Source organism: Glycine max, chromosome 16 (assembly GCF_000004515.6).
Source record: "Glycine max cultivar Williams 82 chromosome 16, Glycine_max_v4.0, whole genome shotgun sequence".
Lineage (NCBI taxonomy): Eukaryota > Viridiplantae > Streptophyta > Magnoliopsida > Fabales > Fabaceae > Glycine > Glycine max.
The window spans coordinates 16,932,551-17,004,639 of NC_038252.2; the positions used below are offsets into that span (position 1 = coordinate 16,932,551).

General features: G+C 36.2%; 3 protein-coding genes across 7 annotated transcripts in view; all 3 read right to left on the reverse strand.

The window, feature by feature from the left end:
* Window positions 1-35,538: 35,538 nt before the first annotated feature.
* On the reverse strand, window positions 35,539-39,555 carry LOC100820093 (protein WEAK CHLOROPLAST MOVEMENT UNDER BLUE LIGHT 1). Of its 5 annotated transcripts, none has more exons than XM_003547763.5 (4): window positions 39,216-39,555; window positions 38,359-38,444; window positions 38,087-38,242; window positions 35,539-37,337 (listed from the first exon to the last, which is right to left on the reverse strand). In XM_003547763.5, the coding sequence occupies exons 2-4, from the start codon at window positions 38,383-38,385 to the stop codon at window positions 35,673-35,675; spliced, it is 1,848 nt and encodes a 615-aa protein (XP_003547811.1). In that variant the 5' UTR covers window positions 38,386-38,444; window positions 39,216-39,555; the 3' UTR covers window positions 35,539-35,672. The 5 variants fall into 5 exon arrangements, with proteins under 5 accessions (XP_003547811.1, XP_040866352.1, XP_014624655.1 ...); XM_041010418.1 differs by having other exon boundaries at window positions 38,359-38,452; window positions 39,158-39,444; XM_014769169.3 differs by having other exon boundaries at window positions 38,359-38,452; window positions 39,216-39,443.
* Window positions 39,556-46,668: 7,113 nt separating this feature from the next.
* On the reverse strand, window positions 46,669-52,373 carry LOC100775540 (plastidal glycolate/glycerate translocator 1, chloroplastic). The gene is made up of 8 exons (XM_003547765.5): window positions 51,951-52,373; window positions 51,430-51,745; window positions 50,145-50,406; window positions 49,828-49,943; window positions 48,706-48,815; window positions 47,663-47,840; window positions 47,330-47,459; window positions 46,669-46,985 (listed from the first exon to the last, which is right to left on the reverse strand). The coding sequence occupies exons 1-8, from the start codon at window positions 52,215-52,217 to the stop codon at window positions 46,835-46,837; spliced, it is 1,530 nt and encodes a 509-aa protein (XP_003547813.2). The 5' UTR covers window positions 52,218-52,373; the 3' UTR covers window positions 46,669-46,834.
* Window positions 52,374-67,098: 14,725 nt separating this feature from the next.
* BZIP93 (bZIP transcription factor 93) overlaps window positions 67,099-72,089 on the reverse strand; it is a 13,373-nt gene continuing 8,382 nt past the window's right edge. The window contains exons 9-13 of the mRNA NM_001358766.1: window positions 69,541-69,583; window positions 68,325-68,614; window positions 68,151-68,228; window positions 67,937-68,062; window positions 67,099-67,709 (exon numbers count right to left, since the gene is read on the reverse strand). Coding sequence (NP_001345695.1) covers window positions 67,578-67,709; window positions 67,937-68,062; window positions 68,151-68,228; window positions 68,325-68,614; window positions 69,541-69,583 — 669 coding nt within the window. The 3' untranslated portion in view covers window positions 67,099-67,577. The remainder of the gene's footprint in view (window positions 67,710-67,936; window positions 68,063-68,150; window positions 68,229-68,324; window positions 68,615-69,540; window positions 69,584-72,089) is intronic.

Consider the following 72,089-nt stretch of genomic DNA (forward strand, 5'->3'; position numbering starts at 1 on the left):
GATACGCGGAGATACCTTACGGTTATCCGCACCCTTTTGTCATCCAGAGGCGGCGGGCCCGATGACAAGCAGAGACCAAGTTTGGTCATTCTGCACCCTTGTATCATCCAGAGGCGGCGGGCCCGATGACAAGCAGAGACCAAGTTTGGTCATTCTGCACCCTTGTATCATCCAGAGGCGGCGGGCCCGATGATACGCGGAGATACCTTACGGTTATTCGCACCCTTTTGTCATCCAGAGGCGGTGGGCCCGATGACAAGCAGAGACCAAGTTTGGTCATTCTGCACCCTTGTATCATCCAGAGGCGGCGGGCCCGATGATACGCGGAGATACCTTACGGTTATTCGCACCCTTTTGTCATCCAGAGGCGGCGGGCCCGATGACAAGCAGAGACCAAGTTTGGTCATTCTGCACCCTTGTATCATCCAGAGGCGGCGGGCCCGATGATACGCGGAGATACCTTACGGTTATCCGCACCGTTTTGTCATCCAGAGGCGGCGGGCCCGATGACAAGCAGAGACCAAGTTTGGTCATTCTGCACCCTTGTATCATCCAGAGGCGGCGGGCCCGATGATACGCGGAGATACCTTATGGTTATCCGTATAAACATTCTTTTGCTATCTGTAAGACAGAACGCTTGATAGCATGCAGAGGCTGACACAGTCTTCTGCACCTTTTGTTCCTCCGGGAACAACAAGTCATTTACATGCGGAAATTTCATGGTCACCCGCGACTCTCGTCAACCGAGAGGAGCGAAATTAGTGTCATACACTGATTTTCGTCCGGGGACCTTTGCTTGATGACATGCGACCATTCTTTGGTCCTTGTGAGGTGCTTGGCATCCATCATTAGGCAATTTGTGAAATTCTAGGAGCGACAAGTCATGGTCACCCGCGACTCTCGTCAACCGAGAGGAGCGAAATTAGTGTCATACACTGATTTTCGTCCGGGGACCTTTGCTTGATGACATGCGACCATTCTTTGGTCCTTGTGAGGTGCTTGGCATCCATCATTAGGCAATTTGTGAAATTCTAGGAGCAACAAGTCATGGTCACCCGCGACTCTCGTCAACCGAAAGGAGCGAAATTAGTGTCATACACTGATTTTCGTCCGGGGACCTTTGCTTGATGACATGCGATCATTCTTTGGTCCTTGTGAGGTGCTTGGCATCCATCATTAGGCAATTTGTGAAATTCTAGGAGCGACAAGTCATGGTCACCCGCGACTCTCGTCAACCGAGAGGAGCGAAATTAGTGTCATACACTGATTTTCGTCCGGGGACCTTTGCTTGATGACATGCGACCTTTCTTTGGTCCTTGTGAGGTGCTCGGCATCCATCATTAGGCAATTTGTGAAATTCTGGGAACAACAAGTCATTTGCATGTGGAGATTTTATGGTCACCCGCGACTCTCGTCAAATCGAGAGGAACGAAATTAGTGTCTTATCTTTACTTTCCTTTTATCTCCAATAAAAGACAAGTAAAGAGGGGCAACTGTCATACCCTAATTTCGTCCGGGGACCTTTGCTTGATGACATGCGACCTTTCTTTGGTCCTTGTGAGGTGCTTGGCATCCATCATTAGGCAATTTGTGAAATTCCAGGACATGCCGAAAAACCAAAAAAATATTTATGCACAATCCGTAAGTTTCCGTGACACACCGGAAATCAAACGGAAGCATCGTTGCATAATTAAGTGAGGTTCCATAACATTCCGTAAGTCAAAAGGGGGATGATTATGTAATCCGCAAGGTTCCGTAACATTACGGAAAGAAAACAAGTATTGTTACGAAATTCGTAAGTTTCCGTAACTTTACGAAAAAAGAATCACCAAAAAACAGCAGAGGGGGGTGTACTTAGTAAAAATGGGGGTGCAAATAGCACCCAGGCCCAGTTGGGCCCTCCAGAATATTCCTCCAGAAGGCTGTTGCTTCTGGAGGAAGCAACCTGGCTCGCCTGGGCGAGCTGGGCGGCAACCACCTCCCCTATTTTGCTATAAATAGGGGAGGAAGTGAAGAAGAAAAGGGTTCAGCCCCTTTGGCACTTCTCTCTCTTTCGAATTTGCTTGGAAAAATCGTTTCCGTGAAGAAAATCTAAGCCGAGGCGCTTCCGAAACGTTTCCGTAACGTTTTCCGTGAAGAATTCCGCAAAGGTTTCAACCGTTCTTCGACGTTCTTCATTCGTTCTTCATCGTTCTTCGATCTTCAACGGGTAAGTACCTCGAACCAAGCTTTTCGATTCATTCTATGTACCCGTAGTGGTCCACATTGTGTTTCGTGCATTTTTATTCTCGTTTTGTTTACTTTTTATACCCCCTGTTGACGTGCTTGAGCCATTTTACTTAAGTCATTTCTCGCTTAACTTAAAAATAAAATAAATTTCCACCGAACGTTTGAATTGTATTATCCGTTAACTTCGGTTAAAATAAATTCCGACCGTTCGGTCGTGCCGTAACCACGTTGGAAATCAAAAAGAGGTAAAAAATAATATAATAATCAAAAAACATCTTTAGGTAAAATAAAGCGGAAAATCAATCGGACGTTTTCTCTTTGGGATTTCTCATTCTTAATCGAATTGATTAATAACTAAAAGTGAAACTAAGGCTAAAATCAACTCGCCTAGTCAAGCTCGTCCATAAAAATAGGCTTTTGAAGTTTGTCATTTCATTTTCTCACTAAGTAAAATGGATCATTTTTAAGGTCCAACGCCTTAAAATGATCACCTCTTAAAGTAAAAAAGAATCACTTGATAAAAAAGAACTACGTAGGTCTGATTTTCTCATCCCAAATTGAGGAATACGTAGGAGCAAAGGGAAACACCCTTGTCGACCGCAAAAAGAGAAAATATATATAAAGGATATAGAGACATAAAAAGGGAACATAAAAAATCAAAGTCATGTTTGCACATTCGATTAAAGGCTGCCGTCCCTTGGGGCGGACGTGTGGGGTGCTAATACCTTCCCCGTGCGTAAATACAACTCCCGAACCTTTCACTTAAAAGTTCGTAGATCGCGTCTTTTCCGGTTTTTCCGACGTTTTTCTCAAATAAACGTTGGTGGCGACTCCGCGCGTATTCCTTTCGTGGAACACGCATCCCGCGAGTCACGCGTCGCCCTCCCGCCGAAGGGTAGGTTGCGACAGCTATGAAAAAGGTAGAAGACATAGACATAGGAGGAATAGGGATGGAATGGATGATGTGAAGGTAAAAATTCCAAAGTTCCTAGGTACTTATGATCTGGAGGCTTACCTTGATTTGGAGATGAAAGTGGACCAAATTTTCAATTGCAACAATTTTAGTGAAGAAAAGAAAATGCAGTTGGCTAGCTAAGAATTTGAAGGATATTCATTGGTGTGGTGGAATCAAATCCAAGTGGATAGAGAAAGATTGAGAAGACATAGGGTGGACACTTGGGTGGTAATGAAGAGAATCATGAGGGAGAGATTTGTCCCACCTCACTATGTAAGAGAAATGCATAATAAATTACAAAGGCTCTATCAAGGAAGTGTAAGTGTTGATGATTATTACAAGGAGATGGAGATTTCTTTGATAAGAGCAAACATTGAAGAGTCTAATGAGACTACAATGGCTAGATTTTTGAATGGCTTGAATAGGGTCATTCAAGATGTTGTAGAGCTACAACAACATGGATGAATTTATACATAGGGCTATGAAAATGGTTTTTGAATGGCTTGAATAGGGTCATTCAAGATGTTGTAGAGCTTCAAAGCTACAACAACATGGATGAACTTATACATAGGGCTGTGAAAATGGAGCAACAATTGAAGAGGAAACAAACCTACAAGAAGACTTCATACACTTATTCATCTTGGAAAGATAAAGACACTTGCAAGAAGGAGGGTTTTTCTTCACAACATCTTGAAAGGAAGTTTTTAAGAGGTAATCCTACTTCTTCTACTCAACCCCCTCCCAATAAAACTAGTTTCATTAAATTCTTTAAGTGTTTGGGAAAGGGTCATATTGCATCCCAATGTCCTAACAAAAGGACCATGATTCTGTTGGAGAATGGGGAGGTGGATAGTGAGTTATCTAAGAGTTCTCATAGTTCCTCTAGTGAAGCAGAGGATGATAGTTTTCTTCCACTAGAAGAGGGAGATCTTTTGATGGTATGGAGACTCATGGAAAATTTGTGCAAAGATAGAGATAATACACAGAGAAAAAAAATTCATTCTAGATGTTTGGTGAATGGAAAGGTTTGTTCTCTAATCATTGATGGTGGAAGTTGTACCAATGTTGCAAGCACTAGATTAATGGAGAAGCTTGGTTTAAAAACCACCCATCACCCCCCTTAAGCCTTATAAGTTGCAATAATTGAGTTACAATGATGAGTTGGTTGTGGATAAGCAAATGTTACTTACATTCTCCATTGGAAAGTATATTGATGAAGTGCTTTGTCCATGGAAGCTGAACATGTGTTACTTGGGAGACCTTGGCAATATGATAGAGATGTTGTCCACAATGGGGTTACCAATTGATATTCTTTCTTGCATAAAGGTAAAAAGGTAGTTCTCCCACCTTTGTCTCCAAGTTAGGTTTGTGAGGATCAAATAAAAGTGAGATTGAAAAAAGAAAGAGAAAAGAAAATCAAAGAAGGAAAAAGTCCTTTGAGAGAGAAAAGCCAAAAAGAAAAAGAAGGCAAAAAGAGTGACAAGAAAGAACAAAAGAAAAGAGAAAAAAAAGTGAAAAATAATTAGTGATAAAAGAGAGTTTGTTCGTCAAACCTAAAGAGGTAAAATGAGTGATGCTAGCTAGACAACCAATGTATTTACTCATTCCAAATTACATCGGTTTGTCTACTAGTGCCCTTGAGTTGCCTCAAGGTTTTGATACATTCTTAAAGGAGTTTGAGGATGTCTTCCCATAAGACATTCCCTATGGCTTGCCTCTTTTAAGAGGAATTGAGCATCAAATAGATCTTATTCCGGGAGCTTCACTTCCTAATAGGGCTGCCTATAGGAGTAATCTGAAAAAGACAAAGGAGATCCAAAAGAAAGTTGAAGGGTTGATACAAAGAAAGCTTGAGCCCATGTGCAATGTCGATCATCCTAGTCCCCAAGAAAGATGGCACGTGAAGGATGTACACGAATTATAAACCCATCAACAACATCACCATGAGGTATTGACATCCTATCCCTAGACTTGATGATATGTTGGATGAACTTCATGGTTCTTGTGTTTTCTCCAAAATAGATTTGAAAAGTGGTTACCATCAAACTAGAATGAGAGAAAGTGATGAATGGAAAATTGCTTTCAAAATTAAGTTTGGACTTTACGAGTGGTTGATCATGCCTTTTGGCTTAACCAATGTACCAAGCACTTTCATGTGACTCATGAACCATGTTTTGAGGCACTTTATTGGCAAATTTGTGGTTGTTTACTTTGATGATATCTTGATTTATAGCTTAACAATGGATGACCACTTATACCATGTTAAGAGTGTCTTGGAAGTGCTTGGACATGAAAAGTTGTTTGCTAATAGAGATAAATGCACATTTTGCACTAACCAAGTAGTGTTTCTAGGATTTGTTGTGAGTGCTAAGGGAGTTCAAGCGGATGATGAGAAAATTAAAGCTATTAGAGATTGGCTCGTACCTAAAAATATGAGTGATGTGAGGAGTTTCCATGGGTTGGCTAGTTTCTATAGGAGATTTGTCAAAGATTTTAGCACCATAGCATCTCCATTGAATGACAATTTTAAGAAAAATGTGGAATTTAAGTGGGAAAGTGAGCAAGAGAAATCCCTCAATACATTGAAGGAAAAGTTGACAAATGCATCCATTCTTGCTTTACCAAAATTTTCAAAATCTTTTGAACTTGAATGTAATGCTTCCAATGTTGGCATAGGTGTTGTATTGTTACAAGAAAGTCACCCAATTTCTTATTTTAGTGAAAAACTTAAGGGTGCCATCTTGAACTATTCCACCTACGATAAAGGACTCTATGCACTTATTAGAGCTTTGCAAACTTGGCAACACTACCTCCTTCCTAAGGAGTTTGTGATTCATAGTGACCGTGAGTCACTCAAACATTTGAAAAGCCGAGGAAATCTTAATAAGAGGCATGCCAAATGGGTAGAGTTCTTGGAACAATTCCCTTCTATGATTAAAAACAAGAAAGGCAAGACTAATGTTGTGGCTGATGCACTTTTAAGGAGATATGCTCTAATCTCCATGCTTGAAACAAAGATGTTTGAATTTGATCACATAAAAGATTTGTATTCTCAAGACCATGACTTCACTAAATTGTTTGAGTTGTGTGAAAAGGGGTCTCATCAAGGTTTTTTTAGGCATGAAGGATACTTGTTTAAAAATAACAGATTGTGTTTGCCTCAAAGTTCCTTGCGTGAACTCATGATTTGTGAAGCTCATAAAGGAGGGTTAATGTGACATTTTGGAGTTGAAAAGACTTTTAACATTTTGCATGAACATTTCTTTTGGCCTAAAATAAAACATGATGTTATCAAGTTTTATTCTAATTGCATTGTGTCATAAGGCAAAGTCCAAAATTATGCATCATGGTTTGTATACTCCATTGCCAATTCCTACCTCCCCTTGGACTGACATTTCCATGGATTTTGTGCTTGTTCTTCCAAGGTCCAAAAGGGGCAAGGATTCGATTTTTGTGGTTGTTGATAGGTTTTCCAAGATGGCACACTTCATTCCATGTCACAAGGTGGACGACGCTTGTCATGTGGCGGATCTTTTCTTCAAAGAGGTAGTGCATCTTCATGGATTGCCTAGGAGCATTGTATCAGATAGGGATTCCAAGTTTTTGAGTCATTTTTGTAAAACATTGTGAGGAAAACTTGGAACCAAGATTCTTTTCTCCATCACTTGCCATCCTCAAACCGATGGGCAAACTGAGGTAGTGAATGGGACACTCTCACAACTCCTAAGGTGTTTCATCAAAGGTATTTGAAAACATGGGAAGAGTGTTCACCTCATGTTAATTATAATAGGGTAAATGTTCAGTCGCGACAAGTGCACCAAATCACGCAAGTAGTATAAAACGGTAAGAACCGAGTATCGAACTCTCGGGGAACTTGTGTTACTTGGTAAAGCTACTTTAGTGAATAGGTGTCTAGTATGAAAAGAGATGTGTGGATTATGCACAGGTATGTAAACTAACTATTAAAAGGAAAATCACGTGAGTAATGATGCGTAAAGACAAGTAGACAACACGTTGGTCTTCCTAATAGGTACCTAATGTTAAGAGGATATTCTCTACTTAACAATGCTCATGTGTTCTATGGTGTCTCCTGAAATGCTAAACCTCGATTCCTCATGATAGTCTAGCCTAATCTCGATCAAGCATCATCCTCAAATTCCTCTTGTTGGACTAAACTCGACCAGAACCGCATTAAGACAAACATACAACCACTAGGTTACTGTACCCCAATCCCTCGTGATAATACGATAAACTAGCCTCATCCTATCAAGTTCTAAGAATTAGACCAGTTTCCAAAGTTGAATGACCCTAAAAACGCATGCATCTATGTGATCAAGGCAAAAGCATGGTAGAATGAAGTTCTGATAGCACAGTGAACACACAAAACATCATTAAATAGATATGCAAATATTTACATCAAGTACCTACAAGGAAGAACCAACAAAGGATTTAGCTCTCCATAACTAGGAAGCTTCCTTTACAACAAAGAGAAGAGAAAGATGAAGGATTGAAGAAATAAAAGTAGTGGGGATGTCTCCTCCACCTCTAGGACCTCACATTCACTCACAAACTCATATCAAGCTCTCAGGACGGCTTCCTCTTCAAGCTCTGGTCTCTGCAGGTCTTTGCACAACAAAATCTCTCAAACTCTTTGGAACTTGGATCTTTCTCTCTCTAGAAATCTCTAGACATGTAGAAGCTTCAAGAAAAGGCCAAACTCCCCTCCAAAATCTTATTTCATGCTTAAATAGGTGGCTTTGTTTGCACTTGCGCGCTTAGCGCAACCCTGAATCGCTTAGCACGCATTAGTAAATTTCGGCTTAGCGCGTGCTTTTCTCGCTCAATGAATGGACTAAAGTGGTGTGCTTAGCGGGATGACCCTTCGCTCAACGAATATGTACAGCTCATCCTTCTTCCAGATTCTTCCTCGCGCTTAGCTGAGTAGTGTTGCGCTCAGCGAATGGCTCACTAAGCCAAAAGATTGGCTTAGCGAGAGGGTGAAAATCAGCACTTCATAATCTTGCCTAATTAACCTAAAATTGAGAGGAAATGATTATTAAACACACAAAATGGAAGTACTAAGTATTTATTACCTATCTTTAACAAAAAGTAATTACAACACTACAAAATAACCATAAATTGGAGGAGTTTGATTCTATTTACACAAGTTTTATACACAAAAGTTAGTCGTATTCATCGACTAACAACTCCCCCAAATTTACAGTTTTGCTTGTCCTCAAGCAAATAAAGAACAACTCACTGGTCCTCAAGTCAGAATAACATGCAGTGACTATGTGCAAAGGTGTATGCACAAAAGTTATTGATTGCATGATAACAGAATGAAGTAAAATGCCCTCATCACTTGTCTTTCATAAAGCATGCGTTATTCAAAGAGAAAAGTGAAATGTAACCTGTACAATTAAATGAAGTTAGGCATAAGACAAATATCAAGGAAAGCAGCTTAAACCATAGCCTCATGGCTTCTGTTTCACTCAAGCACAAGTGTTTAAGCTATTCATTAATAACAACTAACAAAAGGTCCAATCTTTGAACTTCATCTCATGTCATCAAGTCAGAAATGCATGAATAGAATCAGAAGGACTTTTATAAGCTTGTAGTGAGGTTTGGCTACAAAAAATCTTTGGTTTTTCTAGGATTCAAAGGCTTAGATTCTAAGAGACCCAAATCCTAGACTTATCCAAGTAATCTTTTCAATACAATTAGCTTACTCACTAGCCTTTCACTTTAATTTTCTTTTGACCTTATTACAACAGCACACATTTTCTTTGATTGCTCTTTTTTTTCAACATACAACTTATTTATTGTGTGTGCTGATGCTCTACATTTTACTTTACATCCTAATCAACTCCACTCCCCTAAATTTGGGGTAAATTTTCCTTGAACCATATGCTTTCCTAGAATCTAAGCAAGGTATTTGGAGATATTCATTCAAGTTCAGGGTTCAATTTTTAACAATATCATTTAGCACACAAAGGGTGCAAAGGATACAATTATAATTCAAGGTAAGCTTTTTGGTCAATTGGCTTGTATATACACAATCATGGCCTTCATCATGTCCTCAGTTATACATTTCATTCTAAAATTCAGAGATTGATGCAAAGAATATTACTCAAAGCTAGTTGTTCACTCACAGTTTAAGATCACACTCTCATCAGTTATGATTCAAGCTTTTCTTTCTCAATCAATCTGTCTACTGACTAACAATTCTAATTGCAAGTTCACATTCTTGTTCTTTCTTTGTCTAACATACATATTTGCTCAAACTCATGAAAAGAAACACAAACTCCATCACAATCATGCATTCAATCCAAAATCAATTCATACACCAATTTTCACAAAAAGATAAAAGTGTTTCACTGCAATATCATCAAAATCAAGTCAAACTGTTCTATATGCTTCAAAATAAGCAAACCAACTAACCATAAATAAAAACAACAATGTATATAAACATTAACCAAAATCACTAAAAACCAATGTACTGAAACTATAATCATAATAATAACAATCCAAAAAAACATCATCAGGAATTTAGAATTCCTGGGACTGGTCCTGAGTGTCCTGTGTCTGAACATCCTCATCATCTGTTAGATGAAGTACTGGAGTAGCTAGAGGAGAGGTGTTCAAAGTCTGGACTAGTGTGGTCGAGTCCTCTAGTATCTCTAGTATAGGAGCGGAGGGGTCTACTGCATGCTCCTCTACTGAGGCGAGGATAGGTCCACCACTGGTGCAGGAGGCTCTGAAGTGACCTCAAGAGATCTCTCAAGAGTAGCAGTAGCTTCCTATCTAACCTGTGTCTCACCTGCCTCCTCCTTTGCAATGAATGGCTCTGGAATGGTGGCCTCGGATGACTCATCCTCCATATGTTGTGCTACCTGGGCTATGGGACCTTCATCTTCCCTGTGAAGAGAAGGTTGGGCCTCAGGCCAGGCTACACTCGCCAGAAACTGCTCAATAGTAGGAATGGATCCTGGAGGTGCCACCACCTATAAGCTCTGGAGTAAAATGATATGTCCCTAATGAATGCTCTGAAGCATGGCTTCAAAGCGCTGAGAATCACTCTGAGCTGGGACTGAAGGAGCTGCTGAAGTGGATGCTGGAGTAGGAGCTGCAGATGTGGAAGGGAGCTCAGCTGGCCTCGCCCTCACCCTCCTAGCCCCTCGGATAGAAACTGTCAGATCATCAGGATTCCAATAGTTCTTCCTGATGTAGACCAAGTTAATGACCGAGCTCAGGCGCACAAAAGTTAGGCTGTTAGAGACAACCCCTCTGGCTCTACATAGGGCGGTGATCAGAGCAGGAAACCCAAGTCTAGAAGAGTTAGACTTGGCTATAGAAGTTATTTGGCCAGAAATAAGAGCTCCTACATTCATGTCCATGCGAGAGACTAGGCCAAAGATCAGCCTAGCTCTGCCCACTGTCAAATCAAAGGTATGGGAGGTAGGAGCCAGGTTGGAGTATGAGAGAACACTCCACACCTGGGCTAAAGTAGTCAAATCTTTCCTGAGAATCCTCCCAGGATGGCCCTCAGCGTTCAACATGAACCCTCAACCTGGTATGCATAAGGCAGCCTCAATTTCTCTGTAATATGTGGGCAGCCTATAGTATTTGGAGTATATGGGCAAAGACTCACCCTCTGGAAACACCACAGATGTCTCCAGGAATGTGTTGAGGCTGTCAACGTCGATCTTCACTGGATGGCCTCTGACTCTGGCTTGCTTGGGTGAAGGGCCCTCAGAGCTGTATAAATTTGCATAGAACTCTTTCACCAAAGTCAAATCTATGCTCCCATTGACCAAATTGGTGAGGCGTTTATGGAAGTTACGCCTCTCCAACTCAGTCTTAAAATCATCCAACTCGGTGTGGTAGAGCTCCACCTTCCTCTTAGGCAAGATGTTTCTCCCTTGGACATTATCCGTGTACCGGTTCCAAGCATCTAAGGAGTGAAATCTCCTTGTATCATATTGCGTTGTGGGTCTTAAACCAATACTCTTGTGTTTCCTAGAAGCCATCTGCAAATAAAAGGACCAAACAGTTAATCAGGACACAAGTTATTCAAATTCAAAAACTGAAAAAGGCACTAGCGACTTAGCGAGACATGGTCCGCTTAGCTCGCCTTCACAAATACACACTTCCGCTTAGCGACATGTGGGGCCGCTTAGCGGAAGTTGCAGAAATTCAGCTTCTATATAATCGGCTTAGCTGGAAACTGCCCGCTAAGCCTAACGATTTCCGCAAGGATTTGCGCTAAGCTCTTCAGAGGTTGCTCTTAGCAGCAACATACAATTCAAAAAATACACTAAGTATGGGAGCCTAGCGAGCGAGGCTCGCTTAGCCCAACGGTTGCCGCAACGAAATGCGTTTAGCTCAGGAAAGCTCGGCTTAGCGCGCGGCTTTGAACAAAAATTTTGTCTAAGTTACCTGGGCTTAGCGATTCAGCCTCGCTTAGCCACAGGTATTTCAGCAAGAGGATGAGTGTTCATCCTTAAAAGATGAACTCGCTTAGCACGGTAGGTGCACTTAGCGAGTTCGTCTGGAAACGCATATATTCAATGAATTTTTTATGAACTCGCTTAGCGCAGCACGTGCACTTAGCGAGTTCATCGCGTTTTCTAGAAAAAATGTAGAAAACGCAGTACGTTTTCTTTCATTTTTCAAGCCTCTAAAAGGCATATCAAACATGCAAACCAACCAAAATGACTTATACAGTACAAACATATATAAAGTCCTAATCTTTAACTACTTCTAAGAAAACATTCAAACCCTAAGAATCTACAGCTAAATCTACAGCTAAATCTAAGATTTTCTAACCTAAGGTTCAACAAAGTAACAGAATAAAGGGAGTAAGGAACTTACTTGTATCGTTGATGCTTTGATGCATGAAGATGCAGAAAAAGGCAAAAATGCAGGAAATTGGGTGCAAGAGAGAAGATGCAGGTTGTTCTAAAAATTTTGGCAAATGTGAGTGTAACTGACGTTACACTTACTTAAGCAATTTTTTAGCATCTCGCTTAGCGAACGGTTGTGCTAAGCGAGTCAGAGTCAGGTTTCTCAAAGAGGCTCGCTTAGCGGATTTGCGCGCTTAGCCCACGTTTGAAATTCAAAATCAAAAATAATTAATTTTTTTTAACACACAAAGGGCTTGGCTTAGCACGCGGAAAGGGCCACTTAGCGAGTTCTGCAGGTCAAAAAACCTGCAACTCCCGCTAAGCTGGGCTCTGGGCCGGCTTAGCTAAAATGATGCATCTTGAGTACAGAGGATCATAGGCTTAGCGAAAAAGGGATCGCTTAGCGCTGACATTGCCACAAAGATATGAGCTTAGCTGCCATGAGTGGTGCTTAGCTCAATGAAACCTAATAAAGGCCGCAAAGAATTGAGCTTAGTTGCCATGAGTGGCACTCAGCTCAATGAACCTCAATTCTAGCCACAAGGAAATGAGCTTAGCGGCAACGAGTCACGCTTAGCCAAAGAATATGATGAGCTTAGCAATCAGGCCGCCGCTTAGCCAAATTCAGATTGAATTGAAATCGGCTTCTCAGCCTTGGCCAGCTTAGCGGACCCAATCAGCCTGAGATGCAAGGGTTGAGCACTAAGCACTTGAGACTCTCGACTCAGCGCATGACCAAAGATGTGCTTAGCGCGAGGCTTGCGCTTAGCGAAAGGACTATTTTTCAGAGAAAAAAATTTCTAAGTTATTCTTCAGTCCCTTCCTCAAGAAATTGAAACCCTTATATCTATCATTTAAAAACAAGCTGATATACTCCACTGTACTTATTATAAAGCAAGTTCCACATGATACAATGCATGAAAAACAAAGATAACATAAATTAAAATTGGGTTGCCTCCCAGGAAGCGCTTCTTTAACATCATTAGCTTGATGTTTTTACCTCAATGGTGTAATCATGTTTTGGTTCTTACTTCCCGAACCTCCTTACCCACTTCCATTACTTGTAAGCAAACATTTTGTTTTGCAGCAGGCTTGTCTTCGACAAACAAATCAAAATCAATTTTCTGATCTTGAAAGCCCAGCTCTAGATTCTTTCTCCCCATATCAACTATGCAGCTTGCAATTAACATGAATGGCCTTCCCAATATTACAGGAATATCAGTATCTTCATAGATATCCATTACCACAAAGTCTGCCAGGAAGATAAAATGTTACTCTGACCAGCACATCTTCAATTACTCCATATGGTTTGGTAATGGAGCGGTCAGCAAGTTGTAAAGTCATCCTAGTGGGCATGATCTATAACTCTCCCAACCTTCTGCACATGGAGAGTGGCATTAAGTTAATACTGGCTCCCAGGTCAATAAGAGTTTTTCCCACAGTCACTTCTCCAATAGAACAAGGAATGGTTACACTCCCAGGGTCTTTATGCTTGGGTGGAAGGATCTTTTGAATCACAGTTGTCATACCCTAATTTCGTCCGAGGATTATTACTTGATGACATGCAACCTTTGGTTAGCCGCTTTGAGATACTTGGCGTCCTTTGTTGCACAATAAATGAAGTCCCGAGACGTGTCAGAAATCAAAAGGAAGCAGGCTTGCGTGATCCGTGAAATCCCGTAATGTGGCGGAAATCGAAAAGAGGTGTTTTTGCGCAATTCGTGAGTTTCCGTAACTTCTTCGAAAGCTAAAAAAGAGTAAATACATAATCCGTAAGGATTCGTAACCTTGCGGAAGGAAAATAAGTATCGTTACGAAATTCGTAAGGTTTCGTAACGTTACGGAAAAAGAATTACCAAAAAATAGAAGGGGGTGCATTTAGTAAAAAAAGGGGGTACAAATAGCAATCTGGCCCACTTGGGCCTTCCAGATCCTTCCTCCAAAGGCTGTTGCTTCTGGAGGAAGCAACCTTGCTCGCCTGGGCGAGCTGGGTGGCAAGCTCCTCCCCTATTTTTCTATAAATAGAGGGAGGAGTGAAGAAGAAAAGGGTTCAGCCTTCTTGGCACTTCTCATTCTCTCGAAATTGCTGAGGAAAATTATTTCCGTGAAGAAAATCCAAGCGGAGGCGCTTCCATAACGTTTCCGCGAAGATTCTCGACCATTCTTCAACATTCATCGTTCGTTCTTCATTTTCTTCAGTCTTCAACGGGTAAGTACCTCAAACCGAGCTTTTCAATTCATTCTATGTACCCGTGGTGGTCCACATTTTGTTTCATGTATTTTTATTCTCGTTTTCATTCACTTTTTATACCCCCTTTTGACGTGCTTAAGTCATTTATTTAAGTCATTTCTCGCCTAATCTAAAAATAAAATAAATTTCCACCGATCGTTTGAATTGTATCATCCGTTAATTTTGGTTAAAATGAATTCCGACCGTTCGGTCATGCCGTAACCACGTTGGAAATCAAAAAAGAGGTAAAATAATAATATAATAATAAAAAAATACCTTTTAGTAAAATAAAGCGAAAAATCAATCGGACGTTTTCTCTTTGGGATTTCTCATTCTTAATTGAATTGACTAATAACTAAAGTAAAACTAAGGCTAAAATCAATTCGCCTAGTCAAGCTCGTCCACAAAAATAGGGTTTTGAAAGTTTATCATTTCAATTTCTTACAAGTAAAATGGATCATTTTTAAGGTCCAACGCCTTAAAATGATCACCTTTCAAAGTAAAAGAATCACTTGATTCACGCATAAGAAAGAACTACGTAGGTCTGATTTCCTCTTTGGTGGAGGGTACGTAGGAGCAAAAGCCCCGCTTTTGTCGACCTCAAAAAATAAAAAGAAATAAAAGTTAAGGTAATACAATTTCCACAATTCTAAAAAAAAATAGGCTGTTGTCCTTTGAGACAAACGTGAGAGGTGCTAATACCTTCCTCAAGCGTAAATACAACTCCCGAACTTAGAATTTTCATTTTGACCGGTTTCCTTCGGTTTTCCCGACGTTTTCCACAAATAAACGTTGGTGGCGACTCCGCGCATCTTTCCTCCTTTGGAAAGCGCACCCGTGTGCCTCGCCTTCGCTCGCCCGCGAAAGGGCACGTTGCGACAGTTGGCGACTCCACTGGGGACTTTTTTGTGAGTTAGGCCTATTTTAAAGAATTGTGGAATTGTGAAACTTTGTGTGTGCATTTTGTTGAACTGTGTAAAATGTAAATAATTGTTGTATATTTCGCATTCTTTACACTGCATTCTAAGCACCCACGGGTTTGAGTAAAAAAGGGGCCTTATACCCGGGTTCATGGGAATTTAAGGAGTGGAGGTGAATCTATCATCATGCTAGGTCTCCGACTTGCTTGATAATAGTGAAACCTCATCTAGAGCTTTCTCTCTTTATAATGTGTTGTCGCTGGTATTCCATACCGCCACAATATTATTATCTTGAGTGATGATACCTCTAGAAAACAGCCGTGTGAGTTATGAATTGTTGGGGAGTAGTTATTAGAGACCCCTAGATATTATCCTACAGGTTCCCAAATAGGGGCAAAGAGCAAACACGCTCCGTGCCATTCGTTCTCATGCATTTTTGGTAAATAGCACTAGTTTATAGTTTTGCTAGTGATGTTTGATTTCTTTAGAGTAATACGTAACCTTTTTAATACTACGTTGAGGCGCCATCATGCCCAAAACGTAGCATTAAAGTTGGATCTCTGCAGTCTCGTATGTGCGAATTACCCCTTTGTGTTGTTTTCTTTCCGTTTCATGCATGCGTTGTATGTGGGTCTCGTCTTTTGTCATGGGAAGCCGGAAGATCCATATCGTCTTCTTAACTGCACACATGGGGCACTGCTCCCCCCAAATGCGCAATAAGGAGAGATAATTTTTTGGGCTCTCATGTCCGTAAATGCATTCATATCATGCACCGCATAAACATCTCTTCAGCATCATAATGAACATATCGTTCCTGCATTTGTCCGTTATCACATTCCCATTTTGCATGAGTCATTGCATCATCATGCATATGCGTTCAACATACTTTTTGTTCTACATGTTTGCTCATACATGATCCTTGTATTTTCCTCTATAAAACAAAAACAAAAAAAAAGGGAAGCATGAAAATTCATGATGCATTCTTAGTTGCATGTGTTAGGTACCATGAGCCAGCCATGTTGGGATCATAAACCCATTTCTAAAATTAAAAAAAAACACAAACAACAAAACAAAATGATTGAGCATGGTACCTAATGCGTGGTTAATTAAGAAAGGATGTCTCTTCGAGCATCTCAATCTCATAATTACATTTTCCATGCATAGCATGCGTATTCTCGAGTCTTTCATCCCTATGAAATGTTGATGAAGTATTGGCGATCAAAATTGCCATTCCTTGGGTTATGGGGTTGAACCAAGCTCGTGCTTTTACGAAAAGGTTCATCGAGTCAAGTTGAAGTATGGAAGTAACCATCTTAAAAAAAAATTGGGGCAAAAGATGGATCGTGTTACATCGCTGTTTCGTCTACTACCAAACACATTTAGGGCTGTCGATGTCCCTGTTACTTCCAGTTCCACCTTGACGAAGATGTCATGGACCATGTTGAAAATCTAAATTGATTCAACCCCATATCCTGCGTAAAAATTCGCAATACTTCAACTGTGCATCATTCGCATACATCCATGTTGTTCATTGGTTGCATTGCTCATGGCATTCTTTCCTTGAAAAAAAAAAAGAAGAAAAGAACTTAATCATTGTTATAAAAAAAACATGCTTTACGGTGCCCTCACCGAACCTCAACTGAGCTAGAGTAATGGGTGAAGTAGAGGAGGTACAAAAGATGATGAAGGTCGACATGGAGGCCATGAAAGAGCAAATGGCCACAATGATGGAGGCCATGATGAGCATGAAGAAGATAATGGAAGCCAATGCGGTTGCAGTTGCCGCTACCAGCATTGTTGCTAAGGTGAACCCGAAGTCCCCATCGAGCCTCAACCAAATGAATCATCCAACCTCAGCTATGGTAGGCAAAGATTTGGGAAGTACGGGCGGCCCCCATTATGCACAAAGTCAAAACAAGCATGCCTTCCCGCCATATGGCTTGCCTCCCAACTATACACCACCCAATGTAGCGTACACTCCCAGTGAGAATGTCAATAACTCCACTCCTATACTCATTGAGAGCCGACAACCCCAAACTGATCATGCACATGTCTCTCAACCCGTGGGGGAGACATATGAAATTCCACATCACAATCTAGCCGACTTCGAGCCTTGGCTCGTATATGCCACTGAAGGGCAAGCAGTTGGTGGTATACCCCTTGAAAACACTTCGGAAGGCCCTCGGTATCACCCCCAGCTACACCTCTTGCATTCCACAACAAGTAAAAACCCTCATGCTATGGCAGAAATGGGAAAGTTGGATCATCTAGAGGAAAGGCTCAAGGCCACTGAAAGAGGTAAAGATTATGCCTTTGCAAAACTAGAAGAGTTGTTCCTAGTACCCAATATCATCACCCCTCCCAAGTTCAAGGTGCTGGACTTTGACAAGTACAAGGGGACTACTTGACCCAAGAACCATCTAAAGATGTATTATCGGAAGATGGGGGCATACGCAAAAGATAAGGAATTGCTTATGCATTCCTTCCAAGAAAATCTTACTGGGGTAGCTGTTACCTGGTACACTAACTTGGAACCTTCCCGAGTCCATTCTTGGAAGAACCTAGTGGTTGCCTTCGTTAGGCAGTATCAGTATAATTTTGATATGGTTCCGGATAGGATGTAAAAACAGAACATGTGCAAAAAGGGGGCACGGATCTTTCAAAGAATACGCCCAAAGGTGGAGAACCTGGCAGCTCAAGTGGCACCTCAATGACGAAAAAAACGATGACAATGATAGTAGACACATTACCAGTATTCTACTATGGAAAATGGTGGGCTACGCACCTTCAAAGCTTTGCGGATTTGGTCTTTGCCAGTGAAAGGATCGATGTGGGTCTGAAAAGAGGCAAATTTAGTAGTCATCCTGCTTGGACGAATGAGAAAACTAGGGCAAATGAAGAGGGTGAGAATGAGGGAGAAGCCCATGCTGTGACTGCCATTCCTATACAGCCAAGTTTCCCACCAACCCAACAATGTCATTACTCAGCCAATAACCAACCTTCTCCTTACCCACCGCCCAATTATCCACAAAGGCCATCCCTAAAACAACCACAAAGTCTGCCTACCGCACTTCTAATGACAAACACCACCTTTAGCGTAAACTAAAACACCAACCAAGAAATGAATTTTGTAGCGAGAAAGCCTTAGAATTCACCCCAATTCCAGTGTCCTATGCTGACTTGCTCGCATATCTACTTGATAATTCAATGGTAGCCATAACGCTAGCTGAGGTTCATCAACCTCCATTTCTCCGAGAATACGACTCGAACGCAACGTGTGCTTGTCATGGAGAAGCCCCGGGGCATTCCATTGAGCATTGTAGGGGCCTGAAGCGTAAGGTGCAAGGTCTAATTGATGCGGGTTGGCTGAAATTTGAGGAGAATCGCATGTAAATCCTGACATTAACAAGAGATGCCACACATGGGGCAATTTTGAAAGCTGTTGTTAGATGTCTCTAATGACTCATCAGGATTTTCAACTTTCACCAGAATTGAGTGCAAGCCATTGGTCCATTTGCTCAAGCGACCTGTGCTCCTGAGTTTGGACTTCCAAGACCATTCAATTAGAGATTACTCGTCTTGCACGTTGGTGAGACAACATGTAAAGTTCAAAACAAATAAGTTTTAAAAAAAAAGCATTTAATTGGCTGTGTTTTCAAGACGTTCATATGACCTCATTTCATCATTCCGGAAAGTTTGTCTTTTTAGAGAGAAGTGAGTTATCAAGAATAGGATGTTGGACAAATGGCCTCAGTTACCTTAAGAAAAATGGGGGTTGAATTAAGATACGAAGACTATTCCCCAATTAAACTTTCACTCTCTCTTTTTGGATTAACAATGCACCCTTAACATGAATTACTCAAAAGACAATTCAAAATAAACTTCTTTAAAGCAAAAGATAAATGGCAATAAATAAAAGAAGTTTAAGGAAGAGAGGAATGCAAACTTGATTTATACTGGTTCGGCCACTTCCCGTGCCTACGTCCAGTCCTCAAGCAACCCACTTGAGATTTTCCACTCTCTTTGTAAAACTCCTTTTACAAAGTCTAAACCACACAGGGACAACCCTTCCCTTGTGTTCAAGAATCCCATACAACAAGAGACCCACGGTCTCTTAATCCCTTTTCAGAAATAAGAAGAAGAGAAGAATAAATCTCTCTTAAAAGAGGTAGATTGTAAAATGAAGATCAATCAAAATTCCTTATTGAATATGCAAGTGGTTGACCAAGGAATCTTTTTGAGAGGATAAGACAGTTCAATTCAGAAGAAACTCTTAATCTTTTGAAAGGATAAAATTTTTGGGAAATGAAAACTCCCTTTAAATTCTTGTTTCCATGTCACCTTTGATGGCCATTCATAAAACATTTGAATAGATGTGACTCTTGGAAATTATTTTCTGAAAATCCCCTCTGGTAATCGATTACAAGACTTGTGTAATCGATTACAGGTTTTAAAAATTTGAATTAAAACGTTCAATAAATTGCTGGTAATCAATTACCATCCATGTGAAATCAATTACACGTTATAAATTTTGAATTCAAAATTCTAGTGACTGTGATAAACATTTTCAACTGCCGGTAATCGATTACCATAGAGAAAATCTCAATTTGAAATGATAGAATTCTTTGGTCAAACCTTTTGTATTTTCAATTTGGAAACTTCTTCCTAAAGATTCTAGAGATCAACTTGATCATATATCTTGATTTTCTTGGATTCTTGTCTTGAGTAAAACTTAGAAGCACTTGATCCTTTAGCATCATCAAGACATCAAAACATCTTGCTTCTACATAGGAGTCATTTGACTTAATCCATCAACTGAAAGATCCTTCAACTATTTCTCGTCCTTGGAAAATTCTTTTTGCAAGAATCAACTGCTTCTTTCATTCTTCCTCACTACGAGGTTGTGAAAACAAGACAACAATTGGTACCTCTAAGCCCTACACTGGGGCAACGAAAGGCACCATGCAAAAACCTCAAGCGAACCTAGGGGCAGATTAGAAGTTTTCACCCAATAGGTTCCCAGCTACAAGGTCATGACGAAAGATAACAATTGGTACCCCAAAGCCTTACACTAGGGCAATGAGGGGCATCGTGCATAAGCCTCAAGTGAACATAGGGGCAGATCAAAAGTTCTCACCCGTCGATGTTTTTAAACAAGAAAAAAAAAAGAGACAAGCCCTGGAATTTCAATAGATTGATTAAACGTCAAACGGCTCCATTGCCGTCACTCCAAAATGGTCAAGTGACTAAATCAAACAGAATATACACTCTGATGGAGTTCCCGGAGAGATTTGCAAAAGATAGGATAAGGTTGCATGAATTATCACCTTTTTCAAAAGGACAGTAACTCTGTGTTTTCCAAAAAAAAAAATCAAATCAAAATCAAAATCACAAAATAGGGAAAGAATGTCATGAACATTGTACAATTTTCCATTGCATTGCATTGTTTCATATGAGGTCACCATTACCAAATTTCACGACAAAGGTTGCATACGTCTGCATCCCTAAAAATCATGTTAACTGCATAGATTTCCTATGTCTCGTGTCCAATTTTTTTGGATGACCTGCCCTCTCGATGAGTCGATCTCTTGCTTTCTCATAAAGGTGGACCCTTGGGTACTAGTACCTATCACCTTTAGAGGACTATATGTCCTCACCTGCAGAAGGCTGCACGCCCTTGCCTTTAGAGGGCTACGCGTCCTCATTTTCAGTATGCTCCATATCCACACCTTAAGAGAATATAAGGTCCTTTGCCCTTAGATGCTTAACCGAGACTTGCGCTCCCGGTTAAGGGGCCAGTAGTTTCCTTTTATCAGTTCCTGGGCCACCCCCTGATATTAGAGGGCGACCAACTGTGCGAGCACATCCAAAGAGGGAGGCTATCACGCATCTGCTATGCATACCGGGGCAAGATTTCACCCGTGCCGCTGCAAAAAGACGAGTGTGGATCATGCACACCAACATGACCACTTTTACATGGATATGGATGACATTGCTATTTAGTAACATTCTGCCCGGAGACCACAATGCTAATCTCCCCCTGCAGATGTATCGGTTGGTCTGTGCCGTCATGACATAGGTAAGTATGCACATGGCTCAATTGATTTCTGATGTCATCTATTGTTTGCAGGGATCGCGCCCACAAGACGCCCAATGGACCCGAAGAAGTCCAACAGGGCCCTGGGGTTTCCAGCTCTGGTTACGGGCTCTGTCAGTCCTACAGGGTGCCCGTTCCCCCAGCGAGGTCATGCCATCGTGACATAGGTAAGTATACAGATGGTTCAACTGATTTCTGATACCATCTATTGTTTGCAGGAATCGCACCCACAAAGACACCCAGTGGACCCGGAGAAGTCCAACAGGGCCCTGGGGTTTCCAGCTCTGGTTACGGGCCTCTGTAGTCCTACAGGGTGCCCGTTCCCCCCGGCAAGGTCACGTCATCATAGGTAAGTATGCACATCGCTCGACTGATTTCTGACTTCATCTATTGTTTGCAGGGATCGCGCCTGCAAAACACCCAGTGGACCCGAAGAAGTCCAACAGGGTCTTGGAGTTGTCAAGCTCTAATTACGGGTCTCTGTCAGTTCTACAGAGTGCCTGTCACCTCCAGCAAGGGCATCAGGCCCCCTACTAATCGAGCTTTCATTAAGAAGTGTTGCGTCTCCAGGCAGGCGTAGGGCGAAACACCACAGCAGCCTGGGGATGGCCAGCAGCGGGCAACAGACGCACCGCCATCACCTCTAGAGTTCGCCTTAGCTCATCCACAAAAAGGTTAGAGCGTTGCTTACGACCCATGGCCGAGCAATAGGCAACCAGGTCCAGAGCCAAAGGTAAGCAAAGTACTAGGCCCGTGACCGACAAGCCATCAAGCGTCCAGCTCAAGACGTTAAAGAAGCGCTACTAGGAGGCAACCTAGTACCTTTTAAATCTCTGCTTGTTATTTGATCACCTTTGTTTCTCAAGTCATAGCAGGACACACCTAGTTGCTCATGATCCTAGGAATTTAAATAAAACAAGCACAAGCTCGGAAGGTAGTCATACCTCACAAAAAATATATATATGTATATATATGTATGTTTAGGTAGAAAGATACCTTGGATATGCATGTATGTAGCAAAAAAATACTTCACAATATATATATATATATATATATATATATATATATATATATATATATATATATATGTATGTATGTATGTATGTTTAGGTAGCAAGATACCTTGGATATGCATGTATATAGCAAAAATATCTCACAAAACATATATATGTATGTTTAGGTAGCAAGATACCTTGGACACGCATGTATATAGCAAAATATCTCACAAAAATATACGTATGTTTAGGTAGCAAAATACCCCATGAAAAAAAAAGAGAGCGAGCAAGAAAAGAATAAGAAGAAAAAAAAATAAAAATAAATAAATAAATAAAAATAAAAAAATAATAATAATAAAAAGTTGTCTAGCTAAAAAACAACATGCTTGTGAAAAGAGATAATTTCCAACTTTTCTTTGAAAGATTTCACTGATCTTAACCAGTTTTTGAAAAAAATGTGTACACATTTGAAGGGTAAATGCTGTGAAAAGTTTTTCGAACACCAAAGATAGACTCAGATGAATGCACAAATTGATAGAAGAACATATTTTGGAAACACTGGGTTGACTTAAAATAGGGAAAATGAATCCTGAGCCCTAGTGTCACATGGCCATAAAAACTTGATGCTTGAGTGTCCACATGGGTGCATGCGTGACCAGTTTTGCATAAAATTTCCTAATCATCATTGTTGCATGTGTATCATGGAAATAATGTAGGACATCCCCTTTATCCCCGAACCGCTGGCCAAACCCTGACATATATCATGACCAGCCGTTCTACAAGCCTTGAGCCAAAATCCCAACTTACCGTAAACCTTGACCCAGGGTGAGAATGTCAATCCTTGCCCTCGGAAGAAAACGCAAAGAGAAGGAAAATTCCCAATCCAAGAAAGGGAGAAGACACAAAAAGAAAAGAAAATTCCCAAACCAAGAAAGGGAGGAGACACAAAAAAGAAAGAAAATTCCCAATAAAAGAGTGGGAGAAAGCAAAAAAAAAAAAAGAAAGAAAAATTCTTGATCAAGGATCGAAAGAAAAAGAAATATACAAAAAGGTCTTTGGACCAGACAATATCAGAACAGTACAGAATTGTCACCAAGAAAAAGGAAACCACAACCTAAAGTGGTCCTCTCCCTTTGATGGCCGACAAAATCCTGTGCGCTAGCGACTTTCTCGCCACGCACTAAACAAAAACAGAAAAGGAAAAGGCAAAAACACTCAAAGCCAAATTCCCCACCTAAAAACCATTCCCAAAATAAGTCCTATTGATCCATGATCACGCATGTAATCTTTGATTTGATAGGAAATGATTTGCAAAATCAAGTCATGACATATCTATGGTTCGGAATTAGGATAAAACACTTACCTGTGTGAGATTGATACACTTTGAGTGATTTTCTCCTATCTTTGTTGGGCCCAGTGCTTCCTCTAAATGGTCATTTAGAAACGAAATGCTAACATCCAAAATCTCATTTACGGTTATGAGAAAATTTCATCAGCATACTCTTCTTCCCCGATAGACACATTGTTTTTCATCCAAAAAGCATATGTTGCTCTGATCAGTTGGAAGTTTTGTCTCTTTACTAAAGCATGTTCGCATTTTGGTGAAGAAAACACCGAGACTATTTTTAGTCTCACAGTTATCAAGAACTACGTAGGTCTAAGTTCCTCATCTCAATTTGAGGATACGTAGGAGCAAAAGCCCTGCTTTTGTCGACCACCCCACTTTTTGTTACCGTGACCCAAGAGTCCGGGGGCATGCGGAGCCACATGACCGTGGGATCCCCAAATTCGTATGTTCCATCATTTATCATTTGTATGCTATCTTTTGTTTAACTGAGGGACTAACGTTTGTTTCGTTTTGATTGACTTTTGTTTTGTGTATACATGTCGTTTGAACTGTTACGTTAGTATTTACTTCATTGTTGTCAATAGTGTTTGTTGAAATTCCGGAACCGTGTAGAGTTTTTTATTTAGGGACGTCGTCCTAAAAATAAAATGAACCAAAAATCCTAATAAAAAGAAAGAAGCGTTGTGAATAAAAGTCATGTTCATAGAGAAAAGAAAAGGTTTTATCTATACATGTATGTAAAAGGAAAATGTGTATAGAAGGTCTTTGTGTGTAAATGATGCGTGGAAAGGAATTCTTGGGTGTGTGAGCAACGAGTGTATATGAAGAAACTTTTGTGTGAACTATAAGTGTGTGTTGGGATAAATGAAAAATCTTTGAATGAAAATAGGGTTTGTATATAGACCGTGTGACGTAAAGAGAAGAGATCTAATGCATGTATAGAAAAAGTTTGTCATGTATAAAAATATAGATGTACAAAGAAAGGTTTTCCTCATAAAGGACCACAGGTGTATAGTTTTAGTGAACATATATAAAAATAAAACAAAAAGTAAAGAGAAAGAAAGACCGCGAAGGTCGGCATGTTATAGTTAAGAAGTATAAATCATTCGTAAAGAGAAAACGCATCTTCTGGAAACAAGGGACTGATGCTAAGAGTTTATTTTCCGGAATAAACCGAGATAAGAATGGATGAATGCATTGAACTGATGAAAGAACATAACTTGGAAACGTTGGGTCTGTCTGGGTAAATTCCCAACTGTAGTGTCACAATGCCATAAACGGGATGCTTGAGGGCCCACCTGGTTGTAGCCATGACTAATTTTGCACGTTGTTTTCAAATCATCATTGTCACGCGTGCCTTATGGAGTGATAGGGGAGTTCGGCCCGAGACCGACACCTTGACACCCAAATTTGTTTCGCCCCAGATATCAAGATTGGGTTCCCACGATAAAAGACCCCATTGAAACACAACCTTAGACCTTTTTGAACCTTGGCCTGTAAAAAAGGAATCCTCATTCTTTCCCCTGAAGCAAAGGACAGCGGAATCTCCTCAAGGGAGAGCGAATAGAATGCTAAAACTCGATTTCCCAAAGAAAGGGATGGGGAAAGGAGAAAAAAAAAGGAAGGAAGAAATGGAAAGAAAGAAAAAGAAAAAGATGAAAATAAAGAAAATAACAAAAGAAAGGAAAGAAGGAAAGATGAAAATATCGAAAGGAAGTAAAAAGGGAAAAGAGGCAATTCTCGATCAATGAAAGAAAGAGAACGGAAGATCTTCAGACCAGATAAATTTTCAGCAAGGTAAGGGACTGCCAGCAAAGGAAAACCCATTTTTGGTGTCTCTTCCCTTCGGATTGCCATTCAAGGTCGTTCTCGACTGGCGATATCCCACCCCACCTGAACAAAGAGGAAAAGACCGAAACACCCAGCTTCCTCTCCAAAAACACTACCCTTGAGAAAATCCTATTGGTCTGTGATCGTACGTTTGATCTTTGATTCGATAGGAAATCGTGTGCAAAATGAAGTCATGGTGCAGTTATGGTTTGGGAATAGGATAAAACACTTGCCTTGTGAGTTTTATACACCATGAGTGATTTATTTTCAGCTTAGCCCGATGTTTCCCTTTCATGTTCATTTGAAAGCTAAAAGTTGACATCCTACCCTTCATTCTCGGTTACAAGGAAGATTACCCTTGGCACAAGTATATTGTTTCTCTAAGATGTGGTGCTCTCGCGAATGATTTATTTTTCTTTGCAAAAAGCATGTTATCCTTTTAGAAGGAAAAACCCGGTGGACCGTTCGGTCCCACCAACCCCCTTTTTCGGAGCTCCATGAATTGCATTTTCGTTCATGTGTCCTCCACTTTTGAGTTTGGAGCTGTGTTTCATGATTGCCTAAGTGCGGACCCTCAAGGCAATCCTCCATTCTCCCCCTTTTTCGGAGCCCCATGAATGTTATTGCCTAGCGCTGTTCATGTGTCCTCCACTTTCAAGTTTGGAGCTGTGTTTCATGATTGCCTAAGTGCGGACCCTCAAGGAAATCCTCCATTCTCCCCCTTTTTTTTCGGAGCTCCATGAATTGCGTTTTCGTTCATGTGTCCTCCACTTTCGAGTTTGGAGTTGTGTTTCATGATTGCCTAAGTGCGGACCCTCAAGGCAATCCTCCATTCTCCCCCTTTTTTCGGAGTTCCATGAATTGCGTTTTCGTTCATGTGTCCTCCACTTTCGAGTTTGGAGCTGTGTTTTATGATTGCCTAAGTACGGACCCTCAAGGCAATCCTCCATTCTCCCCCTTTTTCGGAGCCCCATGAATGTTATTGCCTAGCGTTGTTCATGTGTCCTCCACTTTCGAGTTTGGAGTTGTGTTTCATGATTGCCTAAGTGCGGACCCTCAAAGCAATCCTCCATTCTCCCCCTTTTTCGAAGCTCCATGAATTGCGTTTTCATTCATGTGTCCTCCACTTTCGAGTTTGGAGCTGTGTTTCATGATTGCCTAAGTGCGGACCCTCGAGGCAATCCTCCATTCTCCCCATTTTTCGGAGCTCCATGAATTGCGTTTTCATTCATGTGTCCTCCACTTTCAAGTTTGGAGTTGTGTTTCATGATTGCCTAAGTGCGGACCCTCAAGGCAATCCTCCATTCTCCCCCTTTTTTTCGGAGCTCCATGAATTGCATTTTCGTTCATGTGTCCTCCACTTTCGAGTTTGGAGCTGTGTTTCATGATTGCCTAAGTGCGGACCCTCAAGGCAATCCTCCATTCTCCCCCTTTTTCGGAGCCCCATGAATGTTATTGCCTAGCGCTGTTCATGTGTCCTCCACTTTCGAGTTTGGAGCTGTGTTTCATGATTGCCTAAGTGCGTACCCTCAAGGCAATCCTCCATTCTCCCCCTTTTTCGGAGCTTCATGAATTGCGTTTTCGTTCATGTGTCCTCCACTTTTGAGTTTGGAGCTGTGTTTCATGATTGCCTAAGTGCAGACCCTCAAGGCAATCCTCCATTCTCCCCCTTTTTTTCTGAGCCCCATGAATATCATTGCCTAGCGCTGTTCATGTGTCCTCCATTATCAAGCGCGGAACCTCTGGTGACTGGGGAATATGTTCTTCTGTTGTTTTCCGGATCGGTTCCTTCGCCAGATATGTGTATATGTGTATATGTATATTATATTCGTTGTTCTTGTTGTTGTTTGTATTTTGTTTTGTGCAGAAGAAAAAAGAAGGAGTAGAGACGAGAGTCGTCATCACGGAAAGGGCAGGACGGACGAAATCAGTGTCCTATCTTTGCTTTCCTCTTATCTCCGATGAGAGGTAAGTAAAGAGGGGCAACTGTCATACCCTAATTTTGTCCGGGGATTATTACTTAATGACATGCAACCTTTGGTTAGCCGCTTTGAGATACTTGGTGTCCTTTGTTGCACAATAAATGAAGTCCCGAGACGTGTCAGAAATCAAAAGGAAGCAGGCTTGCGCGATCCGTGAAATTCCGTAATGTGGCGGAAATCGAAAAGAGGTATTTTTGCGCAATTCGTGAATTTCCGTAACTTCTTCGAAAGCTAAAAAAGAGTAAATACATAATCCGTAAGGATTCGTAACCTTGCGGAAGGAAAATAAGTATCGTTACGAAATTCGTAAGGTTTCGTAACGTTACGGAAAAAGAATTACCAAAAAATAGAAAGGGGTGCATTTAGTAAAAAGGGGGGTACAAATAGCAATCTGACCCACTTGGGCCTTCCAGATCCTTCCTCCATAAGGATGTTGCTTCTGGAGGAAGCAACCTTGCTCGCCTGGGCGAGCTGGGTGGCAAGCTCCTCCCCTATTTTGCTATAAATAGGGGGAGGAGTGAAGAAGAAAAGGGTTCAGCCTTCTTGGCACTTCTCATTCTCTCGAAATTGCTGAGTAAATTATTTCCGTGAAGAAAATCCAAGCCGAGGCACTTCCGTAACGTTTCCGTAACGTTTCCGTGAGTAATTACGCGAAGATTCTCGACCATTCTTCAACATTAATCGTTCGTTCTTCGTTTTCTTCAGTCTTCAACGGGTAAGTACCTCAAACCGAGCTTTTCAATTCATTCTATGTACCCGTGGTGGTCCACATTTTGTTTCATGTATTTTTATTCTCGTTTTCATTCCCTTTTTATACCCCCTTTTGACGTGCTTAAGTCATTTATTTAAGTCATTTCTCGCCTAATCTAAAAATAAAATAAATTTCCACCGATCGTTTGAATTGTATCATCCGTTAATTTCGGTTAAAATGAATTCCGACCGTTCGGTCGTGCCGTAACCACGTTGGAAATCAAAAAAGAAGTAAAATAATAATATAATAATAAAAAAAATACCTTTTAGTAAAATAAAGCGAAAAATCAATCGGACGTTTTCTCTTTGGGATTTCTCATTCTTAATTGAATTGACTAATAACTAAAGTAAAACTAAGGCTAAAATCAATTTGCCTAGTCAAGCTCGTCCACAAAAATAGGGTTTTGAAAGTTTATCATTTCAATTTCTTACAAGTAAAATGGATCATTTTTAAGGTCCAACGCCTTAAAATGATCACCTTTCAAAGTAAAAGAATCACTTGATTCACGCATAAGAAAGAACTACGTAGGTCTGATTTCCTCTTTGATGGAGGGTACGTTGGAGCAAAAGCCCCACTTTTGTCGACCTCAAAAAATAAAAAGAAATAAAAGTTAAGGTAATACAATTTCCACAATTCTAAAAAAAAATAGGTTGTTGTCCTTTGAGACAAACGTGAGAGGTGCTAATACCTTCCTCAAGCGTAAATACAACTCCCGAACTTAGAATTTTCATTTTGACCAGTTTCCTTCAGTTTTCCCGACGTTTTCCACAAATAAACGTTGGTGGCGACTCCGTGTATCTTTCCTCCTTTGGAAAGCGCACCCGTGTGTCTCGCCTTCGCTCACCCGCGAAAGGCACGTTGCGACAACAGCACTACAATTTCCTTCCACAACAATGTTTTCCTAGTGAATATACTTGTGTTTCCTTGTTAACATATCCTTTAAGAACTTGGAGTAGAGTGGCATCTGCTGTAAAGCTTCTCCGAAGGGCATGGTTATTTCCAGTTTCCTGAAAATATCTAAGAATCTTGCCAAATGGTGGTCATTCTCCTTCTTGGAAGGTACCACAGGAAATGGTACTTCCGCACCTTCATTCATAGCTTTTTCTCTTTTCTTCTCTCTAGCTTGTTCACTTCTACTCCTCTCGTCATTCTTATTTTTTTCATTTTTTTCAATTTTTTATTTTCTTTTTCTTTTTCTACTTCTTTTTCTTTTTCTTGGTCATTAAATTCTTTTTTCTTGACCATTATTTGTTTTTCTTTTTCCTGATTACTTTCACCTATCGCATCATCTTTCTTTTCATCACTGCCTTTCTTTTCAACAGCTTTCTTCTTGGGCACAACACTTTCCTCATCCTCCGCCTCCACAAACCTCTTACTCCTTGTCATCACAGCTTTGCATTCCTCCTTGGGATTCTTTTCTATATTCGCCACAAAACTGTTGGATGACTAGTCACCTATCTGCTTGGCCAATTGTCCCACCTGGATCTCAAGGTTTTTCAGTGCTGACTCAGTGCTTTTATGATTTGACATCGTTAACTGCATAAACTGAGTCAAAGTCTCCTCCAGCTTAGTAGTCCTCTGAAAGATGTTAGGCCCTTGTTGGATTGGCCTGTTCGAAGGTCCACCCTGGTCTTTGTTGAATTGATTGCCAAGGTGTGATCTCCACTGTCCTTGTTGATTATAAGGACCCTATTGGATGCCTAAAAATCCTCCTTGAGTATATCCTTGTCTCTGTTGATTTCTCATATAGGGAACTTCTTGAGTGTTTTCTTCAATGGGAATACATTGGCATGTTTCATGAGCCTCACCACAGATGGTACAACCTGTAACCTACAAAACAGAAGAATGTGTAGGTTGACCAATAGATAGTTTAGTTGGCAACTTACCAAGTGTTTCTGTTAAAATCTCAAGTTACTTAGAAAGCAACTTATTCTGTGTCAATAAAGTGTCATGTGATGATAGTTCTAACAAGCTTTTCTTTTTGGGTTGATGAACTCTGTCGCACAAAATAGCATGATCACTGGCTGACATATTCTCAATTAGCTCAATTGCCTCTTCTGGGGTCTTCAACTTTATTTTTTCCCCTGCTAAAGCATCTAACAGTTGCTTGGTTTGTGGTCTCAACCCATCTATAAACATATTCAATTGAATTGGCTCAGAGAACCCATGGGTGGGAGTCTTTCTCAATAAACCTCTAAATCTTTCCAACACTTCAATTAAGGACTCATTAGGGAACTGATGAAATGAAGAGATTGCAGCTTTCCCTTCCCCAGTCTTTGACTCTGGGAAATATTTCTTCAGAAACTTTTCAACAACTTCTTCCCAAGTTTTCAGACTATTACCCTTAAATGAATGGAGCCACCTTTTGGCTTCTCCTGTCAAGGAAAATGAGAATAGATTGAGTCTAATAGCTTCATCTGGAATGCTTGCAATCTTTATAGTGTTACAGATTTCAATGAATGTTGCCAAATGTGCATAGGGGTCCTCATTTGGTAATCCTTGGAATAAGTTCCCCTGTATTAAATGAATCTAGGAATGAGGGTAGTTTATGTTATGAGCTTGCACTTCAGGACGTGCAATGCTGGTAAAGAATTGCAGCACTGAACTTCTTGAATAGTCCTCAAGGGTAACTCTCTGCTGGTGTTCATCCGCAATGGAAACGGCTTCTGGAAAATAGGTCGCAGACTCCCTTGATGATGGTGAATCAAGTGATGAAGAATCAGAAAAATGAGTTTCTTCCTCAAGAATGGACGTGACTGTCCTGTCTTGCAGTAATGTTCTTCTCCTCTTGACTTTGTTCCTTCTCAACGTAGCTTTAATCTCCAAGTCCAGAGGAACTAAATTGCCTGTAGGAGATCTATGCATATAAAACACTAACAAAAACAGCGGTTATCCAGTTCAAGAGGAAAACAAATATGAATTGAAAGTAAATATTCACAATTTATCAAAGAATAAAGAATAGACACCTTGGACTGAACTAACTCTCCAAAGAGTGGGTATACAATAAGGTTCTTATCTCTCACTAATACTTTGTATACTACAAAGGATGAACTCTCTTAAGCTTAATGTGTTTCTTAACAAAATGCTTTTCTTTTTTCTTGTTTCTTGATACATGACTCTTGTCTTTCTATGTACGTTCATCAATGTTCTTCAATCTTTGATGTTGTATTTAAAGGTAGAGAGATGCTCGTAATAGTGAAGAGTATCTTCAAAATTGAATCTTATGATCGTTGTGGAGATTAATTTTGTTTCCTAAAATAACTGGATATTTCACGTTTATGTCTGATAGGATCAGGACTTTTCATATTTGTCTTTCATAACTCAATATGATCCTTAAACATATAAAAGGAAATAAAAGATAAATTCGCATATATTTTCCTTTTAAAAAATCATATAAATTGGAATAAATAGACCATTCAAAATAAAGTGCTTAATCCAATCGTTGTTTGGATGGATTGGACGAGTACTTCATGCTTCCAATAGACAAGTTGTCCAGTAATGGATAGGTCTTTCCTGATGTTGTTTCCCATCATCAAACTCGTTGACTTGCTTGTAGCAAAGTGGTTAAGACCAATTTATATCTTTGTTTTCATCAAAACCTTAAGATATGTCTAGGTCGTCCAGTGATGGATTGTCCAGTGTCTAACATAGGAGAGAGAATGTTATATAATAATATCTTTGATATCACCATGCTATTATACATACAACAATTTCAAGTAGACTTAAATATATTTTTGGTCCTTGATGGCTGAATTTTTATTTTAGTCTTTAATAATTTGCTTTTAACTTTTTGGTCCCTAATGTTTTTTTTTTTTTTGGTTTCTCAAGCACTATCTAAATAACTTTTCAAATTGATATGTAAACAAATTTGGGGACTAAAATAAAATAAATAATTTATCAGGGACCAAAAATTTAAATAAATTATTTGGGGCTGCTAAAACTTGTCTACCTATTGATATGGATCACTTTGATGATAATTATGTTTTTATTAGGCATTCCTTATTATTCTTCAAAGAAGAATAAAATCATCAAGTTAGGGGAATAAAAAGGAAATGAAGCAATTATGATACAACCACCAACAATGCCAACATTGATGAACTTAATATGTTGATTTTTTTATCATTAGTTCATATAGTAGGTTACTTTGAGAGGCCATGGTGATCATTTTGTTATTTCTTTTTTGTTTTTCATTTGTTCAATACTTTGGTATTATGCAGAGCAATGATGCATTTATTTCTTACCGAATGGAAAGGGGCTCAACCTCGCAAGTAATGATGTATGTCATTTCTCTTTTAGTGATATAATTGTGTTCATTTGACATGAAATATCTTCTATATATCACATACTCCCTTCGGATTCAAATACTCAAAATCTCAGAATAACACATCCATTTATAATATAATAAATTGAATAAAATCATGTGCCATATGGAGCTTTAACATGTTATCAAAAGATACAAGGTCAAAACAACTCAATATACAACTACATATGCGTACAACTCTTAGAAAGGTATATATCTAAACACATCTCTTTTAGTTATATAATCGTGTTCATTTGACATGAAATATCTTCTATATATCACATACTCCCTTCGGATTCACATACTCAAAATCTCGAGATAACACATCCATATATAATATAATAAATTGAATAAAATCATGTGTCATATGGAGCTTCAACATGTTATAAAAAGATACAAGGTCAAAACAACTCAAGATACAACTACATATGTGTACAACTCTTAGAAAGGTATATATCTAAACACATGCCCATCTATGATGCTTCCAAAGGAAAGATCCATCTCCTAGTCATCTACTCCCACAAATACAAAGTTCGAGATATTACAATCACAATCACATGTGTCACAATGCAAACTGGGTAAGCTTACCAAATACAAACATATTAAAATATAACTTAAACTCAATTAAAAATAAATGTCTAAACTTTATCATCTTCAATCATAACTGAGTATAAACATCATAAATCAACAATCAAATATCACCATCATAAGTCTAATAATCAAGCATCATCATGCAAACATCAATCATGATCATGAAATGCAAATTCTACTCAATGAAAATTTTCATCTCATAAGCGATCAACAATGGCACATCCCTTAACATAGTCCATCTTTTTTTACAAAAAAAGGCAGTCTTATAGTTGATCCTATGGGAAACAAGTAATTTTGCCAAGATAAAATGGTTGTGGGTGTTGGCTTACTATAATAAAGCATGCATTAACCTTAACCTCTATTGGAATTTGCCAGCCAAAATTATCCTTTAGGCCCATCGACACGACCACCACAAAGGTTTCCCAACACTAGGTTGAGGCCCATTGAGCACCCTAAACTTACATGCCTACTCATATGTCACAACAACTATGCACCACGTAAGTGTGGACATACAATTTTACCTCACAACATCTAACATTCATCATCATATAGTTGGACTCCCTTAAGGTTTTAGAAACAACAACTCCATACTTGTCATCTACCGATGACCTTTCTCAAGGATCCAAGTTTCACAAACAACAATCCACCCCTTATACATTTAAATGGGTTAACCTATAGTTTATGAAACATTTTTACCACTTCAAAAAACAATCATAGTTTAAAACATGGGGGTGTATATACTTGGGAAAATATCCACTAAGTGAGACCCTAGGGCGCTTAGTGAATTGAAATTTCAAAATAGATCAAACAATTGACATCAAAGAGGGAAATTTGCCCTTCAACAATGAGTTTTCTAGCTACTCCAAATAGCACTTGATGAATGAAAGCAATTTGGGAAAATTAAGGGGTAAAGAATATATATGCAATGAACATTAACTGAAAAAGTGATCAAATAGAGACTTAAAAATTGTGAGGAAAATAATAAATTTGGTTGGTTGTTTTGGCAAAATATCATGTACACAACTTCTTAGCACATATTTATACAACATTTCCAGATCTTATGTTGAGGTAATTGTCTCAGTCCATGTACAGAAGTCCTACAATCCCACTATGTTTCATTCGATTGGTTGTTTGAGTATTTCAATTTGTCTTGCTTTATTTTGGATAACTTTAGTGGGTCATGGTCACAGCGTGTTACTCATTGGTCTTCTTATTTTTTAGGCACATCCATTAAGCACTAGTGATTGCCTTATCTTTTGTTATCTCAAATATCAGTTATTGCTCCTTGTAATCCCCATTTTATAGGATCCACTACTTGGTGCCTTAACTAGGGGTAGCAAAACGGGTTGAACCTTATTGGGCCAATCCATTTTGACTGGCCAGGTTGAGGTTTTCAATCCACCAACCCACTTTAACTCACTCCATTTTGGTCTACCAAAAACAGGTTGAGAGAAAAATATTAATTTTTATTTTATAAATATATTTAATTATTATTTAGTTTATTTTTCTAAACAAATTATTATTGAAAATTTAAGGTAATACGTTCATTTTTTTAGTATGTATTTATTATTTAATATTAAAAAAGATAAAATTAATTGAAATCATTTAAAATATATTTATTATTTTTTTTAATAATTTTTGGAGTATAAACAAGACAGGCTTGAACTCTCAATCCACTTTCTTTATGTGGGGCTGGCCAACCTATTTTTGACAGGTCAATGGCAGGACAGGGTAGCCTGTTTTGCTACCCCTAGCCTTAACCATTTTTTCAATTTTGAATTCAGCTTACATCTACTTGAAAATATTAACCAAATATTACTTATGAACATTTCTAGTTAATTATATCTTTTTGGTTACCTTTATCCCAAGTTTGTTAATTTGACTAGCATTTTAATTTTTTTATTTGACTCTTTGAAAAGGCTCAACATAATTTGGGTGCCAACATAACCACATCCATTTATAATATATAAATCTTGAAGTATGAACTATGACAATGACAACTAAACTAACTAGTTATCACTAGGTCAACATTTTTATTACAATTTCCACTTTCTCTTAACCAAATAATTCTCACATCAACAAATTCTATTTCCTTTTAATTTTTTAAATGAATAAGTTGTGGGTTACATTCTTCAAAATAACTATTAGTTGTTTTTAAAGGTAAAATGAATATCATTAAAATAAGAGACCAGATTTTTATCACAAAATTTCTATTTGAGAATGATCCAAAACATATTTCTATTGAGAATGATCCAAAACATAAATCATCATAAACTCAAAGCTTTAGCACATATATCACTATAGTAGATGTGTCCCAAAAGTAGACTGTTGTGCCTTTTCCTTCATAATGGTAAATTTGTAGTGAAAATTGAAATATTGAATAATAGAGAAGCTACGCCATATATACACTAAATGATCATATTTTCTCCTTGCGACCAAAGAACTTGATACAAATTCTCACAATTGGCAACCAATACAGAAGCTGTTCAGAAATTAGATTTGTTACTTAGTGTACTACCTTCTGTTGAAGGATTACATTCACTTGGTTGGGTGCGTTTTTTTCTTGGCAAAGAACATTACAACCTTTGAAGGAAATGATGACTTTTTCTTCTTTTTGTTCTTATTTGAGGCTGATTCAGCTTCAGTGTTATTGGAAGGAACTTTTCCCTTTGGGCTTGATGAATCATGTGCAGGCTCAGTTGGATCAGAAGTTTGTTCATTCAATTCAGTAGCCTTCTCTTGTTGCTTTTGTTCAGCCCTCCATGTTCTTAATTCATGTTCTACAGCTAACTTTCCTTCATTGGCCTTTTCGGAATTCCCAGTTGCAATTTTCAGAGATTCTCTTCTTACAGACAACTCCTCATTCAGTTCTTCTAACTTCTCCAGGCTTCTTAATTCAGACTCCCTTGCTATCTGAATCTGAGAAGTAGCAGCTTCGATCCTCGCATTGGCTTGCTCCTCTGCCTTATAGGCTCTCCTGCTGAGCTCATGATATTCTTCTAGTGTGAGTGTCACCATTGAGGAAGAGTCCTTGTCATTTTTGTTGCCTTTAGCTGATTCACTCTTCTCCAATGCTGTGATTGCATCTCTGGCCAACATCTCGGCAACCTTGGCTGCTTCAATCTCCTTTTGTGCTGCCAATAAACTACTTTCCAATGTGCTTGATTTGGCCTTGGCTTGTTCAACCTCTTCTTGTGCTTCAATCAGCTCTGCCTGAGCTGCCTGAGCAAGTGATTTGGCCTCATCAGCCTCTTGTGATGCTTTTTGCAGTTTCTTGGGCAACTCAGTCATCATCTCTCTTGCTTCATTTTCTTTCATTTGAATGAAAGCTATGGCTGACCTAGACTTCTCCAGTTCAGCTTGGAGATTCACAACCGCAGCCGAAGCCTTTTCCTCACTTTGCTTAAGGGATGCGAGAACCGACTTCTCTTCTTCTAGTTTTGATTTTAGTGACACAGAAGCCACCCTCAATCTGTTAACATCAGAAGTTGCTTTTTCTATGTTCAGTTTTAGTTCCTCAACTTCCTCTTTTTGTTCTTTATAAAATTCCTCATTTACTTTTGATTCCATATATGCTGCTAATTCAGCTTTCAAACCATGCAGTAAGGAGGAAGCTGATTCCAATTTTGATTTAAGAACCCTGGCTGACAAAACTTGCTCATTAAGTCTTTGGAGCTCCTCTTCTACTTGTTCAAGTTCCAGCTTCAAATTGTTCGACTCTTGATCAACTACTCCTAGTCTTTGTTCTTCTACTTCCAAATGCGCGGTTCGCATGGAATTCAACGCCTCTTTTGTTGCAATCAACTCAGCAGTCAAATCTTCCACTGCCTTTTCAATTTGCTTGGATGCTGCAATAGTCTCTTCTGCATTATTGATTGCTATATCCCTTCCACTCGCCATAGAAGCATACTCCTTACGCAGTGAGTCCAGTTCTCTTTTAACGAATTCAAACTCCGAAAGCGCTTCTGTAAGCATGGCTTTTTCAGCCTCAAGTTGTGCCTTGGCTTCAATACTAGCTTCACTTACAATGTCCTGCTCCATCTCTTCAATTTTGAGAATCACACGTTCAGCCTCTTCTTTTGCTTGAAGCTCATCTTTTTCTATCTTTTCTAAGCTAGTTTTGAGTTCTTCTATAAGCTTCTTAGTGTTTTCCAATTCCTCTGCAGTTTCTTCCTTTCTAAAGTCTTCTACGAGCTTGCTTCTCTGTTCAGCCAAAAAAATTAAAAAAAGTAAAACTAGTGGTTTATGCATGCCCCAGAGCAATGGGAAACAAGTGAGTTAGTGAATAAGTTATTAGTTCACTCTGCAAGTAGTACACAGTACACTCATTCAATTGTAATTGCATGTTTTTTCTATAACGGGACCACAACACCTTTGCTTTCTGATCCATTACTGGGCATTATTCTTAAGTTATGACTTGGGTCAATGGAAAAATATCCTCAACATTAGGATCAATTTATAAAATAGGCTTAAATATGTTTAATCCTTTAAAATTAGGGTCTATCTTTTTTAGTCTCCTAAATTAAAATTTATATATTTTAATCCTTCAAATTCATGGAATGTTTTTTTTAATGCCTCGAGAGATTAAAAAAAACATTTCACGAATTTAAGATACTAACAACTACATATTTTAATTTAGAGGACTAAAAAAAGGGTTTTTAATTTTAAGGGACTAAAAATATATTTAAATTTGTAAAATAGTACTCTAAAGTTATGACTCGCATCCGTGGAAAAATATCTTCATTTAGGCAACAATGTGAAAACCTGAACCCTTTTGGTATGTTCACAAGCCACCAACACCATCAACTGTAATTTGATTATCTAATAACATGTTCTTAATGTAGTAGTTCTCCAGTTTTCTCAACACAAGTTATTTGCAAATGATGCTACAAACAAACCCAAAATCATAAAAAAAATGTAAAGCATAAACGCAATTCAAACAATATACATACCTCCTCCACCAGACTCTGGGTTCGACGAGATTTCCAATCAATTCTTCCTCCAAACTTGGACACAGCATCTTTGACAGATTCAAAGGGCGCAGCTGTCTCAATGACATGCTTTGAAGGCTTAGAAGAATCGGCACTTCCTGTAGAATCTTTTCTTCCCTGAGAGGAAATAATTGGTGAAGTTTCATCAGTAATAGTCTTACTGTGATGGATTCTTGTCAGTAACATATATTAGATTCTAGATTATTTGGTGAATTTATAGATTGAGGAATTACCAAAGGGGATTCTAATTGTGGCTCCATGGTATATTTTGAAAGTGGCCCGTCTTTAATATTTCTCACAGGGTCTGCCACCAAAATTTCTGAAATTCAAGTCATTAGAAAACCGAAATAAAAAAATAAGAACATTTCAAAACACAATCTCAGATAACTTTACATAAACCAGATATAATACATGAACAAAATTAGTTAAACGTTTATTTCCCTTCAGAAACGACACAAAATCCTTCTTCCTTCTTTTTTTCTTTTCATTTTTTTATGTATACCATATAGATTATTGCTCAGCAACTAACGCTTGTGGTTTTGTAAGAATACCTTAGCTGCATGCATGTAATTATCCTGTATTAACTTTTTGTGTGCGTTACCCAATTGAAAACTTGGATAATGAACATATCGTTTTGAAACGTTACGAGCCGTGTTAGTAAAATGAAGAAAAACTAAATAGAAATGGAGAGAATTTAGAAGTTCCAAATAAAAAGCAATTTATCACATCTCCATGAAAACTATCACATTTTATTAACATAAGAACAACATTTCATGAAAGTCTAATACACTTCAAAAAAAAAATTGATGCAAAATTTTCATATTTACTTTCTCTTTCATATTTCTCTCAAATATTTGTAAGATTTAATTTGATTTTTTGGATGTCACCAGCATTCGAAATCCGTCTCTAGTGAGATTGTCTTACGAGAATTACCATATAAAAAATGTCGGTAGATTTTATTTGATTAGTATCACCATTTTTTTATATCCGCACGCATACAATGGAGAGAGAAAATGAAAAGAAATCACGTACATGTGAACAAAAGGCATTCAAAGCAATATCATAACAAGAACAAAAAAGAGATTGAAACCTTGATGAGAAGAAGGAAAATAATGTGGAAGACTCAGGGAAGGGAAGAATAAAAAGAAAGGAATTAATTAAAAAGGCAAAAACGTGTTAGGAGTGGTCCTATCCTATGATACGGTGGAAGAAGGAGGTAATGTTGATGAGGCGAACAATGAAGGAGGAAGGAACCGTTCACATCTGTTTACGGCTTCCTCCTTGTGTTTCCAAATCATGCAACGTTGCCCATAAACGGCCTCCTCGACCAAAATAATTCACACTCAAACACGTGTTGGATCACCATTTGTCCCCTTTTCCACCACACAAATTTTAAATAGAAAAACAAAATTCAGGATAAATATGGTATTGGAGTACGTAGTACCGTCCTAAACCTCTTATATATAATAAGTGATTTTTTTCTTCTAGCTCAATTTTACCAAAATTCTTGCCAAAAATCTAAGATATATCTAATAAGAAAACAACTTTCATGGAAGAGTAAATAAATTCAAGTCATACAATTATATATGAATAACTAAAAAAATTACAATAAAAGTTTAAGATTTCATAAAATCTAATAATTATTTAAGAAGTTACTAGAATTTTTGAAAAACTAACATGACTTTTTGTACGTGAAGGTAAAATAAATAAATATTAATTATTAAATTTTATTATAAATAGTTAAAACAAAAACATAAGTCACATTCACGTTACCTTAAGTGATCATATATATATATATATATATATATATATATATATATATATATATATTTTACTCGTTCGTGTATAATCTTACTCATCTACAAAAATATCTATCATCACTATATATATATTTCCATTACACAAGCTTTCTTAAAATAATAGTTAAATATAATTTTGTGAAGAAAAAAATTGTGAGCCAAGTTTACTCCTTGAATATTTTGTTTTGCATGCAATTTGTGGTCTATGTAAGTTAATCCATCAAATCAAGTTATTCCTTTTGCCAATCTTCCCACATTAAATGCTAAGTTGTTGATGTGTACTCTCAAATCAATGTTTAGCACAACTTAAAGAGGTCACGAATGCAAACCGCATGACAGATTTTTGGTGATATGACATTCACATATATCTGCAAGCTGTAGCTAACTAGCTAGCTTATAAAAGAATGCCGTGGCTGTAATTCAGTTGTATTACTTATAACTTTCTTTTTTTCTGATGAGGTTGCATTTATATATGCGTTATTGATGAATTAGACAATGAATGTATCGTGTAAACAAAAATTGAAGGTTACATTAATAAAATGAAGAAAACGAAATAGAAATTCGGAAAATAAATAAAAGCTAATTAACTCAAATGCATGCTATTAGTCATATCTTAACTTAACATAAGAACGGCTTTTTTTTTTAATTCTAAAGCACTTCAAAAACAGTACACTCTAATCTTTTGTTCAAAATTATATTAGCAAGACTTTATTTGTATGTATTTCTTTTTTCAATCCTAGCCTTTTTCATGTAATTAGTTTTGATAATACTCCCTTAGTTTCACCTAAAAGAAAGAATTATTTACTTTAATTTGATTGTGCACCAAGTAACAAAGAGAATTAAGTTTGATAAGTTATCGTCCCTGAGAAACAAAATAGTTAAAACTTAGCCCAATTCATTGGAAGAAATTAAATTTTCAAAGTCCTATCACAAACCGACACTATAAAATCAATTAGAATAAAATTAAGGGGCTTTTATTTAACACGAAGACATATATATACCATGCAAGCAGAGAGAATTAAGAAAATGAAATTAAATTACATACATGTGGACGAAAAGCATTTCAGAAACATATAATATAACAAGAAGAACAAGAACAAGATGGCAACAAAAGAAGAATGATTTCAAACCTGGATTAGAATTGAAGAAACCCAGAAAGATGGTAATCAAAGACTGGCGAAAAAACCAATGTATTATAAGTACAAAAAATTGGAGAAGCAATGTTGCCCTATTATTAATGCGGTGGAAAGGGATTGCTGTTGTGGCAATGAAGAAGGAACAGCTCATAAACTCCTCCTTCTTTGTGCTTCCAACTCATGCAACGTCCTCATAAACTGTCACATCCACCAAATGCATGGAATTGATATTCAAACATCTGTCATCCTTTTCCACCACCATTTTTCTTTGGGGGACAGATATGTTTGCTATATACTAGCAATATTAATAATGCGTTGTGTCATGATCCTCATCGTCTAATTATGTATAATTACAACTCAAATTTGGTCTCATGTATCATTTCAAGGAAATTATTTATCATCGAGACTCCCTTCTTTTTTGAGTACTTAGGCTATAGGCTACTTAACCAAAAAAAAATCTTAAAAAAATCCCTTCTTGTGCGGGTGTTTCATGCATATTTCCATGATCACAAGTATGGCCTAATATGATGAGATTTAATTAGCTTATAAATAAATAGCTTAAATATCATCATAAAATTGAAGTATTTATTTAAACTTATGTTATTCACTTAATTTATTATCTTAGATGTAAAAATAGATATACATTATTAAAGTGTGATTAATTTTACTTGAATTTTTTTTTATCTAATTAATTTATAATTTTTTCTTAAATGCAATTTTTTATTTAACCACCATACTTGGTAAAACAATTTAGTTAACCAATTTTAATTAGCTTATAACTAATTTGACCAAAATATACATTTAAAAAAGTCACACTCAATTTTTAAGCACAATTATGAGTATGTGATAATGATAAAAAGTGTTGAATATGTTTATTTTATATATAAATTATAATTTTATCTTAAAAATTATCATTACATTCAAATATTATTATTTTCTTTCTCTTGTTACCTCTATTCATCATCTAACATGAAAATATTTATTAAATAATAAATTAATAAAATTTGAAATTAAAACACCCTCAAGAAATATATGATAAATAAATAAAAGATCTTGCTAACCAGTGCTTTTAGTGAAGATTAAGGAAATAATGGGGAATTTTTTTAAAAAAATTATATGGTACCGCATTTAACATCATATGAATGTGTAATTTTACCTATTTCAATATAGCTAGCATTTCCTCAAAAGAAAAAAATCAAGCACCTTGGATATCTATGTGGGTGCGTGTGTGATGATTAACTTAACCACAAGTACTAATTGTTCCTTTCAATAATGTAGCACTCCTAGGTCCTAACTAATATAGGAGTAATTAGGTTGTTTCTTTCTATTTATTTATAATATAAGTTAAGTCTAAGATGATCCCAGCCTTATGCTTTAATGACAATCAATAAAGTATAAGATCTTTTTTGGAAAAAAAATAGTCATGATTGTACTATACTCATTCAATTAAATTAACTAGTTGTACGGGATAAACATATGGTATGAGTATGTTTATTTAGATTTTCATTTTTTATTTAACTATAAAAATGAACATGAACGTCTTCCAAAAAATATAACAACTCTTACTTGATTTGTGTTAATGTCCCAATTTTATTTTAAATATATTAATTACTATTTAATGAAACTGGACAACTGAACAATATTTATTTAAAAAAATATTAAAAATATGTAAAATCACAATAGAATGATTACAACAAGTGTAGTATTTAACATGTGCATAAACATACATAATAAAATTAATCTATTTATTTAACTTGTGTTATTAACTTAATTTATTATTCTAAATGTAAAAATAGACATACACAATTGTTAAAGAGTGTGATCAATTTTACTTGAGTATTATTTTTTTAATACAATTAACGTCACAATGTTATCTTATATGTAATTGTTTTTATTTAATGGAAAATAACTATTGAGTAATATTTATTAAGAATATGTTTAAAATATGCGAAAACACAACTGAATGAATATATAAAATTTAGTATTTAACCTGTGCTACTCATCCAATGTAATTTGCACATGTGTAAAAATAAGCATAAACAATTGTCATGACAAATTTTACTCAAGTTTTATTTTTTTAATCCAACAAATGTTATAATTTTATCTTACTGTCTTTATTCAATAAAAATGAACAATTGACTAACATTTATTTAGTTTAATTAGTGATTAGATATAATGACATTGCTCATAATTAATTCAAAAGGAATAATTTTAACTAATAAATATGAGTTATATTACTTTTTAAAAAGTGTGAGTTATATTGTTAATAGCATAATAAATGAATCTACATTCATTAAAAATAATGGTATCTTGTTAGTAGACTAAACAATAAATCAAGAGTATTAAAAGAATTAAAAATCAATACATTTGTGAATGGTCATAAGTTACTTTGTTATTAAGAAAATAAATACTACCATTTTTTCTTATATAATAATATACAAATTTTAATATTTCTAAAATAAATATTAATAATATATATATATATATATATATATATATATATATATATATATATATATATATATGTATGTATATATAAAGGTTAACATATGTTTCATATGAATTTTGGAAAAAAAAAGACTTCATTAATTATTTCTTTCTTTATTGGCAATGATTAAATATTTAGATTTATATGCCTGAAAGAAAAATCTCATGAAGTAAATCTTATATATGATATAAAGTTACAACATTTTTTTATAAGCACATTTGAAACTTTTGAGTCAATAAAAGGAGTGTATTTAAATATACTTATCTTATAGTTATTCTCACAACTACTATTTTTATATATAAAAAAAAATATTACTTTGAACGCTTACGAATTTTAGCTAATAAATTTTTTATGTGCTTTTTTTTATATATACATGGATATAATGGAACACTTTATTGGCTTCCAAAAATCTATGACTATCAAAATGAATGATTATCCAAATCAATTAGTTCTAATATGGTTACTTTGAAATATACAAATATAAATATGGACTAACATCACATAAATAAAATATATAATAATTTTAAAAAATAACTTTTATACTTTCAAATTTTAAAAACAAGAATGTTTTCCTATAAAGAAATCTAAACACAATTCATTTAAAAGTTATAGTAATTTAAATATAAATATCTAAGAATATCCTAACGTAAAAAAAAAAAAACCAAATATTATAACAAAAAACACCCAAATGAAATTGTCCTGACATTGATATCTATACGATAGATGGAAATAAATATGGATTAGCACAATATAAATAAAATATATGATAGTTTAAAAATATAATTTATACTCTTTCAAATTAAAAAATGACATTTTGATATAAAAAAAATTTAAACATCATTTATATAAAATTGTATATATTAAATTTAAATATAAATATCTAAAAGTCTCTTAACATAAAAGAAACCTATTATTATAAAAAAAAAATCATCGCAATGGATTTCCTTATTATAGTTACTTGTGTGATAGGTGAATATATATATATATATATATATATATATATATATATATATATATATATATATATATATATGGATTAGTACAACATAAATATAATTTAATTGATTAAAAGATATAAATTTAATACGTTCAAAATAAAAAATGAAAGATGTTTTGATTTAAAAAGAAATGAAAACATCATTCATACAAAATTTGTATACATTCAATTTAAATATAAACATCATCCATAGAAAATCTAAGAATTCCTTTGACATAAAAAACAATCATTATCAAAACAAAATCTCCCAAATGGATTAATATGATAGCGCAATTTAATGAAAATCACATTGTGATTTCAAATTACAAATAAGTGCAAGTTTGGGTACCTTATTACTTACCCATGATGCATTAAAAAGAAAGCTGAGAAATAAAATCATTTTTTTAGCCCACGGAAACCTATTAGACTATCTATTTTGAATTCGTTGTAGATTTTATCTACGAGTACAATTTTTTTGTCATCCATAATCGATATACTTATGATTTAGATTAAAAGTTGGATCAAGCAAAATAAATATGAGAGTTTACCAATTACCAAAGATTTCACAATTTTATTGTATAGTTATTTGAAGGTAAGAGGAGTTCTCCTGTTTCCATTCAGAAAGAAAACAGAAATATTATAAAAAAAACTTAAGTATATTTTTTATCCTGATATATACCTGAATAAATTTTTCCTTTGTATTTGGTTCCTAATAAAGTTTTCCTTTACAATAGGTTCCTAATATTTGAAAATTTTTGTGCAAGTTCCCTGCTGTTAGAAAGGATCCGTTAACTACTCATGTGGTCGTTAACTATGCACGTCAGCAAGCTACCTGTGATATCACGTCAGATTAAATGTGACATGTAAATTGACAACGTGTTGTCTGACATGACAACATATTTTAATTTAATTAAAATGAATAAAAATAAAAGATTAGCAACAACATTATACAAGGTTCCTATTAAATTACAATTTTTGTATCAGATCCCTATGAAATTGCAAGATTTGTATCAAATTGCAGAATTATACTCTGATAACGGTGACAATAACAAACTTGTCATAACATAACAAAATAAGAGTACTTAACATTAAATAATGTAATTACTAAGTAAAGAATATTGGACATGATCTCTCATAGATGACAAAGTCCGTTACATTAAACCAGAATACAACTTTGGCTAATGTAGTACAAATAAAAAAGCCAACCAAAAAGGCCTAATTGCATCGATAAACAACCAGCAAACCCAAAAATAAGTCTTCTTCAATGTTGGTTTCAAAAATTGCACTTCTAGACTCATATCTACCCGATAGGAAGGCTACTAACTTCTTCAGATAAGATTCCTAAACCAAATTGAAAGACAACCTGTCAAGACTAGCAACAACACTAGATGTTGCTTGTTTTGGAAAAGCCAATCTCACACATAATTCAATCAGTCATCATGAAACCCTAGAGTGCATGTGAACCTAAGGTGACAAGAAGGGATCACCATTATTTATGGAATGTCCTTAGACCACCAAAGGTTCGAGGCCCGATTGTTCCACTCTAGTCCTTGGACCAAAAGTGATCTTAATCAAATGATCCACAACCCTACAATCATTAGTGCTTAAGAGTCATTTTTACATTCCTCCATTCATTTAGTACATGCGACCTCCCTAGGAGGGAGGACGATCCATAGTCCCTCAAGTGCTAAGCCTGCTAAGTCATGATCATGTGTCACTCTCTTGCCGATCCATTAGTATTAATGAACCTCCCTCATGGGGAGGACGGTCCAATTATGTTTAGTACAAATCAAACATAATAATAAATTTTAATTTTAATTTCAAAAGTTATGAATATTCATATTGCACACCATATTATAGAAATTTTCATGTTTTTAATTTGAGAACTCTCCTAAAGAAAATATGAAATCCAACACAGATAATTTTTTTGTCTTAACCCTCCGATTTATCTGGGAAAAAGGATTTTGACTAATCCAAAGTTTAAATGAAAGATAAGTAAAATCTTACCAATAATTCTTTCTTCCAAAGATCAAAATAAGATACTATCTGATTGATTCAACCTTAACTTTAGCATATTAACGCTTGTGTTCAATCACTTGGTTATCCAAGATAGATAATTGCCTTCATAGAATATCAACAAATCATAAATGAATGGACTATTGCTTTCTATACAATTGACACAATGGTGTTACTGAATATATGATTCATAATATTGCCCTATACATTTTTGTGCAGCCAACAGATAAGCACTGGAGTTATTATGGCATTGAATGGAATGAATAGCACCAGGCCGTGACATAAATGACAGTCTCAGCCAACAATTGCAAGCAAACTTTGTCTAACAGCAGGAATCGAGCAAAGAATGGATCCAAATATACCATTCAGAGCATAAGCAATGGCACAAAATGGGAGAGCCTCGGGTTCCTTGGCAGACAAAGCTGCTGTTCCAAGCCCGTGGGCACTGAAAAATAAAATTTAGGTCAAGAGAGTAAGTAAATAACCATGCACGCACAAAGAAAATGTCATTCAACTATTATTGCATGTTTGGTATAGATTAATTTTTGAGAAATAATCACTTATTTTACAGAAACTCCCTCATGAAGGTGGCGAAAATAAGAAATTGTTTCTTCAAAATAAGTTGAACCATACAATGGAAATCATAAAAAATCCTCACTTTATTCATCAGAGTACAGAACCCAGAAAGAAAAAATGTTGGTGACCTTTAACTTGTGGCAGTGGAAGTTTTGGAATGCAGTGAAAATGGGATTTTGGTTAAGTAAACTATCTATTGATCACAGAATATACCTAGAAGCAGTTGCTATTCCCCGAGCAATTGGATCACGAAAGCTGAGTTTATCAAGGGTTGCTTGCACAAAATTTGCTCCAACCAGACCGGTTAATACAACCACAGCTGCTGTGAGAGATGAATTGGCTCCTGCGACAAAGGGAAATTGTCAAAGATAGAACTGTGTACAAAGAAACAAATTAAACTTTTTAGCATTCCTTTCTATCTGTGAATGTATTCTTTAAACAGGTTAAGACTGCATGACCTCTGGATTTTGTCCATTAACTTTGATCAAATTCCAGTGTAAACAAGATTATGGGGATAAATGGTTGCAGTGTGGGCATAATATTTACCGTCAAATAAGGATACAATGCTGAGGGCCAATGCCACTGTGATACATCTGGGTAGAATGGACACAGTTAAAGATGGTTCTAATTGAACAAGCCGTCCAACTAAGGCTGTTGAGTACAGTGAGAACACTGTTGAGATGATGACAGAGGTGAAAATCTCGGCTGCATGTCTTTTCACAAGCTGAAAATGATCAACAAATCAATAGTCAATGTCTCAATGATATAATGACTTATCCAATCATTTCATATGGGATGCCAAAAAAACTTTGCAAAGCATGTTCTGTGTTTGGTTGGGTATATATCATGTTAATGACTGCCAAGTGGAACATTATACGTATAAGGAAATAATATGTTTATAGCTCTACGCTCTCCAAGGAAGTCATATGCATTCAAGTAAAATCAAACTCCATATAGGTGAATGACTATTCAATTCACCTTTCACAGGTATTTGCTAATTTAGCAAGAAATTAAAAAAAAAATAAATAAAACAGATATAAGATATGCTTCTGTATAACTAAGTTAAATTACCTATCCAGACAAAAAACAGAATAAAGCTAACATCAAGTCATCATTTGGTACAACTTACCATACAAAGAAAGGTGCCTATTGCAAACAACCAAAACGCCTCATAGCCCAACCCGGGTGGCTTAGCATCATGGCAATAAGATAATACAATATTGTTATTATGCACTTGTCCTCAATTTTTATGAATGCGACTTAAAGAGTCAAACTATTCAAAATGAAGTCAACATCACCAATCCACACTCATAATTTTGAGGAGGACGGCAAGGCTTACTTGGTTAAGAAACATTGACATGAAGTACTGTTATACTCTCTTATTGAACTAATATTGTATATCATTAACTATACTATGTACTCAGTAATAACATAGCATATTAAACATTGCCTCAGTATAAGTCTACATGCAATCTGTCTAACATTGTAAAATATCAAAAGCAATTGACAGCAATGAGAACATACTTTATTCATCTTTATTTTTTTATAGCAGTATAGGATTTATTTACTGAGAAACTTAGATGGTTTACCTTTCTTTGCTTAAACATAGAGAAGGAAAATGAGAGAATAACAGATCCTAAAAATCCCATTAAAATGTCACCAGCTCCAGGATTTGATGATGCCTTTGTAAGGTAATATCCTATGAATGTAGAAAGAAGAATCATCAAAAACAAATATGGCTCATTATGCTGAAATGGGATTAATAAAAGAATTGCATGAGAGAAGAACCATATTGTGCATGACAGAGCAAAAGAAAAAAATTATTTGAAATTAAATGATAGGTCAGGTGTACTCTCCATGCAACTAGATAGATGAACCACTATAATTCCTAATTATTCTTGAACTAAGATCAATCCCTATTGAGTTGAAAAGCTTTTTGTCTACTAATGGTTTCGGCTACAACCGAGAAGCACCGTGAACACAAATTACATCATGATAAAGATATATTACATGTGGGTGCAAGATGCAGAAGATGGGAGCTTCTTTATGGATGTTAGGGGGACATGAGAGTGCACATTGTTGGTTATCCATATCTTAGTAGGATGTAGTAGCGACTGTTCTTATTGAAAGTTCTTACACAAACAAGGATTAAAAGTTTTAAACTATTATGTCTTAGGCTAAAAAAGAATTAAAACAGACCTTAATATAAAATTAAATGTTTATGGGCTCTTTCAGATTCACGCATAATAAGTAAAGACTTATATTATAAAAGTTACAACAAATTTATATCATTAAATAGTATCTTGTAATAAATTTCCATCACACTCTCTGGCTACATAAAACAGAAAGTCCTTTAGTGACACAACTTTACATTATTATAACTATCAGGCTGTATATCAAACCAAATCAGTTGAGCTTGGCTGAATATTACCTTAATCTTAGCAGAAAGTCATTTGATACCTCATTGTCCTAGTAAAAGGTTTTACAAACCTGATTTGAACAGTAACAGTTCACTACTCATTACTCAACTTGCCAGCTGACTTCAAATGCTTATCATAAATCATAAGGTATGTACACTGTACAGTCAGAATAAGTTTCAAACTAGTAATTTAAATCTTAAGCTTCTTTTCCTAGTTGAAGTTAGCAACTAAATTCACAGAAACTTACATAATATAGTAATTAAATAGTTATCTTTTAAATTTTAACCATACCTAGCACAGGTTCAAGTCCTGACTTGGAAAAATACCCAAAAGCAAATGCTGTCAGATCTGCTGATAAAGCACAGCAAATTATCGGATGGAAGACCTTCTTCACATTTGATGGCAACCTGGAAACAGAAAATAGCAACAATTAGTGAATTTCTAGAAAAGATAAAAATTCCAAACCATAACAGTGTGTAATAAAATTTTAATAGCAACATGTGATACAAGAACACTCTTTTTTTTAATGTTTTCTCGTCAGAAACACCATACTTGGGAAAAAGCAATTTTCCACGTGTATATGCAGCAGTGAAAAGGAAAATATTTACCCCGAGCCAACCATGTAGCCTAACACTGTGGCTGCAAGCAAAAATGGAAGGCATGTTCTGGCACTTGTACCCAGTGCTGTAGGGTAAAATAATGCAGATACAAATGATATAAGGAGAACAGCAGTCCAAGTCCACACTTCAAGAGAAGAAAATGGAGCAGGCTTTCCCATAGGCTCAGCATCTACCAATTCTGTTTTCACAGCTTTTCTAACTGCGATAGCCGTGTAACCAGCAACACAGAGTGTAGCCAGCCATCCTCCAACTGAACAACATTATAGCCATTTTTAGCATGTATCAACATAGGTTCATCATACAAAAGACAAATTTTGAAAAGAAAAGACGGCAATGGGATGATTTGTCGCTTAAAAATTTAAAATGTCATACAAAGTTTATGAAAAAATGTTGAGATGATCTAATAAGTAACTGTAAATAATCAAACTAGTCCCCAGAAAATACGGGTCACTTATATTAGTCCCTAAATTATGAACAGTACACCCAAGGTTGCATTTCATCAGTCAAATTAGTCCTCAAACTCCTAACATGGGATCTAATTTGACTATATACTCACTAGTCTAATTATTTACATCCTACTAATTATCTAGTAAATCACCATTTTTATTCCTGAATTTATAATTTGATATAGTCCCTGAAATTAGCTAAAATACAAAAAAAAAAAAAAAAAAACTCTTAATTTGGTTTTCCATCAACAAAGCTAGTCCAAAACTTGACGTCTTGGCCCCTTTGACTGACATGCAGTGCCTGTGTCCTTTTACATGTATCGATGTATTCCCAGTCGCGGGAACAAGTTTTTAGAACTTCTTTTTTCTTTTCAAATTTACCTAATTTGAAGGACTAACCGATTAGAGCGTTACAAATTCAAGAACAAAATAGTACTTTAGTCATAAATAGCTGGCTTCACTAGGGTCTCTTTAGATGAAATAAAGTTCTTCCATAAACATAAAATTAGTTTATGCATCAGCTTTTTCTAGAAGCTTAATGATATTAATAAACTCTTTCAAGAACTGATCTTAATTTTTACATAAGCTAATTTTAGCTTATAAAAATAAACTTACTTCATGTATTCTTTTCTTATTTACTTCTCCTACTAATACTTATAGAGAAGCTTATTCCAAACAGTGTCTAAATAAACCATACTTGAGAGAGAGAGAGAGAGAGAGAAAAACGTGGCCCAGCTTCCAGCAACTTAGCCTGAGCAACAAGAAACAGATAAAGAAAAAGGAAATGAGAGAGATGAATTGCAGAAAGAAGCAAAAGAAGCATTAACCTAAAATGAGGCCAATTTTGGCTCCAGAGGCAGCGGGAATATCTTTGACAGCAAGAGGCAAGACAACGAGAGAGGGAACATAGAACAGAGGGAGCCATCTCTGTATGAACATAAACGCGGGCTCGAAGAAGCTCACGAACGCCGTGGCGGCGGCGGGCACGGTGGAGTCGAGGATAATCAGAACCGAGAATATGCAGAACATCCCAAACAACGCGCTCGGGAACTTGATCGCGGCAGCCACAAACGCTTGCTTCAGAAACTTGTCCACCGCGAGAATGAGGCCCAGGGACACCGCCAAATGAAGCACCCCAAACACCTGAAAAAGAAAACAGAGACACTCATACGGTTGTAGAACGAAGGTGTTGGAGATTCCACATCGATTAATGATACGACAAAATTAGAGAATATAATGGCCTGTTTGGGTAATCTTCTTTAGAAACACTTTAGAAGGAGTGCTTATAGAGAAACTTAACCAAACCTGAGAAGGAGTGAGACGTGGAGAGAGAGAGAGGGAGACTCACGGTTTGGGTTAGCGAGGTGGAAGTGTTTCCGGTGTCGGCTTCGGATGATTTGGCGGCAACGTGTCTGGTTTTGCAGGTTCCGTTAGTGAGCGTCAGTGAGAAAGTGGTGGACGAAACGGTGCGTTTAGGGGCGGCGTTGAGAGTTGAATTGGGAAAGAGCGTGCGGCGAAATAGAGATGGGGTGAGGGAGGGTGGTTTGAGTTTGAGAAGTGAATAGGGTAAGGAATGGATTGTGGTTGCCATGGAAACGGGTAGAGAGATGGACATCCTGCTCCTGCTGCGACTTCGACTAGAAAGGATTTACATTTTTGTTTGTGGGACCTGAGAGAGAGAAAGTGAGAGAAATTGTATGGACAAGAAGGAATAGTGTTCAATGAGATGAGATCAGACACGAGTGTACATCCATGAAAGTTCCTGCCTACTTAGATATCAAATACGGTAAAATTTGAATGTTTATCGGTGCGTTTTGGGCTGGCCTTAGTAAATTTGATTTCGAAAGAAATTAATTTTAAAGAATTTATTATAAAATAACGTGTATATTTTTGTTTGATTAATGATGTGAAAAAATCATAAGTATTCTGTTTCAAGTAATAAAATATCAAATTGACAGAAATTACTAATTTATTATTATGATTCAAGAAGATAAAACTAGAACAAAACACCATTTGATTGGGAGAAAATATTGATAATAAAATAAAAAGGAAAAATAAATTAAAATAAACAAATAAAAAATTTAAGATTGTGAATTTGCATAATGATTTTTTAATGGGTTAATTTTCTTACTAAGCATTTTTATTGGTTTTCTTTAAACGCGAATTAAACTAAGATAATCTTTGTTTTCTAGTAGTACATAGAAATGTATTTAATTGATTTGATCCTACTTTCATAGTAGCTATATTCAATTAGACTCATTATGCTCTTTATTAATTCATTTGATCTTTAAAGAATAGTCTCATTATGGTTCCAAAGGTTAGGTTCACCTTTCAATTCTTCTCTATGCCAATAAGGTTATGAAAATAATGATCAATTATTTCACATAAACAACATCAATAAAGAAAAAATGAAGAGAAGAACTCAATAAAATAAAGCAATTGCTATATCCATTCTCCTTTAAAACTAATACTCCCTCTTTTTCATTTTTTTTCCTCCAAAATACCCTATTTATAAAGTGTTTTTTTGGAATCATGATTATAAATCTTGTTAATAGAAAACCATATTACTCCATATGCACCCGCAATTACTCCTCCATCTTCACTCATTTTAATTTTTCACTTTCTCCACATGTGCCTCCTGTTCAAAAATTCATCTTTCACTTACATAGAGACTGAGAAATGAGATCATTGAGAGCAATGCATAAAAACCTACATTAGATACCCACAAAAAACCCTTCCATATCCAAAAATTCATCTTTCTCCAAATTGGTTATTGCTTTCTCATGCTTCTTTTTTTCAAATATTCCCACCTTATAATTTCTTTCTTTTTAGAAAAAAAGGTAAGAAATCTTCCTCTCACGAAATTCAGATCATATTACCACAATCTTACATTTGATCATTTAAATATTTTTCCACATAGCAATAACATAAAATCAAGCGGAGATGGATAACAAAAAAAATAATTAATTAGAGGCAAAGCATGGTGCAGAAAGTCAGCAAGATTATCATCAAAGGAAAACTTGTTGAGATCCATGGCAACAAAAAGGGAAGTGGTGAGGAAATTATGTTATTGACATCGTCTACAACAAAAAAGGAAGACTCAATGATAATGGCAATCATTGGAGGACAAGAGGGTGAGTGTGCAGGTATCTTTACAGGTAGCCCTAAAATAGGGCATCATTACAAGAGGGTATTTTTGGAAAATTAAAATAAAAAGGAAGTGTAATAGTAAAAGGAGGGAGTGGAAATAGAAAATGCCTAGAATACCAAGCTAGTTCAATTGAACATCCAATATTCAATCAAAGGCTAAGCCTCAATCTTAAAGAAAAATAAGAATTAAATACAAAATAAACAAATGTGAAATAGAGTGTGTTAACTTGTGTCACTTGTATAGAGAAAATCACATCTTTCCCTAAAGAGGTTATTGCTTTCTCCAAACAAGTTATTGCTTTCTCTCTTCTTTTTTTCCAATATCCCCACCTTGTAATTTCTTTTTTAAAAAAAAAGGTAAGAAATCTTCCTCTCACAAAATTAAGATCATATTACCATATTCTTACATTTGATCATCATTTTAATATTTTTCCACATAGCAATAACATAAAATCAAGCAGAAATGGGTAACAAAAAAAGTAATTAATTAAAGGTAAAGCATGGTGCAGAAAGTCAGCAAGATTATCATCAAACCAAATCTTGTTGAGATCCATGGCAACAAAAGGGGAAGCGGTGAGGAAATTATGTTATTGACACCGTCTATAGCAAAAAAGGAAGACTCAATGATAATGGCAATTATTGGAGGACAAGAGGGGGAGTGCATGGGTATCTTTGCTGATAGCCCTAAAATACGGCATAATTACAAGAGGGTATTTTTGGAAAATTAAAATAAAAAGGAAGTGTATTAGTAAAAGGAGGGAGTGGAAATAGGAAATGCCTAGAATACCAAGATAGTTCAATTGAACATCCACTACTCAATGAAAGGCAAAGCTGTGATCTTAAAGAAAAATAAGAATTAAACACAAAATAAACAAATGTGAAATAGAGTGTGGCAACTTGTGTCACTTGCATAGATAAAATCACATCTTTCCCCAAATAGGTTATTGCTTTTTCTCTTCTTCTTTTTTTCAAATATTCCCACCTTGTAATTTCTTTCTTTTTTTAAAAAAAAGGTAAGAAATCTTCCTCTCACAAAATTAAGATGATATTATCATAATCTTACATTTGATCATCATTTTAATACTTTTCCACATAGCAATAAAATAAAATCAAGCAGAGATGGGTAACAAAAAAAAGTAATTAATTAGAGACCAAGTGTGGTGCAAAAAGTCAACAAGATTATCATCAAACAAAATCTTGTTGAGATCCATGGCAACAAAAGAGGAAGCGGTGAGGAAATTATGTTATTGACATCGTCTGCAACAAAAAAGGAAGACTTGATGATAATGACGACTATCCGAAGACAAAAGGGGGAGCGTGTGGGTATCTTTGTTGGTAGCCCTGAAATAGGGCATAATTACAAGAGGGTATTTTTGGAAAATTAAAATACAACACATCAAACAACCCCTAACTTAAAGATTTGTTTTTTCTCAAGCAAACACAAGCTCAAACAAAAACAATGGAATCCAATGAAACAAGGCCCAAAGAAATAGAAAACACAAGCAATAGATTACAAGCATAATGACAATCTCATACAAATCCAATTAGAGCTTAGGTCTTTGGAATCAATGAATGAACTTACAAGATCATTTCTTTCCCCACTCAAGTGTTTAAAGACATTATATACTTCCTCAATAAGACAACTCTACCATAGGCTTCATAAGGAACCTTATCTCCACTAGAAAATCCTAAGAACATGAATGAGTCACATGGTCTTTTGTGAGGTTGTAACATGGTTAGGGTTAAAGAACAAGGTAGGGAAAGGAGAGGATATGCAAAGGGTTAAATCATTCCATAACAATTTCAGTCCATGACATTATACATAAGCATTACAATTCATAACAATTGGAGTACTTCTCAAGTTTCACCTTTTATCATTCTTCCTTTTCTCACTTTCGAACTTCATTATTTTCAATTTTTAATTGACTTTACACCTATTTTCTTGCTTACTTTATCAATTCTTTTTCTTTCTTTTTGCTTATGGAAATTTCCAAAGCCTCAAAATCACAAGGGGTACCCCAAACTTAGCACAAGGTTTTGTATGGTACCAACAAATATAAAAAATAAGAGTGTGGGGTACAAAGGAGGAATACAATGTACGACTCAAAAGAGGAAACTATGGGTCAAACAAGTTCTAACTCTAGATTTTGAAAAACAAATGCTTAATGCCTTGATCATGCTCATTCACATAAACAAAATTGTATTGCCTCAAACAGGTTCCAAAGCAAGTTCTAGAGAGCACAAAGATGTCAAGTTTACACTCAAGCACAAAGGATAGCGGTAGAAATAAATTTGACAGTGAATGATTCCCCTAAATTGGCTCAAAATCTCACATTTGTAGCTAAATTCAGTGCAAACATTCAAACAAAAGATTGAATGCTAATTTTTCAACTTGTTTAGAGGTCATCAAATGTCATTTTTCTACTGCAAAGCTTAAGACATTGATTGGGCACTAATTCAAAGGAGTTAGAAAAAAATTTTACACACAGGAGAAAGTCAAGATTCAAGGAGATTTGATGCTACGATGCAAAAAAAACTGACAGGGGTGTAGACAGCAAAGTAAGGGTGCAAATAGCAGAAAAAGAAGTGCAAATACCACAAAGCAAAAGTGCGAAAGAAGAAAAAAAATAATTAAACAATATATCCAGTGATGGAAAGTTACAAAATATGCATGAATCCTAAATGAAAATCCTAATGAAGAAATGCAAAATTCTGAACAACCCCAAACTTAAACCTTACATATTGTCCCCAATGTAAACGCTAAAGGCAAAAGGATAAGCAATAGGAAAATACTCACTAATTTGGTGGGAAAAAATTATACCTAAGAGGGAAGAGACTTAAATTTTACCCGTGGAGGATGTTGCATAAGGGAGGCAAGGAGTGGCAAGCACAACACAAAAAAAAATCAAGTGATGAAAGTAAAAAAAAGGCAAAAAAAATAAAGAAAAATTCATTTCAATCTAATCAAATCATGAAAAGATTGATAATCAAATAGCATAGTTCTAAGTAACTAATAGTGCAAAAAATTTGATGTGGGAAAACTATAGGTGCAAGATCATCATCAAGTAATAAAATATCGAATATGTTTTATGATTACACATTTATTATGATTCGAGAAGAAAACATGAAAACATTATTTGATTGAGAGAAAATATTAAGAATAAAATAAAAAGGAAAGTAAATTAAAATAAAGAAAAAATAACAAGAATTAGATGAAATTAAATATAATAAAATTTCTAAGATTGCAAGTGTGCACAATGATTTTCCAATTGGTTGATTTCCTTTCCTAAGTGTTCTTATTGGTTCCCTTTGAAGGTAAATTAAACAAAGGTAAGCTTTGTTTCCTTTCAAGACACGGAGGTGTGTTTAATCGAATTGACCCCTACTTTTGTGGTAGCTATGTTCAATTAGACTCATTATATTTTTTGTTAATTCATTTGACACTCAAAGGATTAAACATACTTTTGTGATTTAAAGCCTAAGTTCCTTCCTTATGGTTCCAATGTCACCTTTCAGTTCTTCCCTAAACATCTAAGGTTATGAAAAACACTGATCAATTGCTTCGCATAAAAAATCAATAAAGAAAAAATCAAGAGGAGAACTCATTAGAATAATAATATAGTTCAATTAAACAACCATTATTCAATCAAAGGCTAAGCCCCAATCTTAAAGAAGATTAAGAAATAACTTCAACATAGATAACAAAACCAAGAGATGAAATAAGAACATCCAAATTGGAGAAGAAGAATAAGAAAAGAACACTCATCTTCAATCTCAAGCCTAGAGTTGTCACTCTTCCCCCACGGTTTCCTCCAGTGAGGAACCTACCAAAAAAATAATAAAATGTCTATTTAAACTCAGAAACCTAAAAGGGGCCTAAGCCCATTACAGTTAAAACACAAAATAAAAAAATGTGAAATAGAGAGTTTGCAACATGGGTCACTTGAATAGTCGAACTAACATTTAGGACAGGTGATTTTTTACTTGGTGTCTTCACAAAAGTTGTAGATAATTTTGTCCTTGAAATTGGCCGATCTCATGGCATTTTGATGTCTACAACTCCATATTTCCTCAAAACACTGCATATAGGTCATGTCCTCTAGATCAAAGTCACTCTAAGTATAGAACCCCAAGCATCCATGGAAATCTCCTTAACTATTATACCCTTCTTAGGACAAAAAACAACAAACAAACCTCAAAAAGTCCTAGATATTGAAAATTAAACAAAATAATTATGCAAAACTTGGAATGAAATGCAATGCATAAGTTAATAGATATTAGAAAGGGGATTTTTTAAGAGGGTATTGTTTGGATACTTTGAATCAAAATTGATTTTAAGGGTGTAATGAGCAAAATGGATTTTGATGTGTATGTATACTTTTCTATTATATATATATGCTAACCTTTGTGATAGAACCACATCCCTAATAAAACATTAAAATTAGATAAAATAAATAATAAAGGTATTAACTTAACATAAGCATCAAACATATCTAAATTAAAAAGAGTACAAATAAGAAACATAATGTAAAGTGCAACACAACTTTGACATATAAGTACAATGTTCGTCATTTTTCTTGTAATTTACAATTTCTTCTTGAATAAAGTCTTAAACATGATTAATCTCTAATGAAGATACTACATTTAAAACTTGAGATTGGTCTAAACTAGTCTCATTATGACAATTTTCATCTATATCAAGAACGGTTGCTTTCATCTTCATAGCGCCTAAAATTAGTATCCATTTCAACATTCCTTTCGATAACATTATGTACAGTCATTGTTGCATAGACTATTTGAACTTGTGTTTCAAACTTGTACTTAGGCATACAACGCAAAATTACAAACCTGTTCTTCCATAAACCATAAGTTTGTTCTATTGTGCACCTTAAACTTGAGTGATAAATTGAAAAACTTCATTATTATTTTCAAATTCAAATTGACATCTAAAATCAGGGAGGTGATAGCACTCGCATCTATAAAGACCAAGTTACCCCATTGGTGTTGGGTAGGCAACATTCACTAAATAATATTTACATAATAAAATGATTTAAAATTTTAATTAAATAATTTATTTACTAAAATTGTAAATCGTTTATAAAAAAACTAACAAGTATCATTTGTTGATAAAAACAATGTATAACTATATAAAGGAACAAAGTCGGAGGAGGATGAGGAAAATTCATGTGAGCATTTGTTAGAGCATGGTAAAAAACGTGAGCATCATGGGCAATACTGATGAGAATCATGAAACTGGCCAAATACAGGCTAAAGGCCCAAGTGGAGAAGGACAAAGCCCCCGAGTGGAGAAGGATGAAGGCCCAAGTGGAGAAGGATGAAGGCCCAGAGGCAGAGACACTATCAAGACTATTAATTGTTGCTGAAGGCCCAAACTAATTTGAAGGCCCAAGTTAAATAAGTTTTTAGTTATAATTTATTTTTATTGTAATTTTGGCCCAAACTGTTTAGAAGGCCCATGTCTATTTTTATCTTTTTGTTCAGATACACTATAAGTATGGGTTTTTGTTTTGAATAAAAAAACTTTTGGCATTTTGATAAAATTTGGTGAGAGTTTCTCTCTGGGTTCCTTGTTGAACCAATTATCAGACTTATCAAGGTAATCCTTGTGGCGTCTACCCAGACTTATCTTCCTTCATTGGAAGTGGCGTCTACCCAGACTTATCTTCCTTCACTGGAAGTGGCGTCTACCCAGACTTATCTTCCTTCACTGGAAGTGGCGTCTACCCAGACTTATCTTCCTTCACCGGAAGTGACGTCTAACCTGACTTATCTTCCTTCACCGGAAGTGGCGTCTATCCTGACTTATCTTCCTTCACCGGAAGTGGCGTCATCCAAATATCCGTAGCCTGTATCAAGCGATCCGCCCCGTAAGGTTCACATCATCTGGTATCAGAGCCGAAGGCCCAAACTAATTTGAAGGCCCAAGTTAAATAAGTTTTTAGTTATAATTTATTTTTATTGTAATTTTGGCCCAAACTGTTTAAAAGGCCCATGTCTATTTTTATCTTTTTGTTTAGCTACACTATGTCTATTTTTTATCTTTTGTTTAGCTACACTATAAGTATGGGTTTTTGTTTTGAATAAAAAAAACTTTTGGCATTTTGATAAAATTTGGTGAGAGTTTCTCTCTGGGTTCCTTGTTGAACCAATTATCAGACTTATCAAGGTAATCCTTGTGGCGTCTACCTTGACTTATCTTCCTTCACCGGAAGTGGCGTCTATCCTGACTTATCTTCCTTCACCGGAAGTGGCGTCTACCCAGACTTATCTTCCTTCACCGGAAGTGGCGTCTACCCTGACTTATCTTCCTTCACTGGAAGTGGCGTCTACCCAGACTTATCTTCCTTCACCGGAAGTGGCGTCTACCCTGACTTATCTTCCTTCACCAGAAGTGGCGTCATCCAAACCTTCGTAACCTGTATCAAGCGATCCGCCCCGTAAGGTTCACATCATCTGGTATCAGAGCTTTGGCTCTTGATACAGGTTCTATCCTATCCTATCCTATCCTATCCTATTTTTTTTTCTTTGTAATTTGTCTAGGTTCGTGTTTTTGTCCTTGTTCTGTTAGTTGCGTTCTTGTTTACATCTTGTTTCGTTTTTGTTTGCGTCTTGTGTTCTGTTATTTGCGTTTTTGTTTACATCTTGTTTCGTTCTTGTTTGCGTCTTGTGTTCTGTTATTTGCGTTCTTGTTTACATCTTGTTTCGTTCTTGTTCTTGTCACGTTCTTGTTCTTGTTTCTTGTGTCTTTCACACTTTGTGTCAAAAAAAAAAGTTGCAAAAATTTTGAAAAAAAAAAGTGGATGTTTGATCTTTGAACACGAAATTGAGGCATTTAGAGGTGTTTTTTTGAAAGAAAATCGTGGAACAAATCCCCTTATATAGATTCTCCTCTGAATTCTGAGCGTTTTGATATATAGTGGGCCTCAAACAGACAACCGTAGCAAAAGTTATGAGCATTTGAAGTTTACTTGTCATATCTGTTATCTTATCTGTTATCCTATCTGTTATCTTATTTGTTATCATATTTGTTATCCAAATTAAATCTAATTTGTTATCCAAATCAAATCAAATCAAAATTTTTTATCCAAATCAGATTTGTTATCCAAATCTAATCTGTTATCCAAATCAAATCCAATCTGCTATCCAAATCAAGTCCAAGTTGTTATCCCAAATCAAATCTGTTACTCTGATAATTATATTGTCTTTCCTTTTATTTTATATTACCTTGTGTGTCTAATTCGGTCCATCCAGGAACTTGAGAGGGAGTGAGTGGTAAAAGGCAAGAGTGAAAACATCACACAAAAGCCTATATTGAGAGCATCAAACACGAGTGAACTACCATTAAAGAGAGAAACACGTGAGTAGAGTGTGGTGAGGTCCTAAATTTTTTTTAATTTACTGCAAAATTCTTTGTTCCTTAATCATGGCAAGAGCTGGTGACAATGGTGGTGTATATCATCAACTAGACGAATCTCAACGCTTATTTCTGGATGCGTGGACTACACAAATGCAACGTTTGTTGAACCGTAACAAAGAAGAGCCCTACAGACGAATAGCCAAATCTTCCTCGTTTACTCTTAAACCTCTATCCCCTAGAGAAGTGTGTGATGACCAAATCAAAATGAGAGAAAAGAGAGAACAAGAGAAAGAAAATAGTGAGGCACCACAAAGGAATATGAAAAAGAAGAGTGATACACCCGAGGAAAAGAGTGATACACATAAGAGAGAGAGTGATACACATGAGAGAAAATTTAATTATTTTGCAGAGGCGAGTGAAGTGAGGAAAGTGTTACCTGCTCATGAACCACTCAATCTACAGTATTGCAAAGACAGTAAAATTTCTACTGATAATTCTAATGAGTTTACTATTTCTATTTCTCCTAGTGTTCAACCCTTATTGCAGGAATTTAAAGATGTCTTTCCTAAGGAGATTCCTCATGGACTGCCACCTTCAAGAGGCATAGAACATCAAGTTGATCTCCTCCCCGGAGCTTCATTGCCTAACAGGCCAACTTACAAAAGCAATCCCCAAGAGACTCAACGTAAGGATGCACATGCCAAAGTTGAGTATGTGAAAAGATTGTATGACCAAGTGAAGGTGCAAATTGCAAAGAAGAATGAAAGCTATGTCAAGCAAGCCCACAAGAAAAGGAAGGAAGTGGTACTTGAACCCGGTGATGATCCTGAACATTTGAGGACAAATGTTTTCCAAGAAGGAGGGAATGATGAGAATCATGAAACTGGCCAAATACAGGCTAAAGGCCCAAGTGGAGAAGGACGAAGGCCCAAGTGGAGAAGGACAAAGCCCCCGAGTGGAGAAGGATGAAGGCCCAAGTGGAGAAGGATGAAGGCCCAGAGGCAGAGACACTATCAAGACTATTAATTGTTGCTGAAGGCCCAAACTAATTTGAAGGCCCAAGTTAAATAAGTTTTTAGTTATAATTTATTTTTATTATAATTTTGGCCCAAACTGTTTAAAAGGCCCATGTCTATTTTTATCTTTTTGTTTAGCTACACTATAAGTATGGGTTTTTGTTTTGAATAAAAAAACTTTTGGCATTTTGATAAAATTTGGTGAGAGTTTCTCTCTGGGTTCCTTGTTGAACCAATTATCAGACTTATCAAGGTAATCCTTGTGGCGTCTACCCAGACTTATCTTCCTTCATTGGAAGTGGCGTCTACCCAGACTTATCTTCCTTCACTGGAAGTGGCGTCTACCCAGACTTATCTTCCTTCACTGGAAGTGGCGTCTACCCAGACTTATCTTCCTTCACCGGAAGTGACGTCTAACCTGACTTATCTTCCTTCATCGGAAGTGGCGTCTATCCTGACTTATCTTCCTTCACCGGAAGTGGCGTCATCCAAATATCCGTAGCCTGTATCAAGCGATCCGCCCCGTAAGGTTCACATCAAATACCTTCCCATCCATCCCGCTTGTACAAATGTGAAGCACATGTTCCAATTACATGCAACCATTATATTTTGTGTCGGGATACCCTTTCTTCCATTGAACCTTGCTTGTTCATTATGACTAACTTACACATGGAATGTGTGTACTATAGATTGCTCCTATGACATTTTTAAAAAATGGTCAATATTGTTGGTCAATTTCAATCTTGGCTTAACTATCATGAAACATAGGATCTACTGACCTAATATATTTGAAGGACAACATAAGCAAAGCAAGTAGTACATCATGGATGCCTACTTATAGTCTCTTCTGAGTGTTGAAACCTTTATTGAAGCATTATATTTCCTATTCCATAACCAACCATATTCAAGAACATTCCAACCATTTCTTGAACCCTCATGCATTTAATGGGCTTTAAGCTCAACTAATTCTTCGCAGAGTTTATGAAAAATATTTTTTCATGCAAAACATTTCATAGTAACAAATTGGATGCTCTTGTAATATTTCATGAACCCAAGCATGACCTATATGTTCACTGGTTCTGCATGATTCTTTGCATAAATGTCTTATGGCATAATTCCCAATCAATGCAACCACATAAGAAGCAGATTCGATAATATCATTATCTTCATTACTATCAATCTCACTTTGTTTTATTTAATTATTCATTTTGAATGTTGAGACCTGCCCAAATACAATGCTTTAATAAAGAAAATAAATAATAATATAATCACAACACATTACATGTTCTCCCTCTCCCTTCACTCATCTTCTCCTACCTTCAAACTCTTATCCATGACTTCCTATGGTGGTGAGCATGTTCTTGACTCATCTTCTCCTTGAAGTGGCGTCTTGATGAGAATCCAAAAACTGCCCAAAAGTATAGGGACCTATGACCAGGAGTAAGACCAAATAGTCAGAGGATACCCTCCAACAAATGATATCAGACATACTTAACAAGACCCAAGTAGAGAAGGATGAAGGCCAAGAGGCACTACCAAGAGTCTTAATTGTTGATGAAGGCCCATGCCAAATATGTTTTTTTTCAATTTCTATTTTTTTCGTTGTCATTTTGGCTCAAACTAATTTGAAGGCCCATGCCATTTTTTTTTCTATTTTTCGCTTTAATTTTAAATTAAATAAAATTGGTGCCTTTTCTGTTGCACCTCGGATACATTATATGTATTGAACTTGTTTTCAATAGAAGGGACTTTTGGCATTTTGCAAATATTTTGTGAGAACTTCTCTTTGGGTTCCTTGTTGAACCAATGTCGGACTTATCAAGGTAATCCTTGTGGCGTCTACCCTGACTTATCTTTCCTTTCTGAAAGAGGCGTCATCCAAACTCGGTGACTTGTGTCAAGCGATCCGCTTCTAGTAAGGATCACATCATATGGTATCAGAGCTTCCGCTCTTGATACAAGTTCTATCATATTCAATTTTTATTTTTTTTCTTTGTAATTTGTCTCAGTTTCATGTTTATTCTGTAATTTGTGTGTCTGTTTGCGTTCTTGTTTTGTTCTTGTTTCGTTGTTACTTCACTCTTGTTCTTGCTTCGTTTTATTTCAAAATTTTGTTTCAATTCTGTTTCAAATTTTGTTTGGGGACAAATTCTGTTAGGGGGCCAACTTCCATATTTTCCTATTGAACGAATTTCCTAATTGCCTATTGAATTTGGACCAATGGAATTGATTGATTGATGAACAGTCTATTATCCTAGACGAATTTTGAAAGGAAAGCCTTATAAAAAAAAGCTGCAGAAAGTCTGAAAAAAAGGGCGTTTGATATTTGAACGCGGATTTGAGGTAGTTAGAGGCATTCTTTTGGCAAAAATAGCAAACAAGGGATTCTCCTATCAATTCTGAGTGTTTTGATATATAGGTCTCAAACGGACAGCCGTAGCGAAAGTTATGACCATTTGAAAATTACATGTCATCTTCGCTATTCTATTCTTCTTTTTTGCGGTTAAGAAGATTCTTTGTTTCTTCTACCTGTTATTAAGTTTTTTTTTTATCTATTATCGAGTTTCTACTATCTATTATTGAGTTTCTATTATCTATTATTGAGTCTCTTATAATTATGTTGTTTTTTGTCTATTCTATTACCTTGTGATGTAGCTCTATTGGAGCTTGTAGGCCTTGGATCTTCTTCATCAATGGAGTCGTTTGCTTCTTGAATTTTAATGGCAGCAAAATGGAGAAGACAAAGAGTTGAGAGGAGACGCCACTTCAAGGAGAAGATGAGTCAAGAAGAAGCTCACCACCATAGGAAGTCATGGATAAGAGATTGAAGGTAGGAGAAGATGACTGGAGAGAGAGAGAGAGAGAGAAAGAACATGAAATTTATGCCTCAAATGAGGTCTGAACTTTGAAGTCTAATTTCTCAAATGATCAAAGTTCAAAAAATGCACACACAAAACCTCAATTTACAGCCTAAGTGTCACATAAATTTGGAGGGAAATTTGAATTTCTATTCAAATATCACTTGAATTTGAATTTGAATTTGTGGAGCCAAATTTGGAGTCAAGATTTCACTAATTATGATTAGTGAATTTCAGCTATGGTTCGGCCCGCTAAACCAAGATCAAGTCCAAGATTCTCCACTAAATATGTTTAGGTGTCATGAGACATGTAAAGCATGAAGGACATGCATAAAGTGTGACTATATGATGTGACAATGGGATGTAACAAGCAAATGTTCACCCCCCCCCCCTTAGGCTGGTCCAAAATTTAATTGGATTAGGCTTCTCCCAATTCAATTAAATTTTTTTCCCAACACACACATCAAATAGTGCACTTAATGCATGTGAAATTACAAAACTACCCCTAATACAAAAGCTAGTCTAGGTACCCTAAAATACAAGGGCTGAAAAATCCTACATTACTAGGGTACCCTCCCTACACTGTGAAACCCTAAATACAAGACCCAAAATAATGAAACCATAATTTAATATGTATAAAGATAAATGAGCTCATACTTAGCCTATGGACCCAAAATTTACCTAAAGCTCATGAGAACCTTATGGTCTTCTCTACATCTCTAGCTCAATCTTCTTAGAATCTTCTATCTAATGTCCTTGGGGGGTAAGATTGCATCATCTAGTCTCGTCCCTTATCTTTCAAAAATTTTAATATAGTCTTTTATGTTTTAAATTTAGGTTAATTTGGTCATGTGAATTTAGAAATACTAATGTTAATAGTTTTAACATAATAATGGTTAAAAATAATATTTACTAGCCTAGATGTGTTTTGTATACGTAATTAACATAATGAAGGTTTTTAATAACCACAACAATATTTAGAAATTAAAAATTAAAAATCACATTTAAGAACTTATAATTTTTAGTACTCAAATTCTTTTAGAGTGCGTTTGGATAGAAAATTTTAATTGGAAAAAATAATTTATCAAAGAATTTAAATTTCTTTAATCTAAAATTTATTGTTTAGATGTTTTCTTATGAAAAATTTAAATTTTTGAAATTTTAAAACAGAATTTTAAACAACTAAAAATGTGAATTTTTAATTTTCTTCTAAAATGTGAGAAATTAAAATTCTCTTCTTACGTAAGAACTTTCCAAAAAGTTTGTATATTCCTTTATAATCTTTATCCTCTTTTTCATCTAAAAGTTCTCGAACTCTTATTATCGAACTTGCAACTCATTTTCTTTCACTCTCACAATTTTAATTTTTTTTTATCCAAACACAAAATTTTAAAAATAAAATAATTTCAATTTAGGTATTTGAAATTTTAAGAATTTAAAATTCCTCAGAATTTAAAATTCCATCATCCAAACACACTTTTATATAATTTCATGAATCTTAAAATGTAATTAAAGATTTTGTTACCTATGTATTTTGATTAATATAATAAAAAATATCAAATGATTTAGTGTGACGCATGTGCATGAATAAAATATTTTCATGTCGTGACTTTTATGATCTTTGTTTTAATTTCACATTTTCTACAATTGATTAAGGGATTTAGATTGCATCTTCCATGCAATGCAAGTAACAAATCCAAAAATTGTTTCATTTCGATCAAGACCAAAAGAAAATGTGTTTAGTCAAGTTTCAAATTTGTTTTCTTCGCACGAGTGTAACATGACCCACTCAATTCTTATGATCTAGGTGTTCTTTTGCTGCAAAACTTAGGATGTTTTGATTGAAATGTATCGTTCTAAAGAAGCCTCAATCCATTTTAAGATCGAATATGAAAATTTAGTTCTTTGGTAAAAGGGTTTCAATTTTTATAATTTTTAAATATTTGTTGTAGTGGTTAAATACTAACAGTGTTAATTATGCATGCAAAAACACATCCAAGTCGGTAGTATTGTTCTGTGATGGCTAAAAATTTCCATTATGTTAAAAATATAGAAATTAATTTTAAATTAACAGAATGATCAAATTCACACAAATTTAAAACATAAATAGGTGATTATGCATTTATAATTCATAATTCAATACACAATTCGTATAAAATCCATGATGGTGTCTTGTTATACTCAAACCTACATAACTTTCTCGTGGCTGAACTTGATTTTCATTTCCTTAATATATCTTCCTGATTAAATTATTTGCGCAGAAGCACGGCAATCCATATAATGGACAATAACTAATTTCGGTAATCATACTTCTTGCTGCTAACACTAACTTACGAAGTAGCAGAGAAGGTATGACCAAGTAAGTATTCACACCCTACCTACAATACAAGTTTTTTGCCATCATAAACATGACAAATTAGGAATGAGGGATCATATGACATAAATAGATCCTAATACTACATATGATCACCTTTAATACAATTTGAACCAAAGCTATCCAAAAACTAGAACTTGCTGTTGCTACATGGTTAGGTTATCTTCCTAAAAAGCAACATGCAGCAGGAAGCAAGATCCTAATGAACACCATGCACAACATCTGTCTGACCACTTTGTTGAGTGTCATTACTCACATGCTGATCATTCTGGCCAGACCTAAGATCCTCCTTCCCAGGTGTCGTGACACCAGGTATCTCCCCAAGTCTATCCTGTAATCAGATAGCTGGCTCAGTCTTTGAATGAACCTTTTATGGTAGTAGGAGCGGAATTTGAAAACTAGAATGGTCATATTAGTCCATTTAGGCCTTTTCCTTCTCTCCAAACCAGGGTTCAAATATGAGTGTTATTGATAGTAGGTATAACTTGGTATGGGCAACAGTGCTTGCCAATTAGCAAAAAAGACAAAAATCAAAACATATCAACATTTCAAAATCACCTTGAGGGCAGCATTCTCAGAACGTAGCTGCTCATACTCACTCCTGATCCGGCTCACTTCTGATCGGAGACTGGCATTTTCTTCTTTCAAAGCTTCAGCACGCTGAGCTAGTTCATCACATTCGGCCTGAGTACAAAGCGCAAAAAAAGGGATTTGAAATATGACAATTATGACCTGCAACCAGAAGTATGAAAAAGGTTATACTCTCTGTCACCTGCTTCCGTAACCTGGATCTGCGTGCAGACTCCCGATTAGACTGTTTCCGTCTTTGTCTTTTAAGCTCTCTTTCGTCCTAAAAGTTAACCAGAAAGGATGAAGATTAAAATAAGAGTTTAGTGCAGTAATAACAAATAATGCAATGAGAAAATGGCCAGTTGACAAAGTTAACCTGCAGCCAAACTTGTGGCTGAACGCCATCTCGTGATCCAGCAGCAATCATCCCTCCAGCAACTGCAGCAGAAGGAACCTTTCCATGCAGTGCAGGAATGGTGGATGAAGTTGGTGTGCCCCAATAATCCATTCCTATATTTAAATTAGTTGTGGGACCAGGAACTGCTCCACTAGCACTTGTGGAAGATATAGGTAAGATAGGCATAGTTTGATTAACAACTGTCTGAGATCTATTATGTACCCCATTTTGAGGAGCATGTACTGGACTGCCATTTTGAGATGGTTCATCTGTAATACAGCAAAACATTTATTTCAGCTGAAACATGGATACTTCGTTGATATCAGTGTTATTAAGAAGCAGTTATGGCGGTATGGCATCGCGGATTTTCGGAAAAATGCCACCAAATAGCTGTGGCGTTGCGGGTTGCGTATGGCAGCACCATGACGGTCATTGCGGAATTACGGTAATGGCGGAATAGCACTTTTTTTTTTTTGAAATTTTGCGCGACAGGTGTCTGGCTGACCCGACCCAACCCTACCCGAGTTTCTCTTGCAAAAGTACAGCACACAACAGCAAGCACGAACAGAACAGAGCACGAACAGAGCAGTCTCCAGCGCGACCAGCAGCACGACGACGAACGGCAGCGACGGCGAAGGCGACACACACGACACCTGCACGCGAACAGCAGCACGACGACGCCAAACAGCAGCGTCGCACACGAGGACGACGCACAGTACTGATGGACAGCGACGGCGACGACTTCAGGTGCTGTTTTTTTTATTCTGTTTGACTCCCATTTTTTATATTTGGAGCTGTTTTTTTTTGTTTGACACCCATATTTTATTTTTGACACACCCATTTTTATCATTTTTCACTTTGCATTATGCTTTTATCCTCTTTTGTTATTTTGAACTCTTGAATGAGTTTATTTGGTGTTGGTACTTGGTTATCGTGTGAACTCATGAAACTTTTTTAGTTTATTTGAATGCAATCCATTGTTTTGTTAATATATATATATATATATATATATATATATATATATATATTTTGTCTGCCATGACATCCGCCATTTTCCGCTCTGCCATCCGCGATATTTTTATGGCGGATTTTTGACTTTCCGCCATGAACCGCCATCCGCTATTAACAACATTGATTGATATACACAAAGCAATACAAATAGAAAAAAAAAAATCCAAACATAACCATGTCAGACCTTCAAAAGAGTCCTGCTTCTCCCCGGATTTCAATTGAGAGTCCTACAAAACCCATTGAAATAAGTAGCAAGGGTACAAGGCAGTGGAAGTACAAAACACGAAAAAAAAAGAAAAAGAAAAAAGAAAAGGCAGCATCTACAATCTACAATAGATGACATTTCTAAAGATCAATCAAAACATTCTTAAGATTACATAGAAGGCAGATCCTCATTGTTTCAAACATGAACATGTTACACTGTGTATGGGTATAAACCTCAACAGCTTTAGGATTAAAGATTTGCCATAAATAAGTCTGATGTGCATTTAAATAATAATAAAATTTAAAGCTTTGGACCATATATCAATTTGTATATCCTATTGGTCAGTTCAATGGTAATTGCAATCAATTTGAAAACCCCAGTAGTATATGAAGCTAATCCACCGCACAACAAAATAATTGTTTTCAAGTTTCAAGCTTATTTGAGATTTTTATTTTATGGATGCCATGTTTAGTCTTGGGGGAATCATGAGGTTTTGGGAAATGCGATAAAATAAAATCTTGGTGGTGGAATGAAAGTGTTCAAAACATGGTAAAAACAAAAGAGTGTTTTAAAGCCTTACATTGGGGCAATAATGTTCGAAATTGGTTAAGGTATCAGAATGCTAGAAATGAGACAAGAAAAGTTGTGAGTGAAGCACAATTTAAAGCTTTTGAAAAGTCTTACAAATTACAAAGATTTCAAGACAATGAAGAACAGAGGATATATAAGCTTGACAAAGGAAAACAAGATATTTGGATCAGATGAGACCTATGGGATGAAGGGGAAGTTCTGGTCAGAGACCAAGTGTGATTTTAGGGACTGCTGGGGAAAAAAATAATAGGAGAGGAAGAATAATTCTGGTATTTTATTCAGGAATAAAATATTTACATATATAGGCAAGACTGCCAATTACATAATAAATGCAGAAAAGAAAGTAAATAAAAATGGATCAGATCAAATCAGAGAGATTTGATTCTGACCCAAAATAATAATCAAATCAATAATCTGATCTTGATCCTAATTATTTAATCTTCTAGAAAATTAATTCCAACAATAAACATCCAGCTGTCTAATTAATTCTTAATATAGACATACAGCTGTCAACACCCTCCCTCAAGTTGGTGCATAGATGTCCAACATGTCCAACTTGCTTACAAGAAAAAAAATTATTTTCAACAGAAGCTCAATTCAAGCATGCACCTTGTGGAGAAAAAATGATGTTTCGCCATGCAAATTAGGCCGGCGTCCACCTTCTCCCTTTATGAAATGTCTATCAATTTCAACATGCTTGGTTCGGTCATGTTGAACAGGGTTCTAGGAGATATTGATTGCAGCCTTGTTATCACAATACAATTTCATTGGAAGAGTCATAGGAAGTTGCAATTCTTCTAGAATCCTTTTAAGCCATAAAATCTCACAAACACCTTGGGCCATTGTCCTATAGTCAGCCTCGGCACTGCTCCTAGCCACAACATCTTGTTTTTTGCTCCTCCAAGTAACCAAGTTTCCCCAAACAAATGTGCAGTAACCGGATGTTGATTTCCGATCAGTAATAGATCCTGCCCAGTCTGCATCTGTGAATACTTCAATAGCTTGCTGTCCAGTTTTTTTGAAAAACAATCCTCTGCCTGGAGTACTTTTAAGGTAACTTAAAATTCGGTGGACAGCTTCCAAATGTTCTTCATGCGGTGATTGCATGAATTCACTCACTAAACTGACTGCAAAGGTTATATCTGGACGGGTATGGGATAGATAAATTAACCTCCCCACTAATCTCTGATATCGGGTTGTGTCTACAAGGTCTCCTTTGCCTTCACTCTGAAGTTTCTGGTTGGGATCTATTGGAGTATTTGCTGGCCTACAACCCATCATCCCAGTTTCTTTGAGTAGGTCCAGAATATACTTCTGTTGAGACACCACAATCCCCTTTTTTGATCTTGCAACCTCCATTCCCAAAAAATATTTTAGGGATCCAAGGTCTTTAATCTCAAATTCACCCGCAAGAGATCATAGTTGTCAATACCGCCGTAGCGGAGCGGAGAGGCCGACCCCAAAATTGGGATAGCGGATAGCGGGATGACCGCTATTTTAATGTTTTTTTTATATATGTTAAAAAATTAATAATATGTATATATATAAGTTCAAAAACAAAAATAACTGAAAATAAACTTACAAAACATAAAGTAAAAAGTCAAGCAAATAAAGGGCTTAAAGCCTTAATCCCTCTAAGCTAAAGCCTAAAGTAACTATAATAATAGACAAGTAGACATTAAAATTCAAATAGACAAATGCAAGGAGACTAAAGCACAGTAAGGAGACTAAAGCACTGCAGCCAAATAAAAAATTACATTCTCTTTCATGCACTCAAAAATAACAAAAAGTCCAAAAAAAAAATTCATTCAATTTTTTCTTTTCTGTAAGTTTTTCTCTTTCATGCAACCAAATAAAAAAAAATTCGTTCAAAAAAAATTACATTTTATAATTCATAATTCATATAACATTTCTTTTCTGTAAGTTGTTCTGTAAGC

Excerpts from the sequence above, each read along its gene's own strand:
- LOC100775540 (XM_003547765.5), bottom strand. The coding sequence starts at position 52,217 with ATGTCCATCTCTCTACCCGTTTCCATGGCAACCACAATCCATTCCTTA. Across the intron at positions 49,944-50,144 it reads GGCTACATGGTTGGCTCGGG|GTTGCCATCAAATGTGAAGA; the intron begins GTAAATATTTTC and ends TTCTGTTTCCAG. Across the intron at positions 47,460-47,662 it reads CATTGTATCCTTATTTGACG|GAGCCAATTCATCTCTCACA; the intron begins GTAAATATTATG and ends CCTTTGTCGCAG.
- LOC100820093 (XM_041010418.1), bottom strand. Across the intron at positions 38,243-38,358 it reads CACAATTAGAATCCCCTTTG|GGAAGAAAAGATTCTACAGG; the intron begins GTAATTCCTCAA and ends ATTTCCTCTCAG. Across the intron at positions 37,338-38,086 it reads CCCAGAGTCTGGTGGAGGAG|AGAAGCAAGCTCGTAGAAGA; the intron begins GTATGTATATTG and ends TTGGCTGAACAG.